The 54,536-nt window shown below is 37.9% G+C and overlaps 1 protein-coding gene across 1 annotated transcript; it reads left to right on the top strand.

Moving 5' to 3' along the window:
• Positions 1–1,068: 1,068 nt before the first annotated feature.
• lmbrd1 (LMBR1 domain containing 1) lies at positions 1,069–53,726 on the top strand. The gene is made up of 16 exons (XM_041049885.1): positions 1,069–1,140; positions 2,821–2,997; positions 4,233–4,296; positions 16,632–16,729; positions 18,130–18,197; positions 21,664–21,752; positions 27,038–27,111; positions 35,559–35,684; positions 36,423–36,575; positions 40,000–40,064; positions 40,216–40,318; positions 41,590–41,694; positions 41,777–41,926; positions 42,917–42,998; positions 51,640–51,731; positions 52,146–53,726. The coding sequence occupies exons 1-16, from the start codon at positions 1,075–1,077 to the stop codon at positions 52,254–52,256; spliced, it is 1,623 nt and encodes a 540-aa protein (XP_040905819.1). The 5' UTR covers positions 1,069–1,074; the 3' UTR covers positions 52,257–53,726.
• Positions 53,727–54,536: the final 810 nt, after the last annotated feature.

Here is a 54,536-nt window from a genome sequence, read left to right as displayed (position 1 = left end):
AGTACTAATCCAAAGAGGAGAGACAGAAATGAGAACACACACCACAAGGGAAGAGACCAAAGCCAAGAAAGAAAACTGATGAGAAACATTAGTGATGTATAGCAGATCTATGCTCTTTTATAAAAACTACTCCTCCAGAAACAGAATAGCAATACAGTATTACATCAGCTGAGGACCAAAGACAGTGACTGTTTGCTGGTGTGGGCCACTGTGGTGGATAATTGATGGCAAGTATTACCCCAGTGATCAGCTCTACCCTTGGGAATGCATCTACAGGTGCACTGCACCCTAATTTCCAATGACCTACTTCTACCTTTTCACCAGATTTAATGAACCAGATGAGTTTTCCAGACATACTGGACCAATACTGAATGTGTGAATGGTGCATGTAGGAATTTGAAAATGTACCAACTTTATACCAATATTACCATGATTATGTACTTTGTAGACCATTAAATGTGACAGAGATGCTTCTGCAGATATCCCAGAGGTGTCCTGGGTCCAGTCAGGGCCCTTGTCTAAAGGACTGTACAACTGCCACAAAAGTGATCCTCAGGTAAGCTAAAGTTCTCAGAGATAAGTGGCTGTCAGTATTTTTAACTGAATAATTTGAGGTACTTGTACTTTACTTGGTATTTCTATTTTACTGTACCACTCCACTATGTTTAAGTGTTAAAATATACTTTTATAGAACAAATTAAGTACAGCTAATAAGTTTTGAAATACAAATATAAAAGTCCTATACATTATGACCTATGGTTTAATGGGAATTCCCAACCATATACTGTAAATGATTCAACTACTAGCTCAATTACTACTACTGCTGCTGCTACTACTACTACTACTACTACCAGAAGAAGACGAATTATTTTTTAATTCAAGAACATTGTGTCAATGATTATTCTGTAGCTTTAAAAGTTGAAGACAGTATTTTTACTGTCAGCACATGTGGACATATTGTATGAACAGACACGAGGGGGTCTTTATGCGGAGACCTACCGGTTGCTGTTCGCTGGCTTTCCGCCGTGGTGACATCACTAGAAGCACGTGGGTTTGTTATTGCAGGAAGTGAAGATGGCGGCGCAGTCGTTGCTCTCCGAGTCTGCACTCGGGTGGTCCATTTTCACCTTTGTACTTTTGGTAAGCCGTTTTGAAGTTGTCTAGGCGCTTCATCAAATAGTGGAGCGTTAGACAATTAGTTTGAGGTGTGTTAGCAGGCGAAGCCGTGGCTTGATTAATGTGTTACCCGGCGCGACATGGCTGCGGTGTATTAACGACAATATTGGCTTTGGGCTAATGTTAGCTAACATTAGCCATGGCACACTTAACAGGCTGTTTTGTAGGAAGCGCTCAGTGTAATATTTAGTATACTTTTATAATTCATACTATTAGAACACAAACACCACAGCGTCGAGAATAAATTAACATCTCCAGTTAGATTTTTTGCTTGTCAACGGCATCCAATGAATTTACGTAACTAGCTTTCACCACAAGGTTTTAAAACGCACTTTAGAAAGTAATGCTCTACCGAACAAATAATGTAGTGTTCCTGAGTAAAAGGAAAGGGTATTTTTCATCACAGATCCTGTAAACGCAGCTTTTTTAAGCTTTTCTGTTAGTCGCCATTATTGTCCCATGTAAAGACTATGACTTCAGTAGTACTTAAATGAATGCCTTAAAGTCGGTCAGCTAGGTAATCTGCTGCCCAACTTAGCACTTATTATCTCAGCTGCCATTTAGAGTGACATAGCTAAATCAGAAGCTGCCCAAAACAGTGCCTGGATGCCAATAAGTTGCTCTGCTTCTCTACCCACCACTAGCAGCCCTTTTATTTGAACAGACCTTTCAAAGGATCCTATTTGGATGCAAAGCCCGCGTCATTACCTGGCAAAACAAGCAGCCAGAGGCTTAAGGCCTTGGGCCTTTAATTGATCCTGTCTGTGAATGGCAGCCCTTGATCTGAAGGGACTAGTTTTAGCAGTGTCCTCTCTTCTTACAGCATGTGTGCCTGGAATATGACCTTGTCATTTTGGAGCTTCTCTTTTGCTTCTGAGTGTGATGAGTTTCCTGCCTGTTACAATGACAATCACTCTCTCTCTCTGTGTTTGTCATTTTCATGCTAAACAGCAACAGAATAAATTAGCAAATTCATGAATTCATTCAAAGATTTTTTTTTAAATATAAAAAGCTGTAGTACACAATTGTCTTTCTAATAGACATATTAATTGTGCTTCTTATCATAGGTCAACTTTGTGTTATTTCCTGTTTGTGTTTATACTATGCTGAAAGAGGATAAGGGATGCGGTATGATATAATGAGATCAGCTGTTCCATAACACCTGCAGCCAGGCTATTCTCAGTATATAATTCCCTACTTGTTGTGTTAACACTGTAGTCATAGTGTTTCTTTTTGGCAATCAGCAACACACACTTCAGCTAGGGTTTTTAAGTGCTGATCGAGTGCTCAGTGTTGGTTGAGCATTTGAGGACATAATATTGTGAGCACAGTATGAAGTTCAATAAAATAAAGCACTGCAATACTGTTCAATTTTAGCTACACAAAGATAGAATTTGTTGCAGGGGATTATATCAGACTGCATCAGTCATTTATATTTTCATGTATATATTGTTCCAATTTTTGCATCTGAATATTATCAGCTTTCTGAGATTATATATAGATGTAAACTAACAATGAAACATTAACTGCTTGTGTTGTATAAAGCCTCTAATATTTATAATTTACCATTTCTTATTTTTGTTGTTCCTCGTTATGATATTATTCTTCATTTCATTTAACATGATTACTATTTTTTCTGTTTAGGTAATCCTGGTTTTCTGCTGGGTCTACATTCGGAAATTTCAAAGTCGTCAGGAGAGTGAAGTTGTTTCAACTATCACAGCAATATGTGCACTGGCCATTGCTTTGATAACGTCTGCACTTCTACCAGTGGATATATTCCTTGTTTCTTTTATGAAGTTTTCTAATGGTACCTATAAGGTTAGTATCTGTTCTGCTAAAAATCAGTCTGAGAAATGCTAATAACTTTTCCTGAGGCAGCCTTTAACTTTGTAATTTTAAGTGTGGATGTTTTTTTAGTCCAGACTAAAAGCAGAATTTTTTGGCACAAAATTTCTTTGCGAAGTCACTGCATTTGTTTCTGTCTATTTAAAGATGTAGCTAAGTATGCAATGATATCTTCATTTGAACAGCAGGATATTTGTTGATTTGTCTCGGTTGTAAACTGCTTTGATTGCTAAAGGGTCTTTGTTTCTTTTTGTACCATTTAGTCATGGCCTGACATAGACTGCACATGTTAATTTGTCAGTAACATAATCCCTCACTTATTTAATCAGACATGATACTTAGTGATCTCTTGGTGATTACACTTTGTAATAAGACAAAAATCATTAAAGAGGCATAAAAACTAGTATTGACTTTCTGATAAAATCTGACAAATGTAAATGAAAGAATTATGGGAACTGAAACTTCTGATTGGAAGAGGTCATTTGAGCTTTTCCCAGGGCAGTGAGAATCATGACATTGTAAAAACTGAGAGCAGTGACACAAACAAGAACATCAAACCTTTTAATTTAGATTGCTGCTCTTCATATACAGTTCCTGGTTTGTATCATTTTGCAGTGTCTCCCCATCTTTTCCCAGTTAAAGAATCCATACCTAATGCAAAATGCAGGAAACACAAAATTATGACGGACAATTTCCCACACCTGAGCTACACTTAAAAAATAAATAGATTTAGATTTAGACTTAGACAAAGGTCTGACAGCTTTGAGCTATCCCCCCATGGCTGTCAGTTTTGCGTCACTCACACACACTTGCGAATTTAGTTTGTGAACCTAGATAAACAAGACTCTCAGAACCCACATGCTTGCTAGTTTGGCATGACCTCCCCTTTGCCAGGGTCTTGGATTCATTCAGTAATCAATATATTGTGGTTTTTGTTTCACGTCTGTCTTGAATGGTTCTTAAAGTATTAATTCCAAATAAGAAATTGAATTAATACAGTAACCAGAAAATACACTGTACCCCCCTCTGTGTGGTTGTTAATTAGTACTCTGTACTTTATACTCATTATTGTTTTTTTGTTTTTTTTTGTAATGAGCTTTAATCTAATTGATGCCTGTTCTTACTGAATATTATACTTGCATCATTCCTTTTTACTGTTGAACTCAATTGTCATTTTCATCATGGACTTTTCCCTTGATAACATACAGGAATGGGCAGCCAACAACGAGACAAGAGGGCAAATTGAAGACACCGTGCTGTATGGATATTACAGTAAGTGCATTGTCTTAGTACCTGCCTACATAGGTGCACATGAAAAAAAAAAAGATATATAGATAGGTAGATGGATAGGAGTCGACCATTTTATATGCGTTTTTTATGGGGTTTGGCTGTTTTGTGATCAGTGATTGTGAGTGTGCTACGTCATTCTCCTGTGATATCAACTCAATATCCTCTTTCAATTTATAGTAGTGCCAGTGCAATTTTAATAACACCTGGGGTCTGACTCACCCACACTGAAATCTTGGTGGGTTAGCAGTCTAACCTTTGGATTCGCGCTGGTTCTTTGTTTCCTACAGTGGTGACTCATTTTCACACAGGGTATTTATATAGTAATTTTGGCTGTACATCTTACCTGTTCTGGACCAGTTTCATTGAGGCTATTACTTTAAGATATATTAAAGGCTTATACAATAGCTCACTGATTCTACAAAATGTTGGGGCCTCATTTTTAAAAAAATCAAATTTACTCTCAAATCATGATATAAATAAAAACATGGCATTAGATGAATGAGGCTAATTAAACAAGGAACTACAAATGGGCAGTACCACGGAAATATTAGATGGTGAAAAGTCCTTGTCACATTGTAATGTTAATGGATGGACAGAACAGTTTGCTTTCCATGATGATGCAATATATCAGAGACAGCAAACTTTTACAATGTTTCCTGGAAAAATGCCCACTATGACCATTAAAATGAATGAAATCTGTCAAAAAGCAGGCAGGTTACATCAGTCCACTACAGCTGTCAATAATAAATTAAATTTACTGCTGCATATTAAGTGTGCTGTAATGTTTTTCATTGCATGTCCAAGAGTGACTTGTAGAGTAGATTGAGGCACATAGAGCATCCTCATCACTGTGTTACTGGGGAACAGAAGGTGAATTGTTTTCGTGACCTTCATATGATAACATATTTTAGTATCGTTGCCCACTGTGTCTCAATGATGGTCAGTGATGATAGTGTCTGATGTCTTCACACTATCTGCAGTTTACCATATTTATTTCTGATAGAATATGCAGATCTTTATAATTCCTTTCATGGTTCATTTATTATTTCCCCAATGTATATATTTATATCATGCCAGTTTGTGTTTATGTTCATAACATGTTTTCTTAGTTGCACTTCACTATCTATGTTCCTGTAATAGCTTAATTTCCTCATGCAGGCCGATAGTCTCAAGATATGTTAAATATGTGGCTTTCACATTCATGCTGCATGTGATTGGGTGTTTGTTGCAAACTTCCTCCTTCATGTGAAGACAGTCAGGACAGGACAGGAAAATCTGCTGCTTAGAGAGAAAGTTGATGATCATGTTTATAAGGCCAGTTTGTCAGGATTGCCATTGTTGTTGTGAAAACCGCCATCACAAAAATACCCTTACTGTTCTTATAAGTTCATTGTAGGCGATAATAACATTTTGGTGAGGTCAGTGTTGACCAGTGAACGTTTGAGGTGATTGTGGTAAAGTTTTAGGGACTGCCCTATTGCCCTGCAGAAGGTACAGAATGATTGCTGTGACAAATATTTACCTTTTGAATAATTTAAAGGGAAGTCACATGTTAATTGTTGATACACAATGATAGCTACAGGGCGGGTTAAGTTTAACAGTTTTATTAAGGCGAGAAGAATCGACTAAAATATTTCCAACATTGTGTTCAAAATAATGGTAGTAATAATTAGCATGAAACGAATGAAAACACGTTTGTTCCACATGAAACTAAACAGACCTGTTCTTCGCATGCCGACGTGCACCCGCAGTAGGTTAAGGTATCAATAGCAGCAACTCATTGAGTGTTACCTCAGATTTTACAGTTTACTCTCTCATCACCTGTAGAGGCTATAATAAAAATGGGATGTACCAATTATCCAGCTTGTGGCAGAAAAAAAGGTTTTACAGTACAACCTTTGTGATCAGATCAGGGCTTGTGTTCCATAACCTGTTTGAAAAACAAACAAAAAAACCACTGTGTACATAACCACTTTCCAAGACACTGACTTACCCAGAACTGTGCTTGAACCTTTTCTAGGCTAGCCTTCACTTATTTCACTAGCTGTAGCTGTCTCATTTAGCTTGCATTCAGTAGAATTATAGTATTTCACCGCATCTGACTTTGTGTTGTGTGGCATACTGTGTTGTATCATTAGTACGTTTCTCGAGCATCCAGTCAGGCATCCTGGACTTGTCCTGCTTGATTCTCTTGTTAGGAGGCAGGTCAGGTCCAATGCCCATGGTTCGCTCCACAGTTCCAGTATGTTTCTATGTGGTTGCGATTCATGGGGACAGTATCCAGGCTATCTGGCTGATAAATTCCTAACTCAAAGCTGTTAGTGCCACTGAAATTTCTTCATGATTGTCATATTAAAGGATAACACACGTTTGTTGTCTTTAACGATAGCAAATTCAGTCATGCCAAAGACACTAGATCACACGTTTTCTAACAGATGCTGGCTTAAAGTGCCTGTCAGCAACACTGTTATGTACCGTCTGTTCCAAAATGCCAAATGCAAGGAAGACAAGCTGTCTCTTTGCCCAGACAGCCCAATCAAAGAAACCACTTCCACTGTTATAATGACATCAGAAAATTGGCTTTCACAGAACATGAACAGTGCATGTGAATCCAGCATTCAGGAGGCCGCAGTATATTGTCCTCTGGACACACAAATATGATTTCATACACAAGATTGATTTCTGTGTGAGTATCTATAGTTTGGATTAGACAGCCCCTTAAATGGAGACTTTGCTTTATAGAGACTTAAAAAAAATGAATAATTCAGCAGGCTTAGTCTTGAATGCCGGGCTGTGTCCCATCAGTAATTTAATTCATTAATGGCCAAACTGCCTAGAAACCATGTTCGTGGTGTGACAGTTACACTCAAGAAATTTGTTACACATCAAAGGAAAAGCTCATATAGTTGGCTTAGTAATTGGTTTAGTAGGTATATTTTTATCTACTTAGAAAGCTGGAGAGTAAATCTTAACTCACAATGTCTATAATTGTTTTGAGTGGGTGACAGAGTTGCTGTGTGTCATGCAGCACTTCATATTGTGGTACCCATGTCCTTTTATAGACGTATGCTTTGATTCCATATATTATTTTAAGTAGGCATTATAATCCAAATATAGTTGGTTCATGCCACTCACAGAGAAAAGGAAATAGGATGTTTTCATATAAATTTGGTTACCCATTTTCTTAGCTGAGAAATCTGAGACATACCAAGAGTATGCATTCTAGTACCTAGGAGAGGGGTAAGAGAGAAGCTTGAAAGGGTTTGCCACTTGCCTCAAGCATATGTACATGTGATCGTATCTCTAGGAGTGTGTGGTGCCGAATGATCTACTTGCAAATTTGTTGTGCCTGTAACCTTTGGCTGTTGATAAGGACGGTTGAGTGCTTGTAAAACTGCCTGAAGTACGAGAATCAGAGCCTTGCAGTTTTGATTGATATTGTGTTCAGTTCCTCAGAGCATATTTTTGGAATAAAATTAAATTGCCTTTTAATTATTGCAAATGCAGTCCAAGCTTGGAGGTGCCAAATATTGACCCATCATTTATTTTGACATGTTTCTTAGTTCATTGCATTTTTCATGATAAAATTTGAAGCTGTTTTCTTCTGTTCCAAATGAATCTATTATCTTTTGAGATTTTTAGAGTCTCTTACTCCATTAAGTGTCTATTTAAATTGAAATACTTTACTGTTATAACATTTTTTTAGATAGTGCTCTACACCTGAGTCAGATTTGGGATTTATGGTGTGTTTCTCTGTGACCATACTGTCACTGCAGTGAATGGATGTTTGTGAAGATGGCTGTATAAGAAGACTGTGCTGAGACTGAGCAAAGTCATTCTTTGTTGGCTTTATTTTGGCTGCACAGTCCATTTTACCAGTGTGTTATTGATGTTTATGTAGAACTAGGGACACTCTTTCCTATCTTTTCTTTTCTTTTTCTTTTTTTAAGGGGCATCACTTTAATATTTGCCAGTAGGTGGAGACCAAGCTCCACGTGTGTTGTATGCTCAGCTTCCTTAAAAATCTAATCTTTAAAGTTGAATTTTCTTTTGGGCCGTATTTGACAGCACTGTCTCTTCACAAATGGAATAATTACAGGGTTGACACACAGATTTCCAATTTCCTCCAGGGGAACATCTTTTTCTTCAAGGTAGATTGATTTGTATTGAATGGTGATCACAGTTAATAAGCATGTGTATATCCAGTGATTTTTAAGAACTCTGCATTATTTACTTGATGTTTGAAATCATTTGATGACCTTACATCGCTGTCATTTTGGTGAATCTCTTTCAGCTGCTGCTTTAGAAATATGCACATTTTTCTCCTTCACATGTTCAATCAAACCTGTGGCTGACATTGTGAACATTTCTGCAGCGGTTTTGAATGCACTTTTCAGCTCTATAATTACCCCATGGAGATTTACCAACACAATGTTATCATAGTGGGGAAAATTATGGTGGGGTAATTATAATATAGCAACCATTGTTATTTTAATGGAGTTGTTCCTTTTTTAACCAGGGTTGTATTCTGCTTTTTAAAATTTGAAATATACACAGTTATGGAGAATCAGTGGGGGTGGACAACATTGTGGTATTTATAGGTTATTTTGCACCCTTTTGTTCATGTGTGTTTGTGTTAAAGGACTCTGTTAGTGGTCTGTTACTGGTTTCAAAGAATCTTTTTCCTTTGATGGCTACAGTATACATCAACAGTCACATCATAAGTAGGTCAAGCAAATGCATTTCAACTATGTTACATCTCAGACAGATAAAAGCATGCATTTATGAGCGTTATATATGTTTCTTTTTTTTCCATTAGCAGATATTTTGAGTCTGACCCCAGCTAATGATAAGATAATAGCTATATCAGAATGTACCTCCTTGATGCAAAAAAAAAAACAAACAAAAAAAACCTGAAAGTGAAAATATTCTGTCAGCGGGTTTGAGATGTAACCAGAGAATAAATCCTGGAGTTGTCCACAACTTCAACAGTGGAATAAATGGACTGCACTTATATAGCGTTTTTCTGGTCTTATCAACCACTCAAAGCCCTTTACACTACATACCCATTCACACACAGTCACATACTGCTGGCACAGCACATCAGGGGCAATTTTGGGGGTTCAGTATCTTGCCCAAGGACACTTTGACATGCAGACTGGAGGAGTCGGGTATCGAACCACCGAAACCTTCGATTAGCAGATGACCTGCTCTTCCTCCTGAGTCACAGCTTCCCAGTATTAGATAAAATGTACCTTCAACTTGACAAAGGGCATGAATGTCTGTAATTGAAACACCCACTTCCTTTTAGATCCCAAATAGCTTTTTGTGATCTTTGATGAACCCTAAGTTTGAAAGCCTAGCCTTTCAATCTCCAGCCTCTGTCCATTTATACATTTCCTTGGACTGCTCAGTAATTCAAAGCAGTGGTGCATAAGACCCTAAAGCAACAGGGCAAAATACCCTTGGGCCCTTTAAATAAATCATCGGCTTTCTCTCTGCCTTTTTTAATGCCATTTGTAGCAGAGAAGCTAGAGAGGATGCAACCCTCTTGTAAATACATTGCAAGTACTTTCTTTTTGCCTGTGATTCTTATCCACCTACATGAGCTGACAGAATTTTATTTGAAAGTGGTAGCCTAGTGCTACTTTTAAGAGCATTCTGACAACAAGGACATACTGCCGATTTATTTTGGAGGGCTACTTTGTGTGGTATAGTGGGGCCTTCAGTGATATGGACTTAGTAAAGCATGCTAAGAAACAAAAGGCACTTTTCTTGCCTCTTTTTGCCAAAACCGCAACACATAGTTCTTCATGTCTACCTTTGTCTACTTTGAAATATTCAAAACAGGGATTCAGACATTTACATCATGAACAAAACTTAAATCCTGTGTTTATCATCCAATAGCATAAGTTATAACGATATAAAGAGGAGCCCGACTAATGCATTTCTTTTAAACTAGGTTATCTGTACTCTACGCACGAAAAACTAAGAGAGAAAGTCATATGTTGTAAATATGGTATACACTATAACAGGGTAGCACATTGATGGATGTTTCATTGACTGTTAGCCTGCCAGAAAGCTAAAAATATTTTTTGAATGCCCAGCTTGTCCAGTGATCTTGTTGACAAATAATGCATAAATGTCATCACTCCGTGATGAACGTCCCTATTACCTGAGCACGGATCCAATAAGAAGACAAGGCTGATAAAAGCTCGCTCTGAATGCAGTCATTTTTTTCGTTTTCATATGTATTCAGCTTTACATGATCCTCTTTCCTGATTTCTTAGAATTGCTTAGTAACAGAAATATGCTTTTTTAATTGAAAAACTCAGGACAGTTAAACGAAAAAAAAATAGTAAATAAAAATAAGGACTAAAAGATCAAAAATACAATAAAATAAAAAATAAAAAAGAAGAAAAAATTCCACACAGGCTCCTCTGCTCACCTTGGAAGTAATGTCATTGAAACAATGACAAACAATCTTCTCTCACCTGACAGCCCTAATTATATTTAAAGCAGGGGTGAGGCTTGTTGATGCATTAAGCATAGATGTAAGCAGTGATGTTTAGTGCTGAGAGGTCTATGCAACCCTTATGTCTCTTTTACTTACAGAGCAACAGTTGAACCTCGAGTTATTTCTTTCACTTTGATATGAAGCGGTTATTAAATTTTTTGCCGTGTATCTACTGTCAGATGACATGGTGAAGCATGTGAAACAACACAATAAGCATGATATTTTGTTATAGGACGGTTGGTTGTGCTCAGTGGAGCTATTACATTATTGTTTAGCATATACCGGTCTTCTGGCTCAGGAACCATTTGATAATGTGGTGAATAAAAATGCTGTTCCTCTTAAGGAACTTCTTCCGTATCAGCTCACTATTCATGTCCTTCAAGGCTCCTCTTTGAAATTGATGTTCCCTACTTCCTGCAACAATGGACAAGGGGCCCTGTGGAGTCCATTTGTCCTGCAGGGGATGTGGTCTCTTCTTTTCAAGCAGAAAACCTTGCCTTTGAGCTATGAAATGAAACAAAATGGAAAAATGTGACAACAAAAGCCCATTGCTATGCAAATGACAACAAACTAGAAAGTTCTACATGCAGATTTAGCATCTGCCACATAACATACATTGTTCTTCTATCGATCTATCTGAAGATATAGATATGTATGTATGTTAGAATACAAAAATATATATTTAATGTTAAAAAATCAGAACTTTGCAGACATGTTTTTTCGACAGTCAGCCACCAGGTAAATCCATTCATTACTGCTATACATGACCTTGCCGTGACAGAGACTTCACCTGTCTTCTCTTAGTCTTTGAAGAAGTAGAAAAATAGCACTAGATCTTCGATTGACTGCGGGAAGTCAAGTCAGTGTGAAAGCATACTGGTTGGATACTGCTTGTAAATATAAATATTTCTGAACTTGATAATGGCTTGCAATGACACTTACATGCCATAGATATGCAGATTAAATCATTCTGGAGTCAGTATAGAAATTGTGAAATGGTCACAATAAGAAGCATTATTGAAATACATTTTTCCATCCATCATATCATACCTCTCTTTGACCTTAAAGCTGTGTTAAGTCAACTCACTGAAGTGAGGCTTGATACTCTGCCAGTTCCTTTTCCAAGTTCTTTTGTCTTGTGTGTTAGCAAACATCCAGCAGAAACAGAGCAATGCAGACATCAAATCGGAGTCCTTCATGCTGTCAAATTTAAGTCTAATATTCGCTCGTGTTTTATACCAGGTTTGCCCCCGCCAGAATGGTGCCTCCCTTGATGTTTACAGGAAATGAGAGTGCAAGCTCGTAGTGTCATACCTTTCAGCAAGTGTCTGGGCAGACAGATATTTTCATCAGTCTCTGGAGTCCTTTGCTAGAGACAGTGTTTCTGTGAGAAATCTCCCCTGGCATTTAATTTTCACTTGATATGTAATACATTTTGCCTGTCTGCAAGGGACAAGAGTCCAGGTGCTAATGCCCCTGTGGAGGGCCACAGTAAGGTGAGGACAAGGGTCTAATGTTTCTCATTAAGCCTTACATGGAGTGGAACTCCTTTTATTACTCTTAATGATAATTGATAATAGTTAATCGTTGTAAACTGCCACCTTTAATTATTAAAATGTCAAGAGGTAAATAAGCATTGCTTGTGTTGATGTCCTCACATTACCAACCAGCTCTCCGTTGGTAGCCTGTGGGCTTTTGTAGATAAATCTAGCAATCCTCCAAAATATGCTGCTATTATTTTCAATTTTTTGCTTTTCCCATGAGTAAATTTGAGTATATACTATGCTGTGTATGAACAGGAGAACTATCTAAAGGGTTGAGGAAGGACATTTAATTATTTGGTCCTCTACTCTCTGTCAGTGGGATAAATGTGCTAAACTTTTATCCCTGGTCAGGCATTCTTCCCAGCAGAAGATCTGCTTAGAGAGTAATGGATGATACATGGTAATGCGGTATGACCTATTCTCTCCTTATGTTAATATTCACGGTGTTATGATTAATTTTACCTATTTCTTTAACCCACAAGCATATGCCAGAGGCACACTGCATACTGTGCATGGCTTGCATTTACTGGCTTCTGGCATCATCCTAAACTTAGTTTGTCTGGCTGTAAATGAGTGTAAATGGATACCTTAGTGGAGCAATGAGCGTGTGTTTATTGAAAGTAATGCCCTGTCACAATCACAGCTGGCAAAAAGCAAGCCACTATAACAGTGACATTCATTTGTCTGCAGCACAGAGAGCATTTTGTGAAATGCAGTGCATTTCACAAAATGCTCGTTTGTACTTGATTGAAACCATGCATTCTTGACTGATACGCAACAGTTGTTTTCCCACATGGACACTGAAGCTGAACTGTGGCAGTGATGTTATGGATTAAATGGTTATCAGGAGCAAGTTTTCAATTTTATTTTAGTCTTCTGTATTATTACTTTCAATTCGGCGGTCACATCCACAGTTTATCATGCTGTAAAGGCACTGCTCAGGGCTTGTATGCAGTTGTTATTTCTTACGTGTTGTCCTGAATCTCTTTTCCATTAACAGTTTGAGTTTTGTTTGATTTTGGTGACTTTAAATCGAGGCTTAACTCATAAATTAAAAGGCACTCCTGCTTTGTGAAACTTCTGTTTAACATTTAGGGGAAGAAAAGTGAAATCGACGTTTAGTTGGCGTCACAATGTGACTCATGATAATGACTCACATTATCACCTGAAGGAGGTACGAAGCTATGCCAACCATGTTGCTGAACACATCTTCATGACATGCTTTTCTTTGAGTTATTTTGGGGTTGTCTGGGCTGTCTTCATCAACATCCATTTGCTGCAGAAAGAAAAAGCCCTTAGCTTGAAATAGCACCTCTCTATTTAAGTGTTTTTGCCTCACCTCCACTCTATGAATTCCTAATGCATTTAGTGTTGGTCTTTTCTCTAAAAAAGCTGCCTGTACAGGAAGAACCAAACAAACAAGAAGGCTCGGATGAGAGAATAGCAGGTTCTTTCAACAAGGACAGGTGTATTGCATCCACATCATACACAAGGTCACTGGCTTTAGTGAATGAAATCATTTTCTGATGCAGATGGCTTTTTCCTATTGCAGTGGATAACATTAAAATGGAACTGATGATTACCTGCTTTGTGAGTTTTGCCCAGAGCGATGTTTAATATACCGACAGCAGACGAATAATGCGTTCAAATACAAATGCCCATCTAATTGAATCAATTGTTTAGTGCACTGGATGACAATCTGAACAGAAACAGCACCATTCTTAGTTTACTCAGAGCACAGCCGATGTTATTATTCACTGGCTTTTACTGATAGCACTCAAAAAGGAGAAAGCACCTGTATAAAGACTGCTGTTAATGATATGGCTTTTAATTGTTAGCAGTTGTCATAGTGTGGTTTCGGTCCACTTATTGTTCCAAGATGAAGAACAATAAGGTTAAATAAATTATTCCGCCTATCATAAATATAAAGAAGAGTCTTGTCTGCCATGCTCAGAGTCCATTTTAAAATTTGGTTAGCTGGTTAACCTGCCTTGTCAAACCTCAACTTGTTGAGCTACTGTTTAACAAGCAGAAGACCTTCGGAAGTAGAATACCAGCTCTCAATAAAACAACCCCCATTATACTGTGGGAAGCTTACTGGTGGGAGAGGCTGAAGAGGCAATTAATTAAAAGTTAAAGTAAAATTAAAAGTAACTTTTTTCTTTGATTGTATTAATGCATATCAAATTAAACAGAACAAACTTCTAAACTCCAACTTAATTTTCTTTCTCCTGTCTTGGTCTTTGCCAGGCAGGCAGACAGACTTGATGAGATTTCTGAGGAATCTCCAGTGATACTCCTGCTAAATATAAGCGTTTTATAATTTGTGGGGATCATTGGTGGTTCTATGAAAGCAAAAAAGAACCAGAAAATCTGTGAAGCAACTTAAACTGTTGGTGAGCTAGCCATCATCCTTTCTCTTACTCATTGTGATGCGTGAATGCATCATAACTTGTAAGTTGTTGTGCACATCTGCTCATGGTTGAATTAAGTGTGTGAATGGTGGATGGGCCACCATTGGTGCACCATAAGCATAAATTCTAACAAAACACAAATGCATTGAATGGCTTATAATAAAAATTGCCAGGAAGTATTGAAGAGAGTAAGAATTGTGCAGTTTTTTTTCCTGAATATGAAAACCTTAACTATCACCTCCACAATAAAAAAAAAGGGAACTAATTTTCTTTCTTGTATTATGTTCTATCTATACCTTCCTATAGAGGGGTACAATACTTTGCTTAATAAACCAGTTCAGTATCTTTTAAATTTATACAGATAAAGCCCTGCAAAGTGGGCCTTGATTGCTTAATGGACCTCTCATATACGTCATTGTTCAAAACATGTCATTTATAAGTATCTGCGGGGTCCAAATGCCTACTGTACCTTCCCTATCTCTGACGAAAGTTCCCCCAAGCTTTCATGGGAATCATTTCTTAAAAACATGTACTAAAATTGTTTCTTTCCACAAACCCGCGAGCATGCTTTTAACAAGAATTATTGGTTCAAAATGATTAGAAACATTGCTCCTTGAAATCATGACCCCGAGGCCAGATATGAGGAAAGATGAGTTATCTGGATCACTACACTCCGAGCACAGCAGAGGAATTTAAGTAGGAAAGCGAGCACAGAATTCAACACAATTAAAAACAATGAGCACAAAAAAGAAAGCAAAGCACTTTCCAATAGGCCTTGACAGAAGCCTTAACATCTGCTGAAATCCTGCCATATCATGGGACCTTATAGATACTCAGCAGTTATTTTTTAGATCAGATGTTGTTGTGTTTTTTTAACGCCTTTCTTTCTCTCTTTTTTTTTTTTTTTTTTTAGCTAGTGGGAATTGCAACAACAGCCAGTTTTTCAGTTGCACTTAAATATATTACTTCCTTTAAAAGTAAAACTATATTATTTTTTCTAACTAATTAATTTTGCACAGTTAAATCCAAGTGCCCAAGGGGTCAAACTCACAAGCATATGGCCAGTAGTCGCCCATGCGGTGCCTACTGAATAGAGTCATTTGAAACAGCCATAGCTGCAATGCAGTATGTTGTCAGGAGACAAATTGAAAAAATATCCAGAAAATAACTGTAATAAATTGTACTTTGAAGGAAGGAAAATTACAAATTTTGAGTATATCATTACAATTTTCATTTTGTGAATGCCAGAATATAAGTTATTTTATGTTTCAGTCTGCTATCAGTGTTTCTTGAGAATTTAATAAGTGATCCCTGCCCTACATTTATCAGTAGAGTGTTTAAGGAATGGGGTCATGTTGTCTCAGAAATCCCTTGGCTTTATACTGTCTGCCACTGTTGAATGCTTGATAATGGGGGCTATATCATGGGGGCTACAACTTTTCAAAACTACCGTCTTTCATAAATGAATGGTGTAACTGAATAGGAGAATTGTATTAGTTTACTGCTGAGTTAAGGGAAATTAAAGCATTTTCTTGACAGAAGTCCGTTTTGATGTGTACTCTACATTTCCTTTAGCCTGTCAAAGGAAATTCAACATCATTTCAAGTGAATGAACAGGCTACGTCCTACAGTAACATCAAACTTGCATGAGAGGAATAATGTTGACTGACTCATATTAAGTCATAGAGCATTAAAGCATACTTAAATTGCAAATTTGAATTTAAAACGTTATATTTGTACTTGTACTTGTGTGGGTATATATATGTCTGTGTGTGTGTATTTGGCATAAAAAAGATATTTGACTAATTCTTGTATTTCCTTTCTGCTTTTGCATCCATATAGCACTTTACTCCATCATACTATTCTGTGTCTTCCTATGGATCCCCTTTGTTTACTTTTACTATGAAGAAAGGGATGACGACAATGTGAACAAATGCTCGGTAAGAATGCAGCTTTCTTCTACACATCACTGTAGCCTGCTTAAATGCGGTGCTGAGGAAGTCAAGTTTTATTCAGGTGATGCAGTGCGGCTGACTAATATGCTAATGCCAAAATGTCCTGAAGTAATTTCTGTTGAACTTCCAGACCAACTTAAGCTAACATGAACCCAGCTGTTTGCACACATTTTAACATTTTACATGTCAAACAGTGAAAGCAAATATCCAGCCGTTCATTTTTATGTACCTAGAATCTCTAAGTTTTCCTAAGCTTCTTTGTGGACGGCATCAAGCTTCACAGTACACCCATTTCAATTCAGGTTTTATCAGTGCAATGCATGATAGCTTTTTATGTTTCTTTGGTAGATGTTTTTATCTTGATGCTTGAATGTTTTGTCAGTGTTTAGCTCCCCAGTCCTGAAGATCTGTCAAGTCCTACTGCTGACTAGTTCAATGTATCTTGTATAGTTATGAATTTGCAGTACTTGTCCTCAAAATCATCACTTACTAGTTGTGAAAGAGACCATATACATTGTTTGGCCCCTTGTGCTGTTGTGTTATGTGTTGTATTCCTGTACTCTGTCGTCATGCACTTGCAGGACACACCTGACACACATGCTCTCCATGATCACAGAGGTGTCATGATACACCTTTCTGCTGACTGCAGAGGGCAGTAATGCATATCGACATTTAGTGGAGATGATGAACCGTAAAAGATGAGAAGAGCATTGCTTTAAAAAAAAACCCCTAAAAATAAAGAACTGTACATTTCGGAACATTAAAAAAAAGACTTGATGTTTTATTGGGTTGGAAATGCACTCAACTTTTTTTTTTTAAGATCTTGAAAATACAGAAGAGTATACTCTTAGATAGTGTTTGTGTTTAGAGTAAAAATCTTAATTAGCTAGACAAGCTTAACTAATGTGAGGGAAAATAAATCAAAATAAATTTATATTTATATGATAATTTGTGGAGGTAAAAATAGTCACACCGTGAAACCTTTGCAGAGCTTCATTCACACTATAAATTATAGGCTCCGTATTTGAAAATTTAAAATCCCTGTGTTTAGAGGTCTTTTTAGTGAGTGATGTTCCAAACACCAGCTATCGCACAGTGGCTTTTCTCCTTTCCGTGTGTCAGTTTTGAGCTGACAGAGGCACTTTCTCTCGCAGACAGGGAGGTCTTTTGTATTGTTACTTTAAAAGCACCTTGAATAGCTCAGGGAGTGACATGTTATCTCTGCCAGGTCAAACTGGATCTACACTAACACTATGTGGCTCTCACTCACTATAGTCCTCAGCTAAATGGAGGATGACCCCCTTCCCTCACTCACAATGAATAATAATGTGCCACTTTGTGACCATGATTGACCAGTTTAATTTTTTTTTTTTCTTTTATTACAGCAAGTGAAAAACGCTCTGAAGTACACAGTTGGATTTGCCATTGTCTGTGTGGTTCTTCTTTTAATTGGGTAAGTTGGAGACATGGATGGCTTCTTCTGCTTCACATGATAGGGTGGGAGGGAGGGTGTGGGTGTATCATTGTGTTCAGTTAATAAGAGGACGAACCCTTCAAACAGCTACAGTGCCATTTCTCTGCCCATGTTAAGCCATTCAAAAACAAAACTATATATCCCTTTATAAATGTAGGTATAGTATCTCGTCTATTTGATTTTTCCATTAAATTTATAATCAGCTGATAAATTAGTATTTGCTGTATGTACAAAGCACATATGGAGGGAATATTGAGTCTTATGGTGACTTTCTATATTTATATCTGCAAATCTATACTGATGCACATTCTCATCCAAGTCTCATTTATCGGCAAGTTTTATACTGGTGGTGTTCAGTAGCACCTGCACAATGTAATAGATTTCCTTTGCAGCCGTGACAGAAACAAGCCTAGAGTTCAGCCTATACAATTTAATGTGCTCTCTCAACCATTAAATGGTGAACTGGGGGACGGCTTACCTGGTTTGAGAAAATAAAGGACACATGACTATACTTTCTTATAGCTTGAAGTTTGGAAGTTAGGACTTGTTATAGACAGAAACAATTTAGTCCCTCTTTTACCTCATGAACTGGGACTATTGCTGCTTTGTTCTGGCAGTTGTAGCTTTGGTCCTTTGATTTTGAACAACATGATAGCTTTTATCTCTGCTTTTCTGATACTAAGAAACATAATGGCTCTGTTTTGGTGACTGTTCACTCAGTAGGTCTGTGCTGGATGTCACAAAGCTTTTGTTTGTTGTCTTTTAGACTGGCACAGTGTTTAACTTCTTAAATGACCCCAAATCTGCCACTGCTAAAGCTTTTTTATTTTATTTATTTATTTATTTTATTTTTTATAAGTGATTAACAAGCAATTTAGTCTCATACCCAGCCTTTGAGGCTCAATTTGTTATATTCGTCGAAAGAATAATGATTAATGCTTTTAAAAAGTCTGAATGACAGACTCCATAGTGTAGGTGCCTCAAAAGAAAATTGCCCAGTCACATTTACTGTGATATTTATGTGAGACCTAGGCAGCACAAGTTGAGCTGTGCCAAAGAACCAGGGTATGAGGCTACTCGTGTCATAGCACACATTGCTTAGGAGATAATTACCAGAGTTTCCAAATGCCCCACATTTTATTTAATAGCCAGTGAATGGTGGCGATTATTGTGGTGATGAGGGACCTTCAACTTGTTTTTGGAGCTCAGCTGAAGTGTTTTACACAAACTGGAGCCAGACCACTGATGGGAAAGAAAAGCTTCAACACTATTCAAGATGAATGGACAAAAGTGTGAATAATTCTCTGGCTTTTCTCATTTAATAAAGACACTTCTTTAGAGTTAAGTTGGAGATAGTTACATCCTCACTGCAGAGACAGTTGTGAAGAGCTGGGTAAGGGTTAAGGTCAGTTTGATGAGGTGCTTTTTTTTTTTTTTTGCTTAAGATGAAAAATTACTCATAACATTACCAAAAGGAAGCATATGCACATGAAAAAGATTAAGTGCAAGCGTGGACCCCTGGGGATATCCACATGATACTGGGGCAGATGAGGCCTATTGAGGCCTGAATTTTGTTTTTTTGCATATGAGGCAAAGGGAAGTCTCAGAGATGCTGATCTAATGTCTTTCACCTCCCCTGATAAAGTTTTTATTGAACTTTTTTTTTCAGCTACCATTTTTTTTTAACTTCCTAAAAGAGTCCCAGAAGATCTGTAAGGCAGCATATTTCATGTGATTTTTTTTAGATGCTAGATACTAAGGAGGTTCCTTGCCTGTTTCTCTGTTGTCTGGCAAGGAGGATTAATGATCAATGCAAAAGGATTTCACAATCAGTGGAATCAAAATCTACACTGAAAGTGAGCATCCATACTATTGACTCTTTCCCCATATGTTCTTGCATAAAGATATACTGGTAGTCTGAAGCAATGTTGTTTCAGTAGTGCTGACAAAATATGTTTTTAACCTTCCCCCACTTTAGGAGATGTTTATATACAACTTGCATATCTATATACCTCTTATATAAACCTTGGACATTCTGTAGGTGTGTCTGTGTGAGTGATTAGTCCAAATGGCTAAATGTAAGTAGGTTCATTGATTTATGGAATTAGGAGCTGAAAGGAAGTGGGGGAACTTATTACAATAAACAACACACTAGGTCACATCCACCTCTCTGAGGAAATGCAGGTTTATATTATTATTATGTGGCACAAATATCAACAGCTGTGTGCAAAGAACTGCTGTCCAGTATATGACATGACAGTTCACCGATATTCATTTATGGATTAAAACTGGCCAGCTCCTAAGAGTTTCTAGTTGGTGTTTCTAAGAGTCTCTAGGTTTAACTAGCTTCACTGGCTAACATAACTTAATTCTGTACATGAATATCTACATATGGTAGCGAGGTTAGCAGTTTCTTGTGACATGACTCTTTCTTCTTCTAGTAGCGCAGACGCAGGAGTTTGACCTGCAGTTTGAAGCCAGTTCTCAACTTGAACCGGTTCTTGATTCTCATCCCTGTTCCTGAGCTGATAGTGCAGAGAAAGAGCTTGGAATGAGCATCACACACCAATCACACAAACATTCGTTGTTTGTACAATTGTTGATTGTCAGGTCGTTCCTGATGCCAGCTTACCTTTCCGTTTGATATCAAACCATCCCCTCCTTATTTTAGTTTTTTTTTTTTTTTTTTTACGGTGTATAGAGTGCTTACCATTGTTTTTACATTTATTCTGGCTTTTATGTTCATTCACACATGCTTCACAAAAACACTTTTGCAGAAGAGTGTGGTCAAAACAGCGACATGATAAGAAAAGAGAATTCTTAAATGAGAGAAAAATCTTGGAGAAGGAGGAGAAAAGCACAGGTCCACTTTTACAGCATCCAGACAAGTAAAAAAAAAACAGACATTTACCATGGAGCTTAGATGTGTTGTTGCTGGAGCGGAGAACATACTGTGAAAGCTTCTTTTCTTATTTCTGTCTGAGCATTAAGCTATATAGGACAAAAAGCACTGTGTAGTGATACACAGATGTTGGACCAGACAAAAAATGTCTATGTTCTGCACACCACATCTTAACAGGTGCTTTGTTAAAATTGATGTTTCTTGAAAATTAGCTGTATTGTCACTGTTTTCCCACAGAACTAGCATGTCTGTCTTTCTGTCTGTATTTGTCTGGCTCTCTTGCCATCTTTCAGCAACAGCAATGGCACCAGTACCTTTGTCTGTGATGGAATAATTTAAAAGCATGTCTTTTTTTTTTCCCCCCTTTATTTTCCTGTGCAGTATGGGCATAATCTGTGTGTGGGCATGTAAAGAAAATACACCAGTTTCTGAAACTATCAGTGCCAGGCAAAGACTCATCTTAAGCATACTGTGTACTGAGGATGGTGACAGCCTAATGCATTTTACCTTACTTCTACTGAATTATTGTTTCATTGCTTTCAGAGCCTTTGTTCCACTTGAAGCCCCACCTGCCCACAATTCCACTCAGTGGGAGAAAGTACAGTACCTTTTTGAGGAGCTTGGGAGTAGTCGTAAGTATAGCCTCTTTAGAAAATAGTTCCTGTTATTTTCATCTCGGGTCTTATTCTTACGGTTGTTTTTACCTTCATTATCAGATTTTATTTCCTTTACTTCTTTTTAATTCAGTCTACTTCATTCATTCCACCCTTCTCCTTCATTAGTCATACTCACTACTCCCTTGAAGCCACATCCATGGCCACATCCATTGCTTCTATCCATTCTTCACACTGTATACTTTCCTTCTTCCCTCTATCATCTACTTTCTATTATCTGGCATTTATCAGTGTAAAGTTTAAAGGTCTATTTAGGCAGAAGACCAGGTAATGGAGGTTAGCGTCCTTGAAATTAATGCAGTGCTTCTTAGGGTCAGAGCATTTTAAATGGACATAGTTTACTCATATTTTAAAGCCTGGCTGATGAATGATAAGTCGGGAGCATTCTTCTGTTTTAGGCATAGACAGAAACAAACTGGAATGCATCACAGCTAATACGGTCCAAATTACAGTGACTGGCAAATACATTGTTTTGATTGTGTGGTGATTTTTAATTTGTGTAATTACACAAATAACTTTGGAAAGGAATATAAAAGGGCACATCTAAAATTTGTTCATATATTGTGTATCTTGATTATAGCCATGTTTAAAGACAGTAGAAAAGTTTTGAGATGACCAAAGTAATTGTCTTGATTTGTATATATGTCAGCCTACATCTTCTTTGATTGGTCAGGCATTAAATTGGGGCAGTATGGTGACCAGTCATCAACACGCCTCTAGATTGATGTCATAGAAAGTGCAAAGATGGACAGCTCCCAATTTATTAAAGAAATTACATTTTAATAGTGAGTGACATTACTGTTCACTCCTTATTATGGACTCACTCTTCCATTCACTTTTCTAGCAAGTCCTTGCTAAGTAACTCAATAACTGTATGTACCAATATTTCAGAATTAATACCTTTATAGCCTTAATATCAAAGTAGCATGCAATTAGAAATTACATTTAAGTAATTTAAGATAAGTTAAGTCTAAGTTAAGATAATCTAGTATTGATGGTTGACTATGTGGCGCCATCACCGTGAACTTGTCCTCCCTGGGCATCTTCACTTGTTGAAAGGAGCTTTGCCTGTACTTATGCTCATGCTAATGTAGACACATTGCCAAATATGGACTCCTAACAGTCCTCTGGCCTTTTGCCATCTGGGGATCAAGGAGGAAGTTGAACCATCTGCCTCTCTTCACAATAGTGGACCCCTACATGCTCTCCCTAGCCTTCCTCCCTTGGCACAGGGGGAAATTGCTCGGCTGCTAAGGAGGAAATGTGAGGATCATCCCTTTTCTAATCCCCACCTCTTCTCTCTCCAGATGGGAAGTTAATTGTGTAAAGGAAAGGCACTTTTGCCACATAACCCTGCTGACTGCTTTGTAATGACTGTTCATTAAGGCCACTACATCTTTTAATGGTTCCAACATTACATTTGTTACAGTGTTCCAGTGATGGCTGAATGTACTCCAGATCTGTAGCTATTAATGTTGGCATTCAGGACCATAGTGGAGTGGGTGGGAGGCCAACCTTAACTAGAAGAGTACTTGGTCAAGATTTCTAACACTTAACCTTTTCTGCCTCTCTCCGTTATTTGTGAGAAAAGAACTAATAAACTCATATTGACCCTGACATACACATAAACACATGTATGTGTCATTTACAATGATCCACGATTAGCCTTGAGTTAGTCTGTTTCCATGTTTGAGAATTACTGTTCATAGAAGGTGGTAAGACAGTTCTGTCAGGGCTCTGAAGACATTATCATACCATATGTGACTTTAAAAATGAAACCATTAATAAATAAACAGTAGATACCTGTTAAAAGCTCAAACAAGTGGTTTTGCTTGTTGTAGTGTGTATACAGTATTACAAAGCATTCACATCTTACATTAAATTACTGCTGACCAGCGACCAAAGAATACCATGTGTTCCATTCAGAAGCATCCTTTCATTTCACTATAATTTGGCAATCAACTTGATAAGACTTCTAGCTTCTGTAGGATATAATTACATCATCATGCATAAACAAAGTGATCTTTGCACAGTAATGCAAATCAGTCCATTCTTCTCAGTGCATTGTCATGCCACAATAGTTTATCTGTGAGAAACTATAAGTAGACAAGATGTTCTCTTAATTGTTCATTGATCCTGTGCAGGAAACAGCCGTTTAGAGTACCCAGCCTTCTCAGTCTCTTGGTGGGATCCAGGTGGGGACACCACCTAAGGACTCCATAAATCTGCTGGTAGATTGTGTCACCTGAAGGACTTTGTCTGCATTTAATTGCATCAAATGAATCTACACTTTTTTGCTTGTGTGTTTTCAAAAGCCTATTTTACAGACTACATTCCATGTTTAGATTATCTTTTTTTGCCTTGTTTATTTCTGAAACAAAAACCACTGTGAAAAAAATCAAAAGCTGTGGTTTTTACATTCACAGTCTTATATCATTTTAATTAAATTCGATCATAAGGTTTCTTTAGGTAATGCTTTCTGTGCTGGGTACTTCATCTAAGGTCTGTGTTTTGCTAACTGAATTATAAAATAGCATGGGTAAAAATAGAGGCTATTAGTTTTTAAAATGCATTTGAGACTGCAGTTGACAGATTTGTGGTGAGGGAGCCGGAGTGATGCTGTTGATCTCATCTTGATTGATCTTTCGACATTTTCTGCCGTCCCTCAAGTTTGCGATAGTGCTTTATCTGTATTAGCATGACGTCCCTCAAATGCTTGATTAAAACTACATTATGCCCAAAATATCCTCTTAAACAAAAACTATCATCTAACCCCACTTCCCAAATTATATGACTTTTTCAACTTTACCCATGCAAAGGGGAAAAACAACCATGATATCCTCTGATAACTTTCCCAACTTTGCTGTAAGCCTCCCTATGCTGTTGTACAGCAGTATATGACTGTACAGTTTACTACATTGCATCCTTTGAACCTACAGCTGCTTCCTTCTTGCTTTTGATGATCCTGTCATTACACAGAAGTAGGATGCTAGGGCTAAAGGAGCTCCTTAATAAACTCCTCTCTGTACAAGTCTCATGTATGCACACAAGCCTGAAGGGCTATATGCAGGGTGAGATAAGAGCTACCTCATTCCATTGCTGTTGGAATCGAAGCTGTACAGATGTGGAAGCACCAACGATAATAGACAATATTCCCTCTGTTTAATCCCCGGAAAATCTGCTCAAGAAGCCAAGAAGAGTGGCAGCAAACATCTATCCTTCGCTTTGTGTAGAGTTCATGAACAGAATGTTCTCCATGCAGAACATGGAGCTATTGTCTATTTTACCAAGCTCACCACTAAACAAAGGCAGCAAAATCGCAATGAAACGCTCGGGAATAGGAAACACGTATTCAAATGTTAATGTTCAGCCCAGCTGTCAGACTTCAAAGTTTTCTTTTTTGCATGCAGTACAATAGGGAGCAGGTATATAATTTATCTCCATTTTCCACCTCTTTGTCCTGCTGCTTGTGAAATGCCTCTAAAAGAAAGTGATAAATGTTATAAACAGCACAAATTATACATGCCCTGAATACTGACTTAATATTGCCAATCAAATGCCACTGTCAAGGAGAAAGGCAAGCAGAGAGCCACCTATGCCCGTGCTGACAGGTGGGCTGGGCACTATGAAGTTGCTGCTGAGAGGACGTGGGATATCTATAAAGGGACAACTGTGTAGCTTTTTACATGGAACCCTATGACAGGTGGGATCTTGACAGGGGAGAGAGGCAATCAGTCTCTTCATCAATCCCTGTCTTCTAACTCCAGCTCTGACAGCTGGTGTGACACCTACTGTTGCCCTTGCCTGATGGGTGGTCCCCTCTCTGCCTCAATCAGAGGTGACACACATCAACTCAGCCGACATACATTGAGAGATCCAGCTGTTTAAGCATTGATCGTGATCAGTGTACAAAATGACAGGGAATACAAAAAAATGGTGGCCGGATCTCTCCTGAGGAAGACTTTGCTCCATTCATTCATTAATTGAAAGCAGATATTAAATCCAAGAGCACCACAATACCAACGTGATGCTTAGTCATTGTCCTTGTGAATAACTTTCGTCCAAATTCCCTTCAAGGGAATAAATTCCCTTTATTGTCTGTATAAGAACATTAGCACAAAGAAATTCTTGGAGTTCATGGGCTGTGTTCTTGAAGTCAGGTGAGGAGTAGCTTTAGATGCAAAACATTTGCATCTTTCCTTTAAAACGTGAATCAGATCAAACTGTGAATTTTGCCATGATGCTAATTGCTAATTATTTTTCTGTAATTTTCCCATAATGCTCCAAAAAGGACCACCTTACCTGATAAATTAATTGCCAGGTTGTTATGCAGGCTTTCTATTTAAAAAAAAAAAGTTGTCTACAAGAAATGTAAGATATATAAATATAAACAATGTATAACATCAACAAGAGGACATCATTATGATTATTTCCTCAGATCCTCCGAAGTTTCTCCCAATCCACAGAAGATATTATATTATACAACTGTTTTTACAGGCTGAGTCGTAGGCTGAGTAAACCAACCTTATTTACACAATGGATCAGTATCAGTGGAGCTCTCCCTTAAAACTCTCCCACAATATTTCTTTTCAAAAGCAATATCCCAGTTGCTCAGGATAATTCAAAAACTCCTCTAGTTTTTTTTTTTTTTCTTTAACTAGTTTGTATTATAAACTGGCAAAAAGTTTTTTGCACATCATACTCCATTTGATCACACCCAATTGAAGAGGATGATTGTTTCCCATCCCAAATGTTAGCTGGATCAGGAGTGGTAACTAACATTAGCTTGCTAATTTGTATTTTGCATCCTCTTCCTGCCTGTATACCAGCTTCAGTTTGATAAGAGCAGCTTTGGCTCTGTGTATTACGGTATAATTTTTGTCTCACCAAGACACAAAGCACTCCTGTTGCTTTTGAAATATTTGCACTGCACAGTAGGGGTTGGGGCGGGGGGTTTGAAGCAAATTAGATTACGTCAGAGAGTTTTTATGCAATTTTCTAGTTGGATTATCTACAGCAGTGTGATGTTTTAAACGCATCTGAAGACTATTCAAAGAAATTTAGACGCAGTGTTACTCAGTTCACACACCTGCTGCAACAAGGTCCGAATGCTGGAACCATTCCAGCTGTCAGTGTTGAGTTTGAAAAGCAAGATAGTTTACATGTGTCATAGAGTCCGTTAATGTTTCTTTTAGAGGTCATGGTAATGGCTAATGGCTTTCCTGTTTTTCTTTCACCTCCAGATGGTCTACCAGCTCTGTCTTTCTCCATCAGCTCCTTGACCCTGATTGGCATGTTGGCAGTGATCACTTACACGGTGAGTTGGGACCTGAGACAAGTAGATGATGTTGTTTCTTGTGTTCAGTGGAGCTCTGTCCGCACACTAATTAAGGCAAATCATCCAGTGAGATGACTTCCAGATCTTGCCAGCCCTGTAGCTTAATAGGGCCTTTACTTCTTGAGACCTTGGATATAGAACGTGTTTTGAGGTGTGAAGAAAAAATCAGAATACAATAATCTGCCTTTTGTCATATTTACCCAACAAGATTTTTCACTGGATCAATCATGGTTGATAATGCATGTTTTTATATATTAAATATTCCTTGAGCTGCAGTGCAGTTTCTTAAAGTTTTAAAAGTACAAATGGTTTCCCATCTTTTTGGTTGAGATGCACCTGGTGATGGAGTAGCCTTTCAGTATTAGTAATGACTTGAGATTTTAGAGCTCTGGCATTCAATTGCTCAAATTGCTTAGACTGCTGTCTTTCACCTGAGCACCCGGGACTTTTGCATGATGTATGTGCACCCTTCGCCACCTTATCAACCACTTATCTGCTGTCTATTTATATATATAGATCTAGCTCAGTGTCCATTAATATATGCCTATATTTTGATTCCCTCAGCATTCTGCAGTTTTTCATTTTTTCCTAGATCAGAAAAATTGACCGCGCTGTAACACTTGTTAATGCTGTCCATTTTTCATTGCCGTTATCTTGGTAAATAGTCCCTGGAGGTGGCGCTGGTGTCAGGGTGGGAGTAACACAGAATAGTGCCTACTGGGGAAAAATACAAAAAACTCCTTGGGTATCACCTAGGGAGTGTGAGTAAAAGTGACAGCCAACCCCAATCTATCCAGTTTCTGTTGAGCTTAAAGATCCCTATTTGACAAATTACACAACAATTCAATGTGGAGCTCTAATGAATAATACACAACCTAGTCAAGGAAGTTGTAGAACTAATCTCCCTTTAGGACATATAATCCATCTCAGCTGGGATTTTATCCACTGTTCTCTCACTTTGCTTCTCACAGCTCTCTAAAGAGTGGATAATTACCTAGCACATTTTGAGGATGGAACTGTTCTTAGATTTGCACTGACCCCATGTTGCTATGGACTCTGCGAATGCCCTGTGGAAATCAAAACTCCCAGTGTGTCTTTGTTTTTGATGTTTCTTGTTTTGATGAAGTCAATCAAAGAAATCAGGCCTTTGGGCGACAACAGCAGCTGCCCCTCCCTCTTTTATTCTCACAGGCACAAACGCAGTAGCTCTTTTTATCTCACTTTTTTTTTTTATCCCTCCATTGACTTTATTTGCTCTCTTCTCTCTCTTCTATCTGCAAGTGGCAAAACTCTTCTTGGTGGCAACCTACCCACATTTGCAGAGAGCTGTGTGATTTATCATTCTTTACCGTGTGTTACTATTAAGCCTGATTAACTTAATGGAATCTAAGTGACGGGTTCCATAAGCAGCGGAAATGTTGTCCATGACTCCTGTGCTAATTTATCACTACTCTTTGTGCAGAACTAGCCATCTACCCTTCATGCAAACAACTCTGTGATGTAAACAGTATATAACACTGCAGCCTAATGCACGTAGAATTGATACAAAGTGGAGCAAGTTATAGCTTTTACTGCTTTTTTAGGTCTTTTTGGTACTTTCTCCAGTGCACACAAATTTATACTGAACAGAGGCATCTTCTGTAAGCAAATAGTGTCTTCTATTTTTACCAGGTTTTCTGTCTGTCTGTCTGTCTGTCTGTCCAACTTTTTGCTAAACTAAACCAGTGCTTAAATGTAAAATATTTAAATGTAAACTGTTCAGTTGTTAAGGTGTGCTGTTACAGTTACAGTCCCGTAACTACAGTACATCAAATAGAGCTCAGCCTTGATGAGATTATACTTTAAGTGAGACAGTTCTGTCAGGGCTCTGAAGCGTACTTGTCACAGGTGTACTAGTCATTCTAGTAACTTACTATTTATGTCATTGTATTTAAATGGCTGTCTTTTACACACACAATTGACGGAAGTGACTTAAAGTACACAAAAAACAGAATTTTGTGTATATATCATCATAGTTGAATATGCACATTTACTCCATAAAGATGTTTCAGTTGTTGTGTGATATCGTAGTTTGTTTCATCAACACCTGCCAGTGTCAGTTCGATTGAGATGACAGGTTCCAGTCCTGTGTCTTGACTTTTACTGTTGTTGGGGCTTTTTTGTGAAGCTGAATTAAGAGATTGTACCTTTAAGAACAAATCAGCCCATTAATTTCAAACAGCTAACCAACTTTGCATTGAATTTGAGATCAAAGTCCCTTTATACTTAGGAGGACACTTTTCGAATGGTGAGGATTTTATTCAGTAATGCAAATCTATAATTATGATAAATATCCTCCACATTACCTGGAATGTTTGCACATGCATATTCCCTTTATGTTATCTTCCACTCTGTTTGACTGTACCCAGCAGTGATGACATGAGACCAGTCAGGCCGATCTCAGAGCTCATGCATCATGTGAAGTCCTTCAGCTTTATTTAAAAGCCTGGCTATCGTATTGACTTATGACTCTCATGGCTCTGTCTCATGTGGACCTACCTTTCTCTTCCTTTTAAATTGCCAGCCATAAGATGCTGATGCTGAACTCAAGTTGAGAAGATTAACGTCTGTTGATCTAATCACTGGTCCTGAGATTGACCTGGGAAGATGGGGTCTTGAGTGAATCTTGAGTGAATCAAAGGGGATGTCACTAATACTTTAGGTTTCTCCAGTTCTGATGGTTATTTGATTTATTTGGTTATTTTTCTATATTTTATAGAAATTGGTTTTTATCTTTTATGTTTTGTAAAATATTTATTTTCCTGAAGTTTAAAGTACAGAACTTACAATTTTGCATAAAACCTGGCACGTATGGTTTGCTACATTAGAACTGTTTAGTCTTAAGTTTTCATAACACTTTTGAGAAAGCAAAAGGCTGTCAGCTAAAAAAAAAATAACTGCATAAGACTAACATTATTAGGGCAGTAACTCTGCTTTCTATTAACATGTATTTAGCAGGCTAAAAACCCCAGATGGTGATACCCAGCATAGCAGAAGATACTTATGAGGGCTTACCAAGCACACCATAACTGTGTCTGTATCTGTACTCTGGACATAGTCAAATTTGAGTTCATTAAATATTTATAAACACAGGTGCATAAGGATGCAAAGGATGCACCTTATACATCCTTTTTTGAAGTGTTTTCGTTTTTATATTTTTACATAATTTCAGGAACATCTTGAGGGAATTTCTTCAGATTTGGCACAAACATTCACTTGGACTAAAGGTTGAACTGATTACAATTTGAGGATCAGTGGTCAAATGTAAGGCTCACAAAACACGCACAAGGAATTTGACTCGTTGACTCGTTTTTTGGTTCTTCCAATGAAATCATGCACTGATGCAGCTGACATACAGAAACAACAAAGTGTAATTATCCACAGGAATCATACATGTCAATGTAGTGATAACTTCCAATTCACTAGAGGAAACTTAATATCATTTATTCCTTGAAGGTCTTCACTACATATATCACACATAACTGGACAGATATGGATATGAACTGCAACCTGACTAGTTGGCGGAGGCATACAATAGCAAGGTGGTAATTCTAATTTAGACAAACATTAGCATGAGAAATGATATGATTATGACACCACTGATTTCTCTTTAAACTTGCAGAAGGCTTGCTGCAATTAAAGAAATGTAAAAGCAGGTAGAAATGTCTTGGTACAAATGTCTTAGGAACGTAAATGTCTTTAGAAACCCCAAAGAATGTTCTAAAAGCTGGAGACAGCCTGGGAAGCCTGTCAGTCAACCACAGCAGGCCTTTTCATAACTGACTGCCAGTTGGATTTATTTTTGTAGAAAACTGGGTAAAATTGCTGGCCTTTCAAAGGAACTTTTTAAATGTTTCATTCACACACAACCTCAGGCAGAAATGGAGGTCCAATTCAAAACCATTTTAAGCATGCAAAGTAATATTGTGCCAAAGGGTCAACATAGCTTGGAAAGTGCTTTTCATTTGCCACTGTCAAATCATTTAGCTGAAGAGTTTGCATGAATTCTGATTCTACCCATAAAAGATGACCACTTTTTTCAAAAAGCTATCTCTTTTATCTCTTTTTTTCCCACCATTTTAAGAGTATTCCTTATTTTTATTATTAAATTGACTACCCTATGAGCTGTTGTCTTAAATTTTTAATGGTAGTCTTCAAAATAGACCAACCCCTAGACAAATCAAAGCACAGATGAAGCGGATCTTTGTTGAGCAGCTCCTGGAAGAATGCTAGAAGAGAGAAAAATTTGTTGGATGGTCAGTCGTACAATTTAAAATTTTCTCATTTCGGCTTATGGTGTACCACAGTATAGCAATAATATGGCAGACTTGCATTAAAAAAATATTTTTACCAATCTCTAATTAATATTATCCACTACCAATACACTGCAAATTAATGCTATAACATGAGAACTGGAGGTATTTTGATAGCATTCAACGTGCTGATCAATTGTGTACCGCAGGGACCTTTTTGTTTGTAGCCTTGATATATATCATGAGGTCCAGCTATTTTATCAGTGCGTACGTTATGACCAAATAGCATTTTGATTGGTCGCATTCCATATAGGTGAGCCAATTCCAGGTATCTGATGTTGTGGATGATCAGTCTTATTGAGTCATTAAAGGAATGGAGTCATCTTTAAAGTTATCATTGACACCTGTGCTTCTTCAAAAACCAAAATGCCTTGTAAAGAGTCTTATATTCTACAGTGATCACATCTAGTAGAATATGTTCTAAACTATCATAGTATCAGGAGGAAAACCAGATTCAAAAGAGATAGAACAACAGTTGAATCAGAGGTCAGGTAGTAGGCCTTGAAAAGATTTGCAAAGGTTAGGAGTCAGGCTGTCAGGTCCAATAAGCTTATTATTTTGCTCATCATTAATTGCATTGTAATGCGTTCTTGCAAGTTCAACTTTTCTTTCTTTTCCTTCAAGGCCTAAGGAAAATTAACAGTTTTCCTTAGGCCGTTCATCCGAATACCGTTCATCTTTAATGACTGGTACAGGTTGTCAGTGTGCGCCCCCCCAAGCTAGACAAGTATTTGCTTGTTGTATTGATAAATTCATACTTCTGATCTTTGATAAATTGTAAACTATAAATATACTGTATCTTATGGATGCTAATTTTTTTCTATGGAGCCCCAATGTGTACAGGAGCCTAGAATCAGCTGACTAAGCCCTGCACCATGTCTGTGTCACCGTGTCCCATTTTGTGATATGCCTAAACTAAATATTTAAATATATTCAAATAATACTTAAATATTTTAATACAAGTGTGTCACCGTAGAGTGGCCTCTTGATCATACCACTTTGTTAGTCCTGACCTCCATTATGATAGAAGTCAGTGCCCTCAGAATAAAAGCAGCAAATCCTCTTTATTCTTGGATATAAAGGGGGAGAAAATTCCAGACCAATCCAGTTTTTGATTTTAAGTTATCCTTATTTACGTGGGACTGTTGAATGTAAGCCATCTGGACATGTTTGACAAAATTAAATGATTACCCATAGTTATGGGTAGAAAGCAGTAGAAAGAACATGCATCTATCACAATTGTCTGGAGTAATACTCATACTAACTACAAATTAGCCTAAAAAAAAAAAACAGAAAAAAGACTTTTCAAAACAGACAAAAAAGACTATTATTCGTTGATTTGACAAAATTAAATTATCTGTCACAGTCAAGCAAAAAAAATCCTTCCATCTAGCTTGACAACACAGGAATGGTGTGCTAGTTCTTGCAACAGGAGGATTTTAACAAGCACACAGTCATACACCTAGCCCCTTTACATTCTTAGCGATCTCCGACTCTCTTTGGTTTTTAGCCTGCTTCTTTTTTTTATTGTTTTTATCCAGTAACTCACACTTTGTCTTAAACATGCTTGTCAGTATGTCAGAGTGAAATTCCAATCTCTGTGAGACAAGAACCAAGTGAATCCATAATAGGCTGTAAGTAGTGCATCTCATTTCCAAAAGATTCAGTGAGCTCGACCATGGTTGAGAGGGATGGTTTTCAGTGCCATTGCCATTTTGAGTACACTTGTCACCACTGATTAAATAAACTAAAAAAAAATCAAAAAGAAGTATGCCCTGGGCTCATTGACGTGACATTCCTTGTGTTTTTCATCCATTTTTTCCACCTCTTAAAATGTAACTTGCTCATATAAAAGAAACAAGAAGACAAAGCTGAGAGGAGGAAAATACTGCATGGGGAACCTCTTCTCAAACATGCAAATATACCAACATAAAGACAATTCGCTGCAGGGTGCAGAACTTAGGCTATTTTCTATTACATTTTACTTCTGAATGTAAAATACATATTTAGGAAATTGCGAGTTAAATACCCCAGCGGACTGGTTTTAATTTTTAAACAATTAATTAAAACATTTTATTCCACTGCCTAAAAACCACCTTAAAATTGGCAGGGACAGCAGTTGGCGATCGTCTCTACACTTGTCAGTCGATATGATTATCAAATGTCTCAACTCTACCACAGACTCCTTTATCTGGATTCATGGAAAATATTGAAGGCACAAAATGAAAAAAAGCCATATCCAGAATTTGGAGAAAGTGTTATTTCAAGAACCTTATGACCTCTAATCACCCTTTACAGATCCCATACAGACAGACAAAGACACACTATCAAGACTGTTCTGCATCAGGTTTATGGAGCTTGTCTTGTTTAATGCCCCAACCTGTCTTTTTAGTCAAATGGAATTAGGGAAATACAGCCAAATTTGTAGGCTTAATGGGAATATGTATGTGTTACGTTTTACATGTTTAAATGCATTAGCTTGGGTATTTCAATTTAGTTGAATTATCTAAAAGCCAACTTGAATACTGAGTAGTTTTAATTGGGTATGTTATACTGGATTGGCTTCTTTATCAAAAGGTATTGAGAATGGGGGGGGGGGGGGGGGGGGGCTCCTCTTCCTCCTCCTTTTTGGCTCCACCATCACAAGCAGAAAGAGCAACAAAGACGAGGCTTGTGTAGGAGACCTGTGTCCACCTAGTTCTCCCTCTTCCCACTCAGCAGTCATATGACTCTCTCTGAATGATTTCAGCCACTAATTCCCCCCTCAACCAACACACACGCACACACACACTCCCATCCACCCTGCTCTAAGCTATTTCTGGTTATTATTGACCACAGTGGGGTTTAAAATAACTTTAATGAGCATGCATGATTATGTGTGAACTAAAAATATACACTCCAGCAGAGGGGACACCTGTGTTTTTTTTTTCCCCTTTTATATTTCCTCCATGTAGTTGGGAAGGGAAATGTTTCTCTTGGGATCTGGGGCAGGTTTTCCTTTTATGAGTGTGTTTGATATTCGGGACATGCTCCGGCCTTAAGAGCTCCATGATTCATTGCAGGAGGCGACATTCGCCCGTAGCAGAGATCCACAGCAGAGACTAATAATAGGCTAGCCTGACTTAGTATCCCATGCGACATTCTTAATGCTACCTAACACTCAGAAACTAGTAAAACTTGTTTTAGAAAAATATAGGTTCTGACGTTTCCCCACTTGAAAAATAGAAGAAAGAGGGCAGCATCTTTTGACTGGTCTGAAAGTATCTTTGCACAGAGGGGCCCTTTGTTTTATTATGAACCCATAAAATGGCACTCCTCCAAGCTGGTAAAAGCGAGACGGCACAGGGAGAGCAAGAAAGCACCGGCCTGTTGCTGTTATTTTCATTTGTATTGATTGGTCTGTTTCCTTCAATCAATCTCTCTTCAGGAGATTGAAGCCCACTCATAGTTGAAAGTGCCTTTTAAATTTTTTGCACATATTTTCTCTCGGGCTCTGTTTGCTGTCACTGCATGCATGTGTGTATGTCTTTCTGTCTGTCTACAGTCGCTTATTATTTATACATTGTATGTACTTGTAGTAGAAATGAAATGTTGATGTATGTTCATTTAAATTCATGTCATTCAACATTGATGGCACCTTGATGCCTCCTCCTCTAACCCAGATTTTTCTCTCTAAAATTCTACTAATAAAAACTTCATCAAATCCTGGATAGAAGATAGTGCTGTCACATGGGGGCACTGTTAAGCTGTAAATTGCATCAGGATGATATAGGGCAGTGATATCCACACAAAATGGTTGCAGCAAATTCACCAATAAACCTCAGCACAATTATAGATTCCACCATTTTAATCTTTTTTCGTCTACCAAAAATGACATAGCCTGGGAGGCCAAGAACTATGATATGCTGTATGTGTGTTTGCTTACCCTCATTTGACTGTTGTCGTGTTCCACACTGTGATTGTTTTGTCATCAGGCAGGGGTGGGTATGTGTGGGTGGATGCACGTGCCATATGTGCCATCCCACTCTAACAACAATGTGTGATTATAATGGTAGTTTATGCTCTGTCTTTCAGGCATACGGTATGTCTGTACTGCCTTTGAATCTGATAAAAGGCACTCGGAGTGTGGTGTATGAACGCCTGGAGAACACTGAGGACATTGATGATGTTGAGCATCAGATAGAAAACCTGAAATCCAAGGTTGGTCTCACTACATCACACAAAGCACCTGCACAATGTGACATGGTGCAAATTATACATATGTCATTGAATAACTTCATGCAACAAAACCTAGGAGTGAAAAGATATAGATCATTACATTAACAACAATTATATCAATAAAAATGTTAGAACACTCGCTGTTTCTTATTTTAGGCTTCAGTACAGTCTGCACTGAGTGTATAATCACGCATTCATTGCAAGGTACATATGCATAGCCTCCAGCTGATCACTCCCTCCTCCTTATCTTTCCGCCGAGCCGCTCTGTCTTTGCATGCAATTATGAATGGTTAGCGTTGTCCTTATCAACTAACCTCTCAAATGCAGGCAGCACAAACAGGGAAACACAAGTGAAGACATCTATTAGTTGCCATTAGTTGCCAGTGGCAACGTGAAGTTGAACATGTGTATTCATCGCTTCTCCTGTTACCTGCATATATATATATGTGTGTGTGCGTGTGTGCGTATATATATCAGTGAATATATATTCACTAATACAGCTATACCTGGTTTTCAAAGATTTCACAGTTATTATAAAGAAAAACTGAAGTTCAGCATAGGACACACAGAGAAGTTTACTTTAATAGTTGAATAGTTTCCTTAATACTAGAAGGTAGACAAATAGCAACTTGTATGTATAGCTCTGATTGTTTACTTGTCACTAAATGAATATATGTGTGTTTATTGACTCATTTGGTCGTTGGTTGGTCTTCTCGCCAGTGCAAAGATGGACGTCCCCTTTCCTCAAGGGACAGACACAACTTGCAGGAGCTGGAGGGCAAACTGCAGGTCCTCCGACGCAGGGGGAGACACCTGGAAATTGCAGAGAGGAACTGCTGCGCTAAAGTGGGCAGTGCTCTCAGACCTTTCAAGGTGAGTCTGCATTATGGAATTGGCTCCCATACAAAGAAGTAAGTTATATGTCCACTATGGACTGTATTGCATACAAAAGCAAATCCTTTCAGCGTCTATATATTGGCTGTGATCGTATACACAATTATTTAGTATTGTGTCTTCTTGTTTTAAATTACACTATTGTTTTAATTGATTTCAGAGCAGTAGTGGATTGGGGCTGCACAATTTACCACTCCTAATTTTATGTTTCTGCTCTTGATAGTTGTGTAATTCAAACATTCTTGTTTGGCCAAGTATTATGCCTTTTTTACCAGCTTAAGCATCCTCCTCCCTAACTGTTTCCTTGTGCCCAAGTTCTAATCTGGACTGCTCTAGATTTACTTTTAGTTCTACTTTACACAACCGCATATTTACAGGATTCCCACGGGTAGTCTCTTCACCTAATTTACTCTGAAGTCTCTCAGGGAGTCTCACATTTCTCAGGCAGGATCTCATGGTTCCCTAGGGATAAACCAAAGCAACCACAAACTTCTCTTTGATTTTACTTTTTCAGGTTGGACAATCAATACCTGGACCTCATGTGTGGAATTTTAATATCATTGTTCCCATATTCAGATTTGCCCAAGGGGTTTGGGAAAGGAAGGATGTTATAACATCACTTGATTAAGACTTAAAAACATTACTGCCTTTAGTTCCTTGGCACCAACACTTGCTCTGGCTTTGTTCAAACAAACACCTGGAGATGATGCTCAATTATGCACCCTTGATCCTCAGTGGGTGCCCTGACCGAATGTCATACAACTAGCACCAGCACAAAATAACTATAAAATGAAATGCTTTTGATCATATCACATTAGCCACTTATAAATGGATGTTTTACACAGCTTTGTACAGTAGTTTGTGTTGCTTCAACCATCAAGACTGTAGAGAAAGTACATAACAGGGACTTGTTGGACACACAGTTCACAAAGTTCCACAGAAAAATTATAATCACAACTAAAATCCCCTGAAAGCAGCCTCTTCCCACCAATCAGAAACAGCTTACTGTATACAACCATTCGGTTACCGGCGTGCAACAGCTGTGATCATTAGCATCTTTGTATTTGGTGTGGGATAATCATCATTGCACATTTAATTTACAAAAAATAATGACTGTGCATGATGATGATGATTATGACTATCAGTATGGCTGCCACTGTTCTCAAACCTAAAACAATCAAAAGCATTTTTATTTGTAATGATTTTATTGCACCACTGGCTTAGTAACCCTTTAGCATAGAACACAGTAACCAAACTGTCTCTAAAATCTAAATTCGACTTACAGAGCCATCTGATCAGCCTTTGGCAACATATTTTTGTTGTCATATGCAATATTATTTTTCTCCTCATACTGTTTTAGCTGTTGAACAGATACGAGAAGAGTAATGGGACTGACGAAAATGCTGCTTGACCCAATCCTCATGTGCATCTAGGTACAGTGTGCTTTGCACATTGGCTGTACATTGCACTGACGTGAACATAATCGCATGTGTGAGCTTCCGCTCATCTCTTATGTTGAAAAGACTATTATACTCAATTAAGATATGCTTAAAGCCATATTTTCTTGATTCCATCATCATTAAGCTGAAGTGTGATTTAAAAGCTTTATTTTTGGCTGTTCTTAATGCACTTGTAACTCTATTAACTGGAAGAACATGTGCTTCAGTATACTGTAGGTGAACGCCTAAATGACGAATTCTTAACTACAAAAGCAGCTACATACTTTAAATGAGTCATATTACCTTAAATGTCAACTAGTGGTTTGGCACTTTTCAATACGGCCTTATAGGCACCACTTATATTTCCCCAATACTGTGAGATAACAAATCTGCAAAAAAGGAAATGATTACCTCCATGAATCACACGTGCGTTTCACATTCTTCAACAACCAGAATCATTTAATGTTTCAAGGGAGCAGGACTGAGAGCAAGTCCGACATGACAGGCACAGTTTGCACAGCTGTAAGTGGGAACATAATACTCCACAACCTCGGTTGCGCTTACGTGAACATAACAGCGTGCGCGATTGATATGCCCTTATTTTCCGCCCGTACACAACGTACCAGTGGCGATTGACAGTTAAAATAGGTCCCACTGTTTTAATCACATTTTCTGGACAGGACAAAAACCCAAAATCATTCTCCTCATTCACATTTTAACTTTCCCACTGCCATTCATTTTCCAGTATTTTACTGCACTGCAGGAATGCGCAAATATTTTAAACCAGTGTCTGTAACAGTTTGTCTTTAACCAAGGGGCTTGCTGCTAATGACAGTCCCCAGACTCAAATTTAAACAGTAATGAGTCGGGAGATTTATTTACTGTATACTCGGGCACTGGTGTAGAGTGATAAGCCAAATGATTGTGATTTCTCCAGAGCAGTTACACCACTGTTTCTCAAACACATGCTGTCCTTTTTATATCAACCCTGGTGCAGGGTGAAAATGACTTACTGAACATGTGGAACATGTACGAGTGAAAAGTTCTCGGACCTCACAAAATAGTAACTGTGTTTTGATTGGATCATTAAAACAAAGGTAAAGAAAAAAAAAGCCAAGCTGTTTAGATAAGTAATGTATGATGTAATGTTGCTCTCTTTCTTCAAAAAAAGAAAATTATCCCACATAACAAACATAACAAAGTTAGGCTACCTCCTCTTTTGGATTAGGAGATAAGGGCAGTTTAATCAGTGTATTTCAATGACTGTATTTTTCTTCCGTCTGGTCACCTAACTTTTTAAATTGTAGTTCATATCAAGGCGATATAAACAGTAATGACAAAAAATGTGTTAATCATCAGTTTCTTGATTGTAATTGATGCTTTGCTACAATCACTGAGACATTACACCAAAGGACATTTTGTCAAATCTAATTTGGTTGAATGATTTTGGGTTCTTTTAGCTTGGTAACTGATGGTTAGGGCCAAATGTCACTTTTCTTTGTTTTGTTTTGTGCAATGCAACAATGGAACATAATACATTTTAATTGTACTTTATTTTGCTCTACACATTCACCTGCTTTTTTCTTGGCTATGGCTGGTGTGAGCTATTATTAGGTATAAAGGCCCCCTTGAAGGCAAGCGGTTGACAGGGTTTATTGCCTTTTTGGCTGCCACCCACCTTTTTCCTCCCTGGTTGCAACCTCCCCACTCTGTCTGGGTTGTGCCATTGCTTCTCTCCTGTCACCTTAGGCAAAAGTGCCAAACTGCGGCTGGCCAACCCATATGGTCTCTATTTGACAAAAGACATGGCAGAAAGGTTATATTTGATGACCCAGTTGGTGCCTTTGAAAGCAGACCTTTTACCTTTATTGAGGTTCATTCATGGGGTTTACTATGCATTTCCTAGTTGTGGGCACATGTCGCTGTTTTTTTTATTGTGTTGTATTTATTTTGTTTCCTTGCAGATATTGTTGGGTGTTTTCTTTATCCTGGTTGCACTGCTGTTCACTGTTGCCCTATTTATTTCAAAGTAAGTCATGAAATGTCCCGTAACACCATATTTCCTCACACAATACCACTTACAAATCTGTGTCATTTAAGGCAAGAAATGTAATAAAAATGGACAGTGTACATGTGGAAATATATACACATATTAAAGTTTTTTTTTCTGTGTGTTTCAGTTTGGATAAAGCTCTCCACTCTGCTGGCATCAGCTCTGGGTTCATAATCTTTGGCACAAACCTAACCAATCCTCTGAATGAACTTCTATTAGCCTTACAACCCGTGAGTATCCTCTCATCTCTCATGTTGAAAAGATGATTATCCTCAATTAAGATATGCTTAAAGCCATATTTTTTTGATTCTATCATCATTAACCTGAATGAAGTGTAATTTAAAAGCTTTATTCTTGGCTGTTCTTAAATGTAATTGTAATACTGTTTAAAACTTAAAGTATGTGGGCTTCAGTATGCTACAGGTGAACTTAGAAAAAAAACTAAATCTCAACTACAAAAGCAGCTACATACAAATGACTCACATTGCCTCTAAATATAAATTATTTTGTTTTTTTTTTTACTTTTAAATACATACTTACCACCACTTATATTGAACTGAATACCACTAAATAACACATTTGCAAAAGGGGAAAATCCATACTCACATGTGCAATTTGCATTCTTCAGTAACTCCAGAATCATTTAATGGTCCAAGTAGTTAGTACCATTGAAATAATCAAACCCTGTCTATTTGTTTTTTAAACCATTAAAAGTTATAAGGTTTAAGGACTAACATTTTTAAACATTTAATTTTTTATTTTTTATTTTAAAACCCTGTGGATTTGGGTAGCCTAGATATAAGCAGTGTTATTAAATGACCAAAGCCTTATTTTCATTATTTTGATCGTGAACTGCAGAGATTGACAGAATATGAAATCACTACCATTACCTCTATCCTCCAGGTCATTGCCTCAGGTCCAGACATGGAACGTAATATCCTGTTAAACTTAGTATTCTACAGCAGGTTTTAGAGGAAAAAAATGAGTGACAGCTCAGACCATTCAAGAATTGCTTCATAGACAGTGGCATTGATTAAACGTTTTAGGCCAGTGTTTAGAAACATGACCTTGGTATTTAAGGAATTAAGTGCGCCATACCACGAATGGGATACTATATAGGGATCAGGATTGAGGTTAAAACAGAATGTGTCATCTTACAGATTACAATCGATAAATATTTACATTACATGCACTGTGCTTTTATTTTTAGGCGGCATCTGTAAATAATGTTTTTACTGAAACTAGGAAATAAGTAGGAAATGGTTAGGAATACAGTTGGTGTTTAACAATAGACAACAATATCTGAGTGCACTGTACGGTGACCAGCTCAGATGTGGTCTAGATTAATTGGGCTAGTCCTAGTGGTATTGATAATAGTTGCTCATTAACAGGTCCAAGCATCCTTGAGAGGCAGCCTCTGCCTCTGAACTGAGCACTAATGACTTTATATGTGATTTGTACACGTGAGACATGTAGCTGATCTCTGTCCTTGGTATTGCAGGTTTTTCCACTGGATTATATCCTGATCACAGTCATCACCATGTACTTTGTACTCACATCCATGGCTGGCATTCGCAACATGGGCATCTGGTTCTTCTGGATAAGGGTAAGCAAATGCCCTACTTACATGTTAGCATAAAAATACAAATAAACAATTAATTGAACATTAACATTTTCTTATTTTTCAGCTGTACAAAATAAGACCAAAGAGGACTCGACCCCAGGCTCTTCTCTTCCTGTGCATGATTCTCCTCTTGATTGTCCTTCACACCAGTTACATGATATACAGCCTAGCCCCGCAATATGTCATGTATGGCAGCCAGAAATATCTTGCACAGGTGAGGAAAAGTGTGTGTACATTTCTGTGCATTTCTAGGTTTTTTTTTGTCTTGCTGATGAGAGCTAGCTTTGATGATGGGGCGCTAACAGTGACAGTGTCGGTCAGTCAGTGTGTTCAAATCACTTTGGTCCAGCTCGGTGTAGGCAGCAGCATGGTCTGTAACGGGCTGGTGGTGGGGCTTTTAGACTCTTGTTCCTCTCGGATTCTGTTTATGTTTTTAAGACTGTGTGGCTATTACTGTGTGGATCTGTTGTTTGACAGTCTACCCCCCCGTGTGATCTGATGTAGCTCTGCTCTCTCTCTCTCTCTGTGTGTGTGGGTGTGTTCATGTGGTTGAGACGCACCCTTGTGTCTATGCTTCGTCTCAGAAAATCTTTTAAACAACGTAATTAAAATGAACTGTGGTGTTGTTTTTGCTGAAACATCCTCTTTTTAAATAAGAGAGAGAAAGGAAAAAAAACCTTTTTTAAAATCAGCTCTGTGGGACTCACATGGTAAACATGGCTTATTCCTATCAGCTGCTGTCTGTTCACCTGCAGTATCTGACTGCATTGTCTCTCGGTGCCATTTATACCAGCCAAGCAGATACAGTGCAGCCTAAATAGTAACAGATATTAAATATTTCAGTTACTTTAATAATCTCCCAAGTGAAGCAGTTCTTTAAATAATTGTACTTACACCCTACTGACCTGCGGCTGTTTTCTATAAACTGAAAGTTCTATATATTGCTGTTGGGATCTGAATGATGTTAATTTATTCTGTTTATCCATGGCAATACTCACATCATGTGTTCCTTTGTAAAACTAAGAGTCATTCTGTAATTAATAAGTTCAAGCCTGTTATTTTTGGGTATTATTCTAGTCTTATAGCTTTTCAGAGGTTATGGTTATGTTCCTTCTTCTCAAGCCTAATTCTATTTGCACCGCGTTATGTAGTTTGTACTCTTTCTTTGCTGAACGGATACATGTCTGTTGTATTTTTTGATCAGACTCAGATGCCCTCACCAGGTCCTACATCTGGGAATGCTACTTTTGGCACCCCAAGGATCTGTGATGCCGACGCGCCTGAGGGTAAGTCTGTCATCTCTGCTCGCACGGTAAGGTAGCACCGGTCTAATAGCGAGATGTTGGGTGAACTTACAACACAACATCAAACATTTATTCCTCACAAGTTGAGTCAATACTAGAAAAAGGGCAGGACAGCGTACAACCTGGTCATTTTATGTAGAACACTGTTCAGTAATCTTTATCACCATTCATTATTCATTACAGGGAATAATACCAAGGACAAACATTTACTAATGCAGTACATGGCCCCTTGCTGTCTCCATGCCAACGCTTATTACAGTAAATCAGCCATGAAAACACAAATGTGTGAACGTACATCATACTAGTGAGTGTTATCATGGTAATTTATTCATTTGCCTAATGTTCAAGCCAGGCTCTTGTTGGTGGTGGAGGGGATGTAATGCAGTTATTTGGTTATAAAGCCAGAGATAGTTCTAAGATAGAGATACATGCATATTATGTCAGATGCAGATAAATGATACTGCATATATGACTGTCTTCCTTTCTTTCTTTCTTTCTTTCTGTGAGTGGTTATATCACACTGAAGACAAAGTAGATGCAGGAAAATCACTTCCTACAAAGGTTGGAAGGAAACAAACAAGATTATAAACATTCTTTTATTATTATTTTTATTTTTATACCTGTCATATCTCAGGTTTATCCTTCATTTTTGCCCCTACTTTACCCTCTCATATATTCAGACTAACTTTTAAACTAAAGTCATCAAGTCTATCTTTAACATGTGGGAGTGTTTGAACTGTTGTGCATTTTTGTTTTTGTTAGCGGATAATTATTTTTTTATTCAAATGAATCAAGGTTGGGTCATAAATGCTTTCCCAGAAGATGCAAAACTGGAATACAATTAGAGTAGCTAATGAGCATTGTTGGGTTTAAATGTCAAGCATTTAATAAAAAAATAGTAAAGTTCATGTGAAAACAGTTAAGTAGGAGTGGTAGACTATTACAGTCAATTAAGTATATTTCATATTTCCTAATATGTATTATATCTATCTATCTATCCATCCGTTATAATCGGGGGACTGTTTTTTTAAGGGCCTTATAGGATCATAGTTTTGTCAATTTATCCGTGTCTATATACAGAAAAACTGATCTGAACTGAAAAGTGAGTCTTTGTGGTTAAGTACAATCATTGCACAAACTGGAGCCAGTCTCTCAGGTGACACGACACCTGTGGGACAGCATGAGAGTAATTTGCTGAGCTACAGTACAACCTGAATCAAGAAAGCATCAGTGATGAGCATATTTGGTCGGGCTTTCTGCAGTGGGTATAGCCTATTGATGGGGACTGTATCAGGTTTATACAGCATGCAGCTGCTAATGGACTAATGCCTTTGACATTTGAAAGAAGTGCACCTCTTTGGGCCCTGTTCTCATGAATCAGTGGCCCCTTGCACAAAAGGCAGTTAGCGGTCACTGTTGCTATTTTTGTGGCGAGATGCCCACAGCTAAGCTGAAGCATCTTTAGAAATGGGTATGATTAGGTAGAATACATTAACAGTCAGACACATATTGTGTATCTACAATATCTGAGTGCAGGGAAGCATCTAGAGCTACTTCTCCTCCTCTCCTTTCTTGGATGTGCACAATTTGGGAAATACAGCATCACAGAATACTTGATATTCTAAAAATGTGTAAAAACATCCACCATGCAGCTTAGGAAAGATGCTATCCCTTTCTTTAAGTAATAACAACCTATGTCACCATGTTTTGTTTGTACTGTGTAATGAGGACCAATTTTATTTCAGAGCAAAAGTATCCAGTCAGCTGTATGAAAATTTTAATTAAGTATAATAAACATAAATAAATATCATGTATTATGTTGCCTTTGATCACATTCATCTGTGATTAAATGTGATAAATAAGTGATAAGTAAGGTTGCACTCAATTAATCCTTCTGTGTTTACACGTGAGAATAATGTCAATAATGCCAATACTGCCAACATACAGTAATTACATAAACTGACAAGCCCCATAATACTCTTGTTTACATGACCGTTCAGACAGAATTGTGGAAATTAATTAGTTTTTCTTTGTTTGATTGTTTGTTTTTCTCCAAACAAATAATTTGCTTCCTGTCCCATGACTATCACAATTAACCCAAACAGATTCACCCATGATTCTGCATCACTCTATCATTTTGTTTATTGCTGGCTGGAAGCCGTACTCTATCTGACTAGCAGATAAGTTATAGGTAGCTGTTGAAGTTGAGCTGGATTAGGTAAGTGAAATACAATCGAATGTGTTCCTTGGCACCACAGGACCCTCAGCTGGTGAGAAGAGAAATCAATTTTTGCCCAGTAGTGTTAATTACTGAGAGCACTTACAGAGAAGTTTTGGCGCTCTGCAGTTCTTTTATTCTGAAGGGGTCGTGGTGCCAGAGTCTTGAGGACAATAGCAAGATGTATTTCTCCTCTCTCTTTTGACCAGCCTAGAGAAACGGGTCCCATTTTGGCCATCTTGGAAATGGCTCGTACTTTCATAACAGCCGTTGTACCACCTACCATGAGCAGGAGGCAGTGTCAAGCAGAGATAACACATGCGACTGAGGGGGAATACAATCAGAAGCTTATTGACAAATACACTGTAGAAAGTAACAGGTGACATGTTTAATTTGTGTGTAGAAAGAGTGCAACTCTTTCTTTCCCAAATCTGGATAATCAGCTTTTTCCCAAAAGAGAGGCTACTTCAGCAACCCTCGGTATGGAGCAAATGGCTACGTGCCAGTTAGTCAGCCAACCAGCTCATCTAAACCTACTTCACTAATCTGTGATCTTAAATCATTTGTAACGCAGTTCCTGTTGTTTGCTGGAGTGTCTGTCTGAACAACTTCAGTCTGAAAACGCATAGATAATTAAATAGACCTATGTTACCGTAGCAAGACCAAGAGATTCACAAACACGGATATGAACTGACATTCACTTCGTCTCTAAATTTCTAAAGCTCCTCTCTGTGGATGTGAAAAATAAGAATGAGAATGTATGATGGTTGAAAATGGCCTCAACCTCAGAGCAGACTCTGGGAGGGCATCACTTTGTAATAACCTTTAGTTTGACACTGGATCAAAAGGCAACTGAGGCGAAAGAGGGCAGAAGTCAAGCTGGTGACTGATTGGCCAGTTGGTCACAGTGGTGTAATGACACTAACATCATGGTGAGCAGGTGCTCAGTGCCAAGCTCTCCATTATCTACTCTAAGGTCATTACCATGCCATTACTCATTTACTCAGTATAATGGAAAAGGAATCTTCAGGAGTTAGTTGCCACGGCCCCAGACAGCCTGAGCCCTAAAGTCTTCTTCAATATGTGATTCAGCACACAGGGAATGAAGGTGTTTTCAGGAAAAGATGCATCTGAGCTCTGTTTGTGCTTTAGTGAAGGGTCTGCTGTCTGGACCTCAGCACAGTAGTGATGCTGCTTTCCTCTCTACTTCAGCAGCTGATGGGGGGGGAAAAGTTTCATCTTAGTCCATTTAATTTTACATCCATACTCTCTTATGCAATTGGCACAAACTTGAATAATTGCGGCACTAAATCTCTCCAAATTTGGTTTTAGTATATTAAATCATTTTATTTTATAAGTTCTTTCGATAAATAATTTTATTAATGGATTTAATGTGATTATTTTTATGGCTTTATGAAGCCTGGCTGAAACCTGAGGAATTCTCAGCATTAGATGGGGCTGCTCTGTCAAATCATTCTTTCCACCATGATGCTCATGCTGCTGCTGCTGCTGCTGCTGCTGCCGCTTCTGGTGGGGGAGTTGCTTTGATCATGAACTCAGACTCGCATCTAAGTTCATCTACATCTTCCATCTGCCTTTGTCGGTAAAGATGAGAAGATTTTTTTGTGTAGTTGTACTTACCACCCTCTTGGATCTCTTGGATGATTTGATGATCTGTTTTTTTTTTCTTTCTTTCTTTTTCTGACTGACAATAGTCTAATTGTTTAGGATCTTAATAATGTGCATAATCAGAACTATTTAAATGTGCCTCCATCTCATTTATTGATGCATTTGATTTTATTTCATTATTACTGTTCTCATCAAAGATTTATCTGTCTTCATATCAGTCTCTAATGATCACTCCCTCACTGAAGAAATGAACTAATTAGTTCCCTCTGTTGTTTATTGCAATAATGTTAATGCCTCCATCATTACATCAGCAACCCCTGTTATTGGTTACATTCAGTGCCTTGACAGTCTAACCATTGATTTTAATAGCATACTGTGCACACCACTGTACACACACAAAAAATGTAAATTGTTCACAGACATATTGCAAAATCTATATATGTCAAGAACAATATCATTTCTTTCTTTGAGCAATGGTATTGCTCAAAAACACATTTTTTGAAAGTTTATTCCACATTTAATATCAATAAATCCAACCCAAATGCTTGTTTTTGACACAGAAGCTCAGTTTACCAGTAAACTTCCTTTTGGTCATTGCGCCAGTTTTTCTGCTGATGATTTTCTTGTTCTTTTTCACCTGTAAGGTTGAGACAAAATTATAAATATTATGGTATCAGACCTCTCATGCCAACCTCATTCTGTTTAAATGGCGTTTTTGGACTTTAAGCAGAGTTTTTAGCTGAAGTCCATCTTTAACCATGGAGGACATATCACGTTATTTCTGGTTTGAATCCCAGCGATGAAACTTCTGATACAGAGGAGTGTTTTCACTCTACGGACTGCTGTCTGTTTCCTAGCAACTTGCCGGTTTCCACAGCATTGTTTTAAAGAGCTTCGGGGGGGAAGATGGTCGGAATTTTATGTGTTGCCTCCGAGATGTCAGGTGCCCAAGCAATTTTCAACAGGAGACTCCCTCAACCCCAACACAAATTAATAGTAATTTTCTTTGCATCAAGGGGATCATTATCCATTTGCATTACAATGGAATATGTCAATCAAAAGTTATTCTCTTGAAAGAAAAATGTCCATCTTGTAGTCCACAGACACCGCCTACCTATTCTTTGAGAATGTTGTTTCAGAGAATATCTGTTTTCTTGGGATTGTGTCAGAAGACCTCCACTATTAAAAACATTTTATTTAGCTAAAGAGCCGGATATTTCCCTGAGGAGTTGGTTGAGACCAAAAAAAAAAAAATAAGGATAAGGAGAGTGAGTACTGAAAAAAAAACCTGAAACCACACTCCAAATAATGGGAGCTCTATTAACAAATTGTGTGACTGTGTGATGTCTTGTGTTAGTGCTTCTAATGGACTCAGTTTTAGAGATGTAGCTGCAGCCCCAGATCTCAGAAATGATGTTGGAGTGTAAAGTAATTTAATCATAACTAGCTGTAATAGAAAACAAGAACTGGGTTGTAAATAGCTGCAATTTTCTTTCTTGGCTTCCCGTTGTTATAATCAGTGGTTTACTTTAGGTCAGATCAGGTCACTCCTTCATATGTTGTCTTTTGTGTCTGCATCTAGAAGGTCTGAGCACTGCTCAAATGGATTTTCTGTGCAAGTGAAAAAAAAAAAAAAAATTTGCACAGTGAAAACGATGCTTTTGGTGAACTTTCATCGACAACACTAATACAAGAAACCAGAGATTTGAAAATAGTTCTGTTGAAGGAACATCAGCATCCTCAAAGGACATTGGAATGAAAGTGCTCCGTTGCTTTTTAGATGGAGAGAAAGTAAAAGCATACAGTGTAGGTACATGAGTGCTTGCTGATAGAGAGGCTTTCACAAAGAACACAACGTGTCTGTGTGTGTATGTGTGTGTGAGCAGGGTTTTATGCATGTATTTGTGTTTGAATGCAGAGATGAAAGTTATACATAATGCATCATGCTAACACGGGGCAGCACTCGCCCGAGTATCATGAGTCAAGGTGAAATTACCTGCACTCGCACACTGCCCCATGCTCTTATCAGAGAACGGTAATGATTTCAAGGTGAAGTGGGTCAGTGGCGTACATGATAATATATTTAGGCAGACCACTGTTGAGAACCACCTCTTGGAGCCCTGCAATTCAGGTGAGCAGCTGGAGAGCTACAGATGGCTGAGGTACTGGAGGAAAAGAGTGGGGTCATGGGGATGAAGATAGACTTGCTTCTTCTATTATCTGTTGATCGTGGCGAAGCAGAAGCTGATTGTTGGTACACCTTCAGATCTCCCGGGGTCCTCTCTATCTAATCTTTATTATAGATGAAAGGGTACAGACCTAGATTTTTTTTTTTTTTTTTTTTTTTAATTCAACACTCTAGAGGGGGAAGCTTTGAAAATATTGACTATAATGAATAAATTCCAAAGCACACTGAGTTATTTGCTGTGGACCCTGATGTCATGTAGCTTGGTATAAGTCTGATTGCACTGTTCATGGGGTTCAAGTCAGTGTGAAGGGCTGTGTAAGAAACAGTGTGATAGGAGCAGCTCAGCAGGGTTAGTGTTAATGCTCCAGATGGCTCTCTAACATAGCCAGACAGTCCATTTCATCTTCACTTCAGCATTGTGGACTTTCTCTCTTGTCTTGTCCTGTTGACACTGTGCAAGTCTGATTAGGAGCGTATTGAAATATTTGTCTTTTTACTGCTTCAGTGTGCACGGCTAAGCTAATTAATACAGGCGATCAGAAGGGAAGCTATTTTTTTTTCCCCCCTTTTTTTTTTCTTCCTGCGTTTTCACACAAAAAAGAACCAGAGCGCTGAGGAGAGACCCAGACACTGCACGCATATCGTTGGCACTTTCCACATTTGACGTCATCAGCATTTCCCATGCCTGCCAATACCCATTCATGCACATAAAGGGGAATGACTCAGCTTAAGAATTCTTATATTACTCCTGCCGTCTATGCCAGTCAGATCAATAGCAGTATCAGTTTTGTCAAAAACTGGAGAGCTAACACTCAAAGGCAGTGTCACCAGTACAAGGCTCAGAGCTGCGAGACAGACAAAGAAAGCAATTGGATTTTATAAGCAATAAATGAGTCTCTTTCCTCAGGTTTTTGGTGTTGATGTGTTTATATCAGTGACCGTGGTGATCAGTCAGTACTGACTGAGCTGTCCATGGTCATAGCAACAATATGCCACTTGAGGAACACTACAGAGCAAAGCTGTGAAACATGCTCCCAGGAAATGGCAGCATTGGAGGTCAGAGTTAGGTTCAGATACTGTAGAACATATTGCCTTTTATTCCTTTTGCTTACATTTTTTTATATGTTGGGCAGAGGCCTAACATATAAAAATATGTTGTTTACTTGATCTTTGTTGATCTTGTTGAACTTTGTAAAGGACAGTGATCACTTTGCGTACATGGGAACAACATGTGTACATGTATCATCGATTTCTTCAGCTCTTCATCCTTCAGCTTTGAGATGGTCCCAGCGGAAGTTGCGTCCCTTATCCCTCGTCAGAGAACGGGGGTTGCATGCAACACCCGTAACCTATGGTTCACTGTCTTTACAATTTTTCTGCGTCTTCTCGCGTGTCCTCGCTTTTACCTTCTGCCTTCTGCCTCTCCATTAAATGTTACATCATTCCATTGGTTAAGCCATATTCACATCGACAGTGACATGGCTTTCCTCTTTTCAGAAGATTGGTTGTCTTTTTCAGTTACAGTGACACAATTGCCTGAGGCACTGCTCCATGTAGTAATGGCCTGTTTTTGGCTCTTAAGTGTGTACACACCTCTTTTTAACACAGATGTATAACAAGTGCTACACATGTGCAATTATGAACACTGTAACAATAGATGCGTCGCGATTTATGGCACCCGTGCTGTTTTTCTGGATGATAGTCAACACCACAGAGAAGTTAAAATAAAAACAGGAATCCTGTTTCTTCAGGCAATATGTCTGTCTTCCTTCCTTTCCTTACCCAATTACTCTTCTCTTACCTTCAACCTCCATCATTTTTTCACAAGTCTGCAGTAGATATAACTACTGTACATAACTACACAAAAAGACTGATGCAAATTCCAGTGAAAATAAAATAACTCTGCTTTGGGAAAGACATGGAAAGCAGTGCTGTCATTCTGTGGAAACTACAGTGTTTAGTTTTCATTCTGTATTGTTCAATTTTTCCAGTCTCCTGCAAAATTGCATGTTCAGTGTATTATACCTGTATTTCTTTTTCTGTTTCTTTTTAATGGATGTCTGTTTTGTAAGAATGCAAATTATGAAAAATTTATATCAAAAGCTACATTTGACAACCCATGATAAAAATTCTAAACTCAGGTTCACTTACTTGGCTATTCCCAAAGCTTTCAGCCTCATCCCACATCCCTTCTGCTTAAGGAATATCTAAGAAAGTGAAGCATGAGTTAAGTCCCCAATGTCAAGAAGGAACCTTTGTGCCTAAATGTGACAATATTTTAAATTCTCTGTTTCGGGAATGATGGTTGCTGCTGCGGATTCTGCCCCCAACGCCACAAGTCCATTACTATTTAATTGGTTTTTAAGACCACTTACTCTTTTTTTGTTAACATTTAGTTAACTATTTTTTGAGGACTTTAGTGTCCTCACATTTTTTTTTTTTTTGACCTGAAAAACAGCCACCTTTTGTTTAATACAAAAGTAAATGTGCTGGTATTGTATAGATTAGATTGTCTTTAATTTTACATGTATTTTTTTGTTAACTTGTATAGATTTAAGATGTTGTTGTGTTTTCTCTGTCCCTTTCAGACCAGTGCACAGTGACAAGATCCTATCTTTTCCTTCACAAGTTCTGGTTCTTTAGCACCATCTACTATTTTGGTAACTGGGCTTTTATTGGGGTAAGTCCAAGGATGTAAATAAAATGTCATGATCTTTTTTTGTTTTTTTGAAGGGTGCTTAAACAGGCTCATTTTTTCCCATTTTTTGGTAAAGGTGAATCAAAAGACGTGCATTTAGTTATTTTGTATCTTTTGAACAATAAATTATTTACAGCAACAACATCTGTATAACATTTAATTTACTTCAAAGGCAGTTCAAGAGTATTTTCTTCAGGGAGGAGTGTGAGAGCAGAAGCAGATAATTTAATTTCTGTTCAGAAAAAGGTTACAGGGAAATGATTTTCCAAGACTGCACACAGCTAATCTCCTCAGCAAAAATATTTAATAGCCTCTTTCCTGGGTGCTCCTGATGCATTCCTATCAAATGATCCTTATGAAATATTTCCTAATGTCTGCTTTTCTCATTATTTTTAGGCTTTCCTCGTTGGCCTGGTAGTGTCCTGCTGCAGAGGGAAGAAGTCTGTGATTGAAGGAGAGGTGGAGGCCGATGACTCAGACATAAGTGACGACGAATATGTGCACTGAACATCGATATTCTCTTGATCGGGTTTGTAGATATGCCAACCACAACTTAAAGGGACTAGAAAGTACAGTTTCATAAAAAAACAAATGACTGTCAGTAATTTGTCATAATTTAATTTATTGGTCATAAGGAGTTATTGCAGTGGTGTCTTGTGGATTCCAGCCTTGTTTTGAGTTGACGCATCCCTCCCCCTTAATGAGACCGCTCAGACTGATTGTTGTGTCTTTCTCAGTCAATATTATTGATGACTTTGGGATTCTGGGAGTGTCCTCCAATTCAGTCCTACCTTGAGAATTCACTTCTTAACAGTTTGAAGCTGACACAAATTGGTCATTTTTCTACCAGAGGAGACGCGCGTTATTGCGGCAGCAGAGACAGTCATATGCTGCCTCAAAACTTTATGTCTGAGACAGATCTTAGACATAAACTTAGTTTTTCCATTCTTTAAGCACTTTCTAGGCGCTTTAAATGGTTTTCTTTATGACAATAGCTATATTTGGCTTTGGTTTACCATTTAAGGTAAAATACTGAAAACAGTTGCGTTGACATGAGCTGCTCTGCTTGCTTGTTTTCTGAAAATTTAATTGGTATAAAAATAATGATTCATAAGTGTTGACAGCAGTAATATTTTCAAAGTTTATTTAGCTTGTTCCCATCTGAGGTTAAATATATTTTTCGTGGATCTGCTGATTTTTCCCTCCTGTGCAGTATCAGACCATTATTTAAGCAAATGTTTTTGTACTTGCATACCTGCACTGTGTGTGACATGTAAAGGACCAATTGCGGCTGTCTTGTTTTCGAGGATTCAGTTTTTCTTGGTTTTTAATTAGATAGGTTCAACAGCTTTTTGCTCTCTGTGTTGGAAGAACATTAGTAAAATAGGAAAAAAAAAAAAAACAGAATTAATCAAATATATGGGTGTAATTTTCTTTTAATTAAGGATACTTCTTGTAGCCAGTGCTCTAGAGTTTATCAGCAGCAGGCTTGTGACATAGAACTATTAATGGCTTTTTTTTCATCCATATTTTTTTTTCCAGTGTATTTAGCAGTCTGTGTCAAAATGAATACAAAGTGTTGATTAATTAACAATTAACAAATTCACAGAAAATCACAGAAAATATTAATATGAATAGTGTTTTTTTTTTTTTTTTTTAATTTGGAAACCAAATGTTTGTGCCTCATGAATGTATAGTACGATGATGGGCACACACTACAGTGTATACTACCCTAAATTAGCCTCACAGAAATCAACCTGAATGATCCTCAATGATTTTTCTTTCTTCGAGATATTAGCCAGGGTTACCTTTGTTGAGAATCAGTGGAGCCGGAAGCTGGACATGTGGTTAGACGAGGATCACAGAAGCTGCATCACATGCTCCTTCGCCTGTGACTGGTTGAAAAGAATGCTGCTGTGGAAGTTGTCAATATTGAATGGTACCTGTATTTAAAGAAATAAAGTAATTTTAAACACACAAAACACTTTTTGGAGATCTTACACTCTAAGATCTCATTTTCCTACAACATGATGTCTCTCTTCTACACTCTCATCTGTTGTAGCTGGTTGATGGTTATCATTTTAGCATGCTAACATTTGTGTCACAGTTGTTTGGAATAGAGCAAGTTATCACAAGGTACAGCTGTTTTTGTTTTCTTTATATCACATTTGTGTTCAATCAAATAGTATCTGTATTGCACATAATGATGTGTCAATCAGGAGCTTAGAGCAAATTATTTCTGTTGTACTTATTGGTGTACCAGCTAGTGAGCATTTAGTATTACTTGCCTAATTGTTAGTGAGTACCACATGCTAACTCTCAGCCATGTAATTTGTTCAAAGCTTCAGAATGAATTAGGTTCTACAGTTATAATTTATCAAGTGTCTGAGGCTTTTTTTTTTTTTTTTTTTAATTAAAACCGATACAGTTCCTCCCTACAGTTTGGGGACCATCTTTTCAGCAGTTAAGCCAGTTTGAGTCAAAACTGTCCACAGCCATTTTTCATTAACTGTCAGTCCCTGTTATCAAATACACTCCCTGAAAGATCTGAGCGTTCCTTATATTGCTGTCTACAAAACATACTGGTTATTTGGTTTCTGTTGAGTCTTATGAACTATCTGTATCTACTATAAAGTTTGTGGTTATTATATAGGAGTTTAAAATGGCCTTTAATCCTGTGTTGCATACAGTATTTATCTTCATTAATCGCTGACTATAGTGACTGCTTTGACAAAACTATGAGCACAATGTGGACAAATTATAATAAATCTGTTTAGGAGGTGCAAA

The sequence above is a fragment of the Toxotes jaculatrix genome, chromosome 11 (genome assembly GCF_017976425.1).
Source record: "Toxotes jaculatrix isolate fToxJac2 chromosome 11, fToxJac2.pri, whole genome shotgun sequence".
NCBI classification, from domain to species: Eukaryota; Metazoa; Chordata; class Actinopteri; family Toxotidae; genus Toxotes; species Toxotes jaculatrix.
Note: the sequence above shows the minus strand (reverse complement) of the source record. Positions and strands in the feature narration are given on the sequence as shown.

Bases quoted from the DNA above. Each gene is read 5' to 3' on its own strand.
- lmbrd1 (XM_041049885.1), top strand. From the start codon at position 1,075: ATGGCGGCGCAGTCGTTGCTCTCCGAGTCTGCACTCGGGTGGTCCATT. The intron at 27,112-35,558 runs GTGAGTTGGGAC...TCTGTCTTTCAG, and splicing joins TGGCAGTGATCACTTACACG to GCATACGGTATGTCTGTACT. The intron at 51,732-52,145 runs GTAAGTCCAAGG...CATTATTTTTAG, and splicing joins GTAACTGGGCTTTTATTGGG to GCTTTCCTCGTTGGCCTGGT.